We start from the raw sequence: 72089 nt of genomic DNA on the forward strand, positions 1-72089 counted from the left end.
TAGCTCTTATTGAATGTATTTTTACAAAAAAAGCAAAGAAAAACAAAACAATTTTTGGGTTAAAAACATTCAGCTTTTGGCAACTTTTTATTATACATTACTATAACTAAACTAAATGCATAATCCAGTCCTACCAATGGTCAGACATTGCTTTTCTCCAACCCTTTTTCTGGAGCACAGATGAGAACTGAATTGTGCGTATCAAATTCCCACCATCCAAGCCCGTTCACATCCTCTCTGCTGACATTAGCAACCCTTAGGGCTCAGTTGCCAAGCAGGTCACAGTGTGCTTCAAATCACTCCCAGACGCCTCTTTCTCACAAGCATGGATAAGAAACCGAAAGGGGCCCCTTGAATTTCTCGGCCAAATCAGTATGACAGCAAAATAAACTTTCTCTCTTCTTACAGTAAAGATGGAAAGTGATTTATTGGTTTAAGCAGCAGCATTTACATAAGGTTAACATGTAAGTCGGTGACGACAAATCATTGATCACAGATGATGCTGAATCGTTACGATGAATAGTGGTAAAATAAAACTCAACTGAGAGGACATTTTTCTTTTTGTATACATATGTGCAAAACACTCCAAGTAGAGGAGAGGAAGTAATAGCTTGCACGCATGCAAGCACACATTAAAACTCACACAGGTTTACATTTATTCACATATCAAATACAGGATATCATGAGGAGGTTTACTTTGAGCTGAATACTATTTCCTCTTAGAAACAACAGACTGACATTTTGGGAAATGCCCATATTCACTTTCGTGCTGAGAATTACATTTGTCCCAGTCTCATGTCTATTTGTTAAATATATAGCTAAAGACAAAAGCTGATCAGATTATTTTATCTACAGACAGAAAAGAGATCAGAATTCAACCCCATTGTGTTAAATAATTGCTCCTTCTATTAGCTATTAGCTAAATTCTTACATGATTCGTTTACTTTTTTGTTAGCTATTAGCCTCGTCCAATGTGTTATTATACATCCAACCTACACTTTGAGACAATATGGTTTCACCAATTAACACCAAAATGCTAAAATATTACCCTACTTCAATCACTTGAAGCAGCATCTCAGAATCTCATCCTCACACTAAATTGTTTTGAAAGAGTAATTGGAATTGGTGAATTAGGAAGCGGATCTTTTCACGTTTGGTCAATGCGAGGCCACCTGTATGTTGAACTGAGCGAGCAGCTGACCGAAGTGTAAAATGCAGCACATAAGAGCAGTATATTCTCACTCAACTTTGAAAAATCACATTTCCCAAAATGTTTCACTTTTCCTTACATTAGAGGAGGGTCATCATCTCTGACAACATACCTGTCGATGTCATTACAAAGGTAATATGGTCTGAGTAAAATATTTTAGATTATTACTACATTATAACACTTTATAAAAGTGAACACTGTACAGGTATTTGTTTAATGGGTTATAAATGTGTAAATAATTGTTGATTTGGATGTTAAAATTCACAGTGTTGTGAAAAAAATGTTGTTGGTCAGTCTTTCATATTTCATATCAGTGATATGCTTCGCTTGTGCTATGAAACTCCAGAGATGGGACTTATCAATGTATACTAAAAGCCAGCAGATCTATACTAGATTTTGTGCCAGATTAGTTGGCATATCCTGACAAATCACATAATTATTCTGCATTTTTGGAGGACTGTAAATGTAGATGTTTGTGTGAATCACGTCTTTACTGTTTCTGTCTGTGTTCAGAAGAGTCATTTGGTTCAGATATTTGTCTTTTCTGGATCAATCAGAAACAGCAAAAAGCATCAAACAATCATGTAAAACCATAGTCTGATTATACCACAATGTAGCTCAATGAAATGAGTAAAACACACTGCAGAGCCTCGCACATGAGAAATAATAGTCGCTCATATCAATGAAGTGGCTTTTTGTTTTCTTATCGTCAGCAAATACTCACAACTTCTCATCCCTTCTGACAGAACAGTCAGTCACTTCCTTCTTGTTGCATCCTTCCCGGTGGTGCTGCCCTTTACAGGAATAGCATGCTTGGCTCCTGATTGAGAGCAATTTATAGAGTTCAGCTGCATCCCTTGAAAAAGTCCTCCTACTCATCCTGCCCCCCCTTCCCATCTCCATTCAAGCTGTGGGTGTGGGAACCAATAGAGTTTTTCTGAGGACGTTTAGCTGTCTGAAAGGCTCAGGAAACTCTCTCAATTGTTTGTTCCTTTTATTCCAGTTCCTAATATGTCTCTTCCACACTCATGTGTTGCATTAGTGGTCCAAGCATAGCTTTTTATGTATACATCTTAAGATGAGTGTTGTGTGCATTTTAAACTCTTAATTGGACATTTAAAAGCTTAAGAAAAAGCTCGTCGGGTGAGCATTCAGTTGCTGTCTTTCCGGATGCTGCGGTCAGTGAGGAGGTTGTTGGGCTCTGGGCTTTTACACTGGATACTGGTACCATTCATGGGTCCAATGCTGCCCAGTTGGTTGTCAGAGTAGCACCAGCAGCACAAGCACGACTTGGAGAACATGTGAAGAGAGGAAAGTGAACATTTTAACATGGCTTTGTTTACCACAAGGCTTTTCCAAATGTGGAGCTTGTCTCTCATTTTTTTTCCCACAAAACCCAACATGCAAACTTGGGACATGGTTTATCTCCAGCCTCATTCCCTTGACAGACATTTGCGATGTATGACCTCAGCCAGTAATGTGACTACATATATCATCAGGCTGTTGCTCATGGAATGTCATCAACATCACAGCCACTGACTCATGGACAAAAGGTTTGAGTTCACTACTTGCTTTTCAGGCCAAACTAACTAAGAGAGTATTGTGTGTTTTGTGTGTATGTTTGTGTGTGTGTAATATGATAAAAGTGATTGTTTGTGTGTGCTACATCTATCTGTGAAAGACAGTTACTATACCTTGAAGCAGTTTTTGAACTTCTTGCTGACAAAGTATAGTATAATTGGATTTATGCACGAGTTGATTGTAGCGAGGTTGATGCTGAAGTAATCCAGAACTAACAGGAAACTGGAAATAGAGAAAAGTTGAGAAGTTACCTGAATAGTTGAAGATAAAAACAACATCATGAAAGTGCAGAAACAAGTCTTGTGTGTTTGCATATAGCTTTTCAATAAGTTCCTTCACTTTCTTCATACCCTTAAACACAGCTCATAATAGCATTCTGTAAAGTACCACCCCTATATACTGCTGAGGGGAAATTCGACTCATGAGAGTTTCCACATCAGAGCAGACGTCATTCTCAAGTCATACATTTAAGAGGCCATAAAGTCTTCATAAGGAGGAAGGGAGGGGGGATAATAGAAGGAGTAACGGGCCTTTGTGTGATGTGAGTTTAAGATCAACATACGCTCTATTAATGACACGATACTAATAACACCTCACTAAAATACTGACCTTACTAATATACTGTCCTAAACTGCTTCCTGCTTGAGATTAGGTGATAAAAACACTTGGGTATGGTTAGAAAACAACCATGGTTAGGTCTAAACTAAATTCTTTTTACAAAGTGATTATCAACATCAGGGATGCCATGATGGTTGCCTTGGTTAAATGTGAACATGGTGATTTTACGACAAAACGTTGGCTTTAGAAAACCAGGTTAAGGTTAGAAATCAATCATGTTTAGGGGTTAAAAAAACATTAATTTTACTATGCGAATATAGCGTCAAGGACAGCATTATTATTCTTCCCATGCAGCTGCCCCTATGACCGCTGGAGGTTACATGTTCTTTGAGGCATGTTTTGAGGAGGACAGTTTCAGTTCCAAAAAAAGCTTCAAAGACATCAAATGATTTTTATGGTTTGTAAGTCAGTGTGTTACATAGATTTTTCCTCCAGCAAAGCGAGGTGGATGAGATTGTTTCGGTTTGTCTGTTTTTTTCTGTTTGTCAGCATGATTACTCAAAAACAACCTAGCCAAGTTTGATGAAACATAGTGGAGAAAAGAGCCCTTTAGATATAGGCCCTAACAGGTTATGACCTCTCTGTGAGCTGAAAGGTCTGGAAAGTTACCAAGCTTAACATTCATACTGCTAGGAGTTATTCCATCTCTAGAAGATGCTGGCCATGTTCCCGTTGTCGTTTTTATCTTGCATTCTGACAATATGAAAATTTAAAAGAAACTTCCACCATTTAAAAAAAACTAATTTCTTGAGTTTTTTTTTTCTCCCCCATTCCAAAAGAAGTAGACACTCATTAGGGAGGATGGAAACAACATTGGGAATTGCATTTGACCTGGCATTGAATAGAACAATGGGACTCAACAGTTGCTACTGGTTCAAGTCGAGAAACAATGAATTTGTGTTGCTGACAAGTCTTGTAATCATATCATTATCATATCGTGATGTTCCCGAAGATTATAGTAATTCCTAAAGAGAAGCTCTCCAATATCCCTTTGTGGTTGTCATCCACAGTTGTCGTGTTTCATTCCTCAAGGTTTGTTTAGGACAAATACTTCTTCTCGCCTGCTAAATGGCTGTTTTGGCACTCCTCAAACAAAGCACGAACGTCTGCCTACTCACCACCATTTCCCACATGCCAGCTGACCCTAACCCTTAAAAAAAGTGGTGGCCTCCAAGAGACAAAAGCTGAAACTGACCTTTGCAGAGAGATAGTAGCAAGAAGGGATACTTCAGAGCACAGTCTTAAAGTCTTTTTTTTTTTTTATCATTATAACTTTTAAACCTATTGTAGAAGACACCAAAAGGGAATTTGCAAATGAACAAAGTATGGCCTCTTTAAGGAATTTGAGTGTAACAGTTTTGTTCCAATAGAAACTCACTTGAACAGCTCACAGCGCGTGTTATCATTTTGCTGGTAAACCGTCCTCTTAAGAATCCTGCTAAGGTGCAGTGGGAACCAGCAGAGGGCAAAGATTAACACAAGGCAGAAAACCGCTTTGGCCACTTCCCTCCTCTGCAGAGAAAAACAGCAGATGATATTCCACCATTAAAGGGCAGATGTGAAGAGTGTGTTAAACGTTAAAGCAATGCATGAATCAGAAATATTTAGGTATGTTAATGTTTAAGATCATTACTGTGAAGCATTTTCCAACCTGTTTAAGGTGCTCACTGAGCGCTATCCGAAGACTGCCGTTCCTGTGGTTGAGCATCTCGCAGGTCATTAGAGTGTAGAAGATAGCTGAGCAAGTCAAAGGTACACAGAAGTAGAAGCCAAACAGCCACCAGTCCTTTGCGTCTCTGTAGAACTAGAGGAAGACAAGCAAACTGATGTAGGTGATTATATTCAAGTTACGATTATTTCATGATTTACTGTGTGACCTGAGAGTTAGAATCTGAGGACTTAAAGCTTTTTTTAAGCCACCTTAAACAGTACTTAGGGCACTGCTCAAGGCTTCCCTCAAATACTCATTTGTGAACCTAAATTATATAATTTTGTAGAACTTTTTTCATCCAAACCTACTGTGTGGTTCTTATTTCCCCAGAGCTATCTTAGGATGGAAAATCTTATCTTAAATGATTCAACTTGACATGGTGTAATGGTAGATTCCATGCTTTGTAATCTAAATGACTAGAATCCCAAAACACCACCTGACTCCCTATGTGCTGCATTGTCAACGTCTTTATGAATACTGCTATGTACCTGGGGTAGCAAGTCTGAGTCACTCTAGCTGTAAACAGACTGTGTGTAGTAAGGGCCTGCGGTTTGAAAATAGCATGTTAAGTGTGCTCCTTTAAAGAAACCATTTTTCAAAACCATAAGAATGTGACCAAACCTTATTACACAATTTCCGAGAAATAATTTCTTTTTTTTTTTTAAATTTGCAGACCCCTTCTTGAGTCTAGCATGCTGAGTACTGACAAGAACTAAAACCCAGAAGAATTTCATTTTTATTATCTAATAATGTTAAGAAGCACATGCTTCTAAGAGCTCTGCCCTGTCCTGATATCTCACAGATTACTCCAGGTTGTCTTACATATGGAATAACACATGTGGCTCAGCTTGAGACCCTAGGCCTCAGTAATTGCACTTGGCCTGCAATCAATTATGTGCTGGGAGGATTTGAAAAGTCCACAATCACTGAGATAGAGAGAGAAAGTTGACAGGGTTTATTTTCTGAAAGTGATCCTTTACTCAAAATATCAACCGCTTTTGGGAATTTGGTAGTGAGATTGTCAGGCGTCCCTATTATTGTGGTCTCTTCTAGTTTTCTGATGCTCTAATCACGTATTTTAATTTTCTTTTGTTTTCAGCACAACCGGGAAACGTGGAAGGTGTTTGTTCATGCTGCTGTATGATAGCGCATCAGCATGTCAGATTTACATGAAAAAAACACTCAAACTCCAAACAAATCATACAAGCATTTAAAGTGACTGAGACATTAAGGTCAAGGTGCATGCTGTCTTCAAATAAGTTTTGGACAGGAAAGTGTCCTATCTCATTGATTCAGTACTGTTTTGTTTCCAATTCAAAATTCTTCTGCACAAATGCTCTGTCACCATATACTTTTCACCACATCTTGGCCTTAATGTTATTTTCAAAGTGGAGGACAGACGTCTTAGTGGGGCTTTTAACAGTTGCACAGCTTAAGAACAGCCAAAAATGTGTGCTCTGGTGAATGAATAGCTCTAAAACACCTTTGTGCTGGGCTCTGAGTTTTACTTTGAGTTTACCCTGCCTTTTCCAGAGTCTGTAACTAATAAACTCTCAGGGGGCACAAACCTTTTTCTTTTATTGTTTTTTTCTCAGAATTTATGTGAGGCAGCTATATATGGCTCCCCTGGCTTAGTTTTTATGATGAAATAGCATAATTGTGATCCAACAGGTATTCAGGAACTGAGTAAACAAAAAAGAGCGACAATGAACAATTTTCCAAGCTTTATCTAAGGGAGGCCCACTGCCTAAGCAGTTATTTACAATACATATTGAACTTCATAAACTATATCATAGAACATTATTAGAACTATAGCCATTTAACGTAGCTTTCAATAAGGACTCCTCCAGCATCGTGGTGCTTTTAAACAAAAATAAGCAATTTTAAAGAAAATAAGGAAAATATGGAGAAAATACCCCCAAGGTCCTACTGAGCCTATATGTGATGAAGGAATTACAACATGGTTTTTGACTCATCTAACAACAGCCAGCTGGTAGTTACTTCACTTCTGCATTCTGTAAGTCCTTGTGGGAGTTCCCCAGTTAACTTCAGAGAGCCCCTAGAACACTCTAAAAGTTCTCATCCAAAATCTACATGAAATTGATAAAGAAGTACCTTCATGTAGTCCGTCTTCGGGTTAAGCATGCAAGTGCGTATGGTGTTGTTGTTGTAGCTGAAGCTGATGATGTCGAAACCGACGGCCTCAGGTACTGCCAGGATGAGTGACAGCACCCAGATAGACACAATCTCGATGACTGTGAGGAGAGGGATTCCCACTCCCTGCACTCTGCTCCACGATGCCACAGCTCTATATCTGCGACACAGGAGGATGCAAAGGTGTCGTTCAGAGTGCTACTTTGTGCATGCTCGACATATTTGTTATACGTGATAAACTGATCAAGGTAAAGGAGCATGACCAGAATATATCGGGTTACCGAATAAAGAAATATTATGAGAGCTGATCATAAGAGTCTGTACTATAAAGTATGAAATGTAAGACAATTACTAAAATCTGAAAGAGACACAAATACGTTATATTCAAATGTTAATCACATGACATAATCACATGTCAGCTTTTACAAACAAAAAACAGAACTGCAAATATTCAATTGCTTTCAAACATTTGATAGAAATCAGTGATGTTGTGTGTTTTTTGTCTCTCCTGGCTGACAATGTTAACAGCAGTTTCTTTATGCCTGGCAGTATACCGAACACAACAAACTGCTCAGTCAGCATACTATAAATGTTAAGAAATAATGAGGAGAGATGATCAATTGTTTATTTTCAATATCTAATATTTATATTTTTGTGAAGCCTCCAAACAGACTGGCCCATGTTGGCAGAGGTCTCTGGGTTGGCTTGTGTTTCCCATGCACTGAATACTTGTTTGCTTGTTTGTTTCATTAATGGAAACCACTTGTCGAAATGTTTTAGTAAAATCGTGCATCAAGATTTTATGGCAAAAACAATATATTTTTCATGACACATTTGAATTTCTCTGTTGAACAACACGGTGGCATTTATATTTTACTAAGTGGTAATGTATCCACCTTTTTCACTTCCTACAACATTGAAAAGATACAGAAGGGACTCGACTAGTTTCATAATGCACACAAACAAAGATATGCATTACATTTCCTGGAAACAAATGGAGACCATGTGCCTTTGGATACAACTGTATAACACTGCAATCTGCTCTTTTCTGATAATACAGGTCATTAGAATTGTCTGGCTGGTTGAACCTCGGAGCCTATTTAGGGCAGGTCGAGCCTCTTATCCCTGATGCTGAGTAGTACGTTTAGTGAGATGACACTGAACTCCAGCGCTTCAGGACCATCATTTATTCATTGTGGAATTTCTATTAAGATATTATTAAAAAAAAAAGGAATTTATAGGCCTGCGTTATAGCTACAGTAATGTTAACATCAGAATATAAAGTGTACTGAGCATAATGTTGCATATAAAATGCATGACTTCTATGTCTCAACTATGAGACGTAGTTTTCCGGCGACAGTGCACAAGTGGTAATGGCCTAATGTACTTCCTGGAAGGGATTATCTCAGTTTTATTGTCATTACGGAATCAAGAGACAATGTTTACGTTATTCAAATTAAAATAAAGTTTCTGCATCTCTGAATAACTTCAACTGTGTTAGAAAAATGATTTAAGATAACATAATCAAGTGGATTAATTTGATTTTCTTTTCACTAATTTGGCTGCCAGCATAAATGCACGTCTGTGTTGCTGATGTGACCATGGCCTCGACTAATACCATGTAATTTCATTAGAAAAATTACAACAAATTCTTTTTTATGAGAGGCTTTGTACTCTCTACTAGATGACAAAAAAAGACTTGATTTCAAGTAAATGCTTGCAGAAAGCTTGCTAAAATATTTTTGCAGCACATGCAGCAATATGTGTCCTTGAACTATCAAATGTGCACAATAAACCCTGAATGTGACTGAGTGCAGCGCTGACCTGTCCACACTGAGGGCACACAGGTTGAGGACTGTAATGCCCACAGAGGCTTTCTGCAGGAAGGGCAGCAGCTTGCAAAGACCCAGGCCGAAAGCAGTGTCGTCAAATGGAAAACGTGACGCCAGGAGCTGGAGGAAGGACAAGTGGTTGTCATTTAAACAATATCTCTCAAAGGAGTACAATCACATTTGCAACAACATCCATTGTTCAACACTCAGCACATGCAAATCGACATCATGACCTATCACTGAATCACTGCTTGGCTTTGATCATGTATTATACAACTTTGTTTCAGTTGGGACGCTGTCAAATGCAAATAAACACACAATGCAGTGATTTGAATGAAGGAGACGTATTGTTGTGATTATGAAAGTAAGATATTTTCCTCTTCTTCTTTTAAAAACATGGGCTTATAGCTACTCTGCAGTCTTTTAGGCTAATTCGTTTTATTTTTGTTTCACGATATATGTTTTTTTTACAAAGTGATTGGTCTGGACCGCAGGAAGATCAGTCCAGCACCAGAACCCTCTCACTGCAGAGTCATCATGTTGTAGTATATCAGATCAAGTTGAGTCAAATCTATTCATATGGTCCATTTAAAAGCAACAGATCCTAATCCAAAGTGCATTCCATTTAGGACAATAACTGAATGAAAATCAAACATAAAAAGAACAATACGTGCAAAAAGTGACTTGGCATCATTTTGTTAAAATAAGCAAGGCCCAGACAGTATCTGGATGGTAGAGTATCTGTTTATGTCATTCAGCACTAATAGTGCATTCACAAGTTACCCGTGTCATATCGTAGGAAGAAGAAATCAGGGATATTATGTGCTGCAGGTAATGAATTCCCCATTTCTTTAAAATGTCACATAGATAAACATTGTTCTTAAACTGTTGAAGTATTTGCCCACGCAGTCTTTCAGATAGTGGTAAACCTCTCAACATCTTTACTTGTAAAGGCCTCTCTGGTATGTTATTTCTATACAAAAACATGTTGCTGACATGTTTAAAAAGAACCTAATAATATGTGATGTGCTGAATGTTTTTTACATTTTTTTACATAAAAAAACTTAATAATTTGATAGTTTTAATTATTCCGTGTATTTCATACTGCCCCCCCCCCCTTTTTATATACTGTTCCCTTGACTTCCAAATCATTTCAAATCAATCAACCATATAAGGCTGTTCCTGTAGAAGTGAAAGTATTTTGATCAAATAATGTTTCTTTGTGTGTTTTCGGAGACTTTTGTGGTTAAATTTTGTTACTAAATAGATGCTTTTGGAAGATCTTGTTAAGAGCATCTTACTGCACAGCACATCCGAGACCTATCAGTGTCATATTAACTCCCGCATGATTCCAAAACTGCCAGATCTCCACCGAACAAACTCCCAATAAAGGGACTAAACTACGGCAGTAAGTTGATATGTTGTCACTAGTCTCCAGAAGAAACTTCCACAACCTCATCTGATATTAGCTGATTTGGAATAAATAAATTTACAAGAAAAAGTACATAAACATGGAAAGTTCTTTCACAGCACAAAACAAAGAAGAGTGTTTTCAGAAAACGTCCTTGCCCAGCGGAGGAGAACAGGGGCTTTCATTATTGTGGACGTGTCTCTTTTCTTTGTTTGTGCACGGCCTGCTCCCCCCATACGATTTTTGTTTCCTCTTTGCACATGTGTTGCTCAGACTACAAAGTCGCTGTGCCCTCAGACTCTCAAGTTAATTTCAACCAGGTGGCTTTCTCATTTTTCTCATGCAAAATGACGTCCTTTAATGTGGCTCAAAAGATCAGGTTGACTGATCACTTCATTTTTTCCATCGTTCTTTGTCATTACACAAAGCATGACAGTGTTTACTGGCATAAATCAAATCAAGGCAGGAGCCCTGCAACAATTTTTCATATAAATCACACAAACACTTCATATGTTAAAGTGATCCAGGGTAAACGAAATTGTTGTGAGTCACGTAAAACTGAAACCAGCTGCTGCTTTCCTACTGATTAAGATGTCTTTTAACTGATTATCTTGTCTAGCAAATCTACCCGCGTGTTAGATACCTCTCATAAACACATGGATAAGATGTACCATTACCTACAACTGTGAAACATTCACTCCAACACAGGGAAGTAATCTTATTTACTCTTTATCCTTTTAGTTTTTAATCTAATGTAACTTGGTTTCTTGGTGTTAAGAACTCACAGAGTTCAGTGATTTACTACTTGAGGAGCAATGAGAATTTAAAAAAAAAAGAAAAATACTGGCTCTAGATAAGGTGACTAATGTCTCCGGTCAATACAAGGGCAATGGCATATGTGACTGTAGCTTGACTCTTGTGTTTATTTAAGCCAGCCATATCCCTGGTCTTCTCATCGCTAATCAGATCACATGAGGATGATAACGCTGTCCGACTGATTACACTTTCCCGTCTATTTGCACACTCCCTAGACCCCTTCCCACTTCCCCCCTTTTCCCGTCTGTAATATTCCACCTTATCTGTGCGTGTCACCTCCATTGTTGCTGCATTTCATCATATCAGCTGCAAGACTTGTCACTCAGTGGCTTTTCTGTAAAAATTGGGTTAAAAGTTAATTAAACATGCAGGAGTGGAGTGAAAAACTGTACCTTGTATACATTGATAGGTATATCAATGAAAATGTAGATAAGGTCGCCCAGGGCCAGGCTGGCAATGAGAGCATTGGGCCCGTTCCTCATGCACTTGTGCTGGTATATAATCCTCAGGAGGGTGGCATTGCCGACCAGGCCGACCACAAAGACTGCAATGGAAATTATGGTGTTGATGTACTTAAAATAGCTGCTAATTGAGGGAGATACAAGGCACCTCGGAGGTGGCCTCTTTAGGGTAGTTTCATTTACAGAGCTGGATCCCAAAGGTTGCACTTCTGCTCCTGGGGCCCACGGGGGAAGGCTGGGCCTTATACTTGGACTAACGGTGCTGTAGAAACCTGGAGACTGGAGGGTGGAGTGGATCAGAAAGCCGGGGAGAGACTCCTCAGCTTCAGCTCCATTTATCTGGCACATTCCTTTGGCTACTATACAGGCCATTAGTAGAAACATATGGCCAGCTGGGGAGCCCATTATAGAATGCATTGAGTGATTTGATTTCACTGATTGAAAGACTGTCCCAATATGTCACTGGTGAGAAAAAAAAAGAAACATGAAGGAAAACTGGTTATTCTCCAGATACGCACTTCACCTGCCCTGCCTTCAAGCTCAAGAGACAGTAAAACCTAATCAAAGTGAATATAATACATAATATAATAGCTGAGCACACGAAAGTTTGACAGCATTGCTGTCCTGTTCAGGAGCTATAGGGGAAGTTTAACAATGTCTTTAGTCTTCAAAAAGATTTATCCAAGGAGGCACAGATGGGAGATGCCAGCACCAGTTATTATCAAACCGTGAGGATGAGGCATCAGAGGAGTCTATCGAACACCTTTTTAGTCTTTCCTGGAACAATGAGCAGTGATTTATGTCTTCAAGTCAATAATATTGCAGATTTTCTTCCTGATTTGTTATGTTGTTTTGACAAAGAGGTCCTTGCATAGATTTGGAGAAGATGATTTCCCCATGCCTGCATTCTCCTTCTGTTTCTAATTTCGAAAGGTTTAATCTTGTGGGTTTTTTTAGCCACGAAAAAGTGCTGCAAGGCTTATTTCCAGAAAGCCGGGCAATGTAAGTTTCAAGTTTAAATACAAAACAGATGAAGGTCCAAAATCCAAAGAACAAAACACAGAAGTACACCCTGCATCCTCTTCCTCTTCACAAGAAAAAAAACCCCAAAAACTTTCTGGACAAAATCAAAACAAATAATCCCACAAAACTGCTATTAAAGAACAGATGAAGTTTCAAACTATCAGATTCATAGTGAAGCCCTGTTCATCATGTCACAGCACAGGCAACTCTTGCAGCCCAGAGTTCTTCCTGTTCAAAGTCCCTGCTGTCACCAAGTACACAAAGAACTATTTAGCAGCCAGCCCTTCAAGTAGCATCACAGTTTAGCATCAGCATGACACTGCTGGGATCTGTGACAGCACGCAAACTGATCTATCCATAAATAATAAATTCATTTGGTTTTCACCTACCGCTTCTAAAATGTCTGCCTGGCCCCCTTGGAAATCGTCAGGCAAACTTTCAGCTGAAGCCCCCAGACATCTGTATCACATCACATGAGTAATTAACGCACTATCAAAGCTGCAGCGTATCCCACTTGGTTTGAGCAATGCACCCGTCTGCTCTGAGGTGCCTTCGCATTATGGCTCAGAGTTTCCTGTGGAGAGTTTGCAGTATGTCTGAGTGTGTGTGCTCAACTGTTTATGTGTCTATGAGGTTGTGTGCATGTGGTTGTGTGTGTGCGTGTATCAGAGCACCAGTGAGACACTTTGACTGGGTGGGATAGTAAATCTCCACCTCCCTTTGGTAACAGACTGGGCCCCCTTTGGAAACATCACCCCCCTTTCTCCTTCTTCTCAGAGGCACCGCCTGCTGACAGTCATCTCCAGCAGCAGCACACAAACGCTCTCTCTCTCTCACATGCACACAGGGACAGGGGCATCTGGGAGTCAAGCGCCCCTCCAATCTGCCCCTTTCCTAAAATTCCTCCTACCTTCTCATTCACTCGCATTATTTCTTGTATACGTTACATGCAACTGTTTCCTCACACAAAAGACAGCAGGGATTAGACTCGAAGGAGGAAGATATGAGGAAGTCAATGTCCATTCTTTGGTGTGATGTTTGTTTCATTTGAGAGGAAAAAAATTGTGACAGGAAATGGGAGCCAACCATCATCCAGAATTTACTGAGAAGCACTGTATGGGTGGTCAAATCACACCTTCTTTCCCGTGATAAATCAGATGCAGTGTTATCTTAATGATTTACTATATGGATAAGAAAAATATGAATAAAAACAAACCAAAAAAACCCTGAAAACTGGAGAATCTTTGTTCTGTTTAAGGTAAGTTAGTGTAGTCAATTCCAGATGAGCTTTACCTAAGAAATGTGTAGATTACGAAATATTTAATCATATATTAGTTTTAGCTGGATACAAAAAAACAAACAAATTACATCCCAGAAAGAGAGTGCTTTCTAACATGAAGAGTGCTGGAAATAGATAGATCATTGTCAAGAGTAAAGAGTGCTTGTACATCAGCGTGCATTATGGATTTCAAAATGGATCATTTATCATTATATGAGCTAAGAGCAGGAAGAGGGCTATCAAAGTCACCGCAGTTTGTCTTCTGCTTTGCCAAAAGGCTGAAGCAGCAACTGCTTATGAGGGGAACGATTCAATTAATAACAACCTGGCAGAGTTCTGAGGAAATTTGCTCATTTTCTTTATTTTGTTTACACAAAATGCATCCAGAGGTAGGAGTCACAATCGGGTCTAATAGAAACACATTCAAAAAGGTTTTCTGTGCATTTGCAAGTACTTTCTCAATTGCTGTGTTGAATTGAGTTGAGTAAATAACTTTCTCTTTCATATGCTATTAATGCTTTACTTCTTTTTAATTCTAACATTTACACCCAGAAAAAACACGTCAGTGCTGATGTATGTCTTATACTGGCATTTTATCCTTTTGCATCATAAACGACTTTGCATTTACTTAAAAAAGGTTAACCTCTTTACTGTGGTGTTTCATGTTCATCTAAAAAAAAAAAAAAAAAAAAGTTTTTACAGCAAGAATTACAGACTACTTTGCAATAATATGCTAGTTATTCTTTAAAGCTGTGAATAAACTTGAGCTTGCCTGTTATTCCCGTACATGTATGGGTTCTCTCCAGGTACTCTGGCTTTCTGCCACAGTCCAAAAGCATGCATGTTAGGGTAATTGGTGATCTAAATTGACAGATGTGAGTGTAAATGGTTGTTTGTCTCTATGAGGCCCTGCGATGGACTGTTGATCTGTCCAAGCTGTACCTTGCCTTGTCCCAGTAGCGGCTGGGAAAGGATCCAGGCCCCCCTTGACCCTGTAGGGGATGAAGTGGGTACAGAAGAAGTTTATTATTGAATATCAAATTTCAGTGTTATTACCTCATCTGTACGTACTTTTCCTCTAGTAACATGTGACTTAATTGGGTAATTCCAATATTACAGCCATTTGAAATTAAAGTGATCATGTTTTCTTTAATTGTAGTCATGAATATCTCATAGCTTCTGAATTAGTAATGGTCAGCAGTTGTGAATATTTAATTTATTGGAATGTGATTTGCTAAAGGCATCTGATTTCTTACCCCAAGTTTTTTTTCTCTCCATCTCTCTCTTTTTTTTTTTTAATTCAAAAAGTCCCTTGAATGTTGGCAGCTTCCGTGACATTTTAACTTTTGTGGGGGGAGTAAAGTCTTTGTTAGTTAATCTATTAATATATAAATGATGAAACCTTTACCTGCTCCCAGTTGCTTTGGCTTTCATGTTGTTGTTGTGTTGTTGTTTGGATCGTAATCACGTATTAATGCCATTCTGTCTGAACTCAAAGATGGCAGGCTGCCTGGTAATTCATATGCTTGTTCTCTGATGGCATCTGTCGAAGTGTGCTCTCTGCATATTGGTACATACCCTATGGGATATTTCAATCCAGCCCCAGACTGAGTGGGATGTAAGCAATTTCTTAACTGGGACACTTGCATGAAAACAGAAAGAACAGAGAGTGAGAGATTCAGGAAGGAGAGAAAGAGATGGAGAGGGAAGGAGGGAGCGAGTAAGTTTGAGGCCAATCCTACTGTGACAAGAAACAGTGACAGAGTGAAAAAGGGCTCAGTATACTGTCTGGCTTCATTAATTTGGGACATATGGTTCGCACAAACAAAAAGTTACAGCACAAGAGAAGAAAATATTAGTCTTGCCAGGAGACTTTCTGTAATAGACTGATTAACGAACAGACGTTTGATTCAACCTGAAATAAATCAATATGAAATCAACAGACTATTCAATCTGAAAGAGGAAATGTCAAAGAGGTGATGATTAATGATGATGAAAAGAGAAGTCTGCGTTATTGAGACGGGAGTCTGTTTTAAAGTTCCTGTTAGTGAAAAGTAAACATGTGCAACTTCGCATAACTGCAGAAAAGAGCAAATTCAATGTCATCAGAGCTTTCAGCTGATTCTATTCATAACCGCAGGGTTTCTTCTCAATCATAGGTCGTAAAACATAGGGCACGACACCAATCCAAACTGTATGATGTTAGAACTCTTCCTGTCCTTTCAAGCCTCATTGGAGCTAGAAGCTTGACTTTTCAGTTTGAGCAAAAAGTTTGTAAAAATGTGCAGGTTTTTTTTCTTAGACTTTTTCATGTGTGAAAATGACAGCAGTACATTATAAATTGGAAGTGTCAGAGCACATCCCGCACATGTTCTCTGACTTTCTTTTTTTTTTACCAGATTTCCCAACAGTGACAAGGGTGGTTTTGGAGATGCATGGCGCCAACATGTTTTGCACTTAAGAATATCAAATGTTTCCTCAGCTGCATTCCAACAAGACATCACCTTTCAATTAAAAAATTTAAGCAGTTCCAATGGATGACTCATTCTTGGCGGCATATGTATTCCCATCTGAAATAAGGGAGGAAGTGAGGCTTAGGCATGAGTGAGGGAGTATGACTGCCTGTTTCAAAATCATCTTCTTAAATACAAGGGATGCTTAGGAGATAACAGTCACATGGAGTCTGTTCAAATCAGACTGCCAAGGGTGGAAAGATTTTAAAGCACCGTTAGATGAGTCAACTTAAAAAAGTAAAGGTGCTTTAGAACTGTGACGGTAGCTTTTCAAGAAAAGTCCTTCAGTTTTCCAGTTTTTTCTACAGCTGCTGGTTTCTTCAATTCAGTAATAGAATTTTAGAAGTTTCTTACAAAAAATAGTAAGTGAATAATTTAAAAAAAACAAACAAACAAACAAAGAGATGAATTGGAGCAGTAAGATGGGAATAAGATAGAAAGTTTTCAATAATGGTTTTGTTGGTGAGTGTCGTTGTGCCAAGTTACATCATTCGTACGCAATGTATTATTTGTTTGCTTACAAATACCGTCGGTCACAGTAGTTGTGATGAAATACTGGTTAAATGATGAGTCCCAGCAGAGTTCTCCAAAGATATGTTTATTTAACTTGAAAGTACTTTAGTTCTTTGTTTGAAATTTTACTCTGCAAATTTAAGCTGCTCCTTTCATATGGGATTTTAACAACCTGCAACGTTGTAGGTTCCATTCGAGCAATGTTGCTTTAAACTGTATTTAAGCACTGGGTAGCACTTTAAACTGTATTTTCTAGAGGTTTTAAGTCTCATTGTTAGTTTTTACAGTCCTATTCTTAGGTGAGTGACATGAGGATAACAGTTGTGATTTTTCTTGTTGGTGAGATGTGATGATATGTGTTTGAATTTTGAATCAATAGGTTGGCCACTCACATACATGTATATATAGTAGCACTTTTTTTCAAACAAGGTGTTTCAAAGCACTTTTTTCTTTGCCAGCCTCTCACTCACTCATATCTGGACACCAGTGGCAAAAGCACTGCCATACAAAGTATCCCTAAGCCATCAGGAGTAACTTTGGTTTCAATGTTTTGCACAAGGACACAGAACCCCTGCCCTTGCAATAAAAAGGCCACCACCTGAGCCACAGCCATCCAACATCCAATCCCTTGTCTTGTGAATACCTACAACATTACACTCTGAAAAAAATGTATTATCTGATTTACAGCTACTTAATTTCCAGAGATTGTTTGAGCTGTTCCAGGGGACTTGTTTTTTTCCGCCTAATTGCTGTTGACGTTTAGTCATGTCTAAAATGATGGCAGTGAAGTGGTAAGAATGGGTGGCATGGCCCTTTTGTGCTTCAGTCACATCTTTTACGGCACTTGTGCTCAATCCTTTTCCAGGTGAGCACCATCTGGCTTACTAACCCGATGCAGCCACACTCAGGTCAGCCCAGGACTGAAAAAAATAGATTTGTTAAAGCACAACAGCAACCCAAGCAAGAGAACATAAATGTATGCATTAGATGCTGTAAGACAAAGATGCTCCCTACAAATAATTTGTGAATGTCACAGGGTGAAGCCATGAGAGAAAGTAGAACCTCTTGTTACAGTTACAGGTCCAGGTAAGGGTCAGAAAAATTAATATTTTTTGGTTTGCTCTTTGTTTTTTTTCTTTCTTTTGTGTTCTCCGAGCTTTGAACCAACACCGGAAGCAGGAGGAGGTAAAAAATATTTCTACTAGTAAATTGGCTCATGCAGGGGCTACTGGAATTTGCGCAGTAATTTAGATTGTCTTCCCACAACAACAAAACAAACTAAAAACAGCACTATTGCTTATGACCTATATCAGTGTTTAAAAAAATGCAACCCCTTGCTTCACATTTTTTGGTGAGCATGTCAATAAGCAACCTTGTCTCACAACAAAATGTGAATAAGTCACATGCATTTAATCGACTGAGTTTTGTCAACAGACACAATATTTGCTGTTTTTTGTGTTACAGCACACAAAAATAACTCTATAGAGTGTCAGGGTTGCAGCATTTCATGAAATGGTCACAATGACTGTTCTGCCATAGGACAAAAAGTCCATTAAAAGTGTTTGGAGGATGGCTTTACCAAGTGACTGAGTAAAAATCAAGTTCAAACAACTATCTTTACCTATGATGTAAATTTTGCATTGAGTGTTTCCTTGTGCTTTTTACTCACTGATTTCTCACTACACAATGCAAACAGCTTGGAGTTTGGTATTAAAAGCAAAGCACTGAGATTTAGAAGAACATTATGACTTGCAATAAAACTGATTATGAAAAAAGTAGTTGATTTTTTGGATTACTGGAGTGTATTGCTGAGAAGCTCAAACACATAGTCTTTTGTCATAAGACTTTTAAAATTTTTTTTGATAGGCCTGGACTAGAATGGGTGCTCAAGTGCTGCATTAAGTCTGTGACGCTACCCTTCCTCTTTTCCTACCCTTTGTTACTTGTTTTGTAAAGAGAACGCTTTATGGCGTTTCCTTTGTTTGTTGGTCATGTCCAGTATTTAGTGTTCATTACGTAAGGACAAACCACCTGTGTGGTCACATGTAAAGTTCATAGAGGCGACTTTGGATGAATTAAAGTGATTGTAATTAAAAATTTTGATAAAATTTATGATAAAAGTTCAAATTTACACACATTTTTTACTTCTTGCAGGCTTTACAGTTTTTCCAAACTAAACTTAGCTGACCCTGATATGTAACACAACACAACATTAGCTATAAACCATTATTATTTTTCAAAATCATAACTACATCACACATGCTACATGCTTGTAGGGTAGACATGCTGGACACAGAGCTCCCAGAAGATAGGGCAAGTGATAGGAAGCTTTGGGCAGTTACAGCCTAGACACATTCCTACTTATAATCTGGCTCTTGTCAGACAGACCCTGGAAGCACTGATAAACAGAGAGAGTCTCTGCCCATTGCTCTTTGCTTTCCCTGGTCTGGAGGACTGCATGCTGAAAATGGTTAGGACATACAGTCTAATTCAACTCAATACATACAGTATGTTTTACTATCAAGCTTGTTTGTTATTAAGCCTATTGTGGCATTGTAGGGTTCATAAAAGTCAATAATGTTTTAAATGTGAGTTCATAGTTAGTAGGGATGTTTAATTTTTTCTTTGCCTATATTCTAGTCAAAATACTACAGAGCAGGTCGGAGTAACAACAATGGCCTCAATAATAAACATATAATTAATATCATAAATGTACTTAATTTAAACAATGTCTGAGCCAAATAGCATTAGTTACTATAAAAATCAGCATTTGATCCCATATTCCAGTTTATGACCTTTATGAAATGTCAAGTATTCACAAAATAAACGTAGACTTCCTGAACAGTTCAGGTCCATATGGCAGCCTTACAGTAGAATACCAATGGGTCCAGTGCCCCATATAAAAACAGAAAACAACCCTGCTAGCAATCAAGGCAAATAAGTGGAGGGATTAAGTGTACTAGAGAGGAGGAGGCCAGGGTAGGAGGTTTGTCCAACTGAAACAGCAACTGAAATGATGGACAGTTGGAAACAGATTAAGCAGCATATGCACAAGAGGGCACAAGTGCATGTTTACTTAAAGTATGTCCTTGAGAAAGAAAAAAAGCATTGTGACTCAGCCACCTGTACCTGAATAAAAGCACATTGTATTTAGTCAGAACCGCTTCAGTGCAGAAAGGCTGAATTGAAATTGTTGTCTGATATCAGATCTCTATCAAGTAACTGACCCAAACAACATCTGGAATTTCAATGAGGAAACACCATCAGTCTCTCTCGACTATGGTTTGTTATCTTCGGTTTTGGCCACTTGGTCTCCCAGCTGTGTTTACAATTAGCATGCCATGATCAAATTGTACACAGATGTTTCTGAAATCCAGTCTTTCTGAGTTAAAGACTGCAAAGTGTTGATCACAGCATAAGGTGGCTACTTATGCTGTATTTTAGTGAGCTATGAAGAACGACATCGCAACGAGAATCTAACTTGAATCAAATGTTTAAAGCAACAAGATAGCGACAAGAAAGCGAGTCAAAGAGGATTTTGTTAATTAATGTTTTTTTGCGGTTATTGTTTTTTCTTTATTCTGGGCCCATAAAAGAGGTCAACAAAATAAACCCAAACTCCAGAAACCAAAAACCTACTAAGCTCAAACTTGGAGGAAACATATACTATACAGTAGGTGATCAGGCTGAGCAGAGGGATGGACTGATAACATGTCAGCAGGATGATACAGCTTAGTGAGAGACAACCGAGTTAACTTTGTGCAAATGAATGGTAGGTGCCCAAAGGCGAAGCAAATTTCTTTATATGTAAAATTTGACAAGTAGGTTATTCAGAGTGTTTTACATATAGCATAAACGCAATTAAACACAATCTACAAAAAGTGAATCAATAAATTAAATGCCGTGGTGAACAGGGAAGTCTTGAGGTCTCATTTAAAAGTAACAAGAGTTAATACAGACCTGCAGTTATCTGGAAGTTTGTGCACATATATGGGGGATAAAAAAAATTAAATCAGCTTCTCCATGTTTAGTTCTAACTCTGGAGACACAGAACAACCCTGTTCCTGTTGATCTGAGATAGCTGAAGATCTGAGATGTACTTTGGCCCCAAACCATTTAAGCTTTACAGCCCAACAGTAATATTTTAAAATCAATACCTGTACAAAAAGTTCCAGACAAAAAGTAAGTGACGAGGACTCAGGACTGGAGCGGCATGATCTACTTTTCTGGTCTTACTTAGAACACAAAAAGCAATGCTCAGCTGCAGCTGTCTGATCAATCTTTTTAAACGGCACACCAGTAAATGCAATGTTACAGTAATCAAGTTTACTGAAGATAAATGCATGTACCATCTTTCCTAAATCCTTCTGCCACATTAATCCTTGACTATTCTTCAGATGATAGCAGGCAGACTTCAACTGATTCGATATAGCTGTTGAAGTTCAGTCCTGAATCCATAATAACACTCAGACCGTGCTTTAGTTTGATTTGCAGACTGAAGGAGAATGAATAATGATTTACAAAAACCTGCAAAAATATTTTACATTTCAGTTTGTTGAGTGGTATAAGAGGTTGTTGAACAAAAGAGTCTACTTGGTTTTAACTGAGGTTACTTTAACCATCAGGACATATGGTACAAACATCCCTGTATTCACCAGTTTGCGATCTTGAAATTTGTTTTAAATGCACATATGTAGGATACACCAAATTACTGCGTATGAACACCAAAGAACACATCCTCTAAGAGGTCACTATAATAAGAACAGCTACATGTCCTTGGTGCCTTCTGTTGCTATGTGTCCATCTAGATACAATTATAATCTGCCCTGAGGCCCTGGGCTATCAAAAAAATCCCACATGCTTTTAGTTGTATTGGTAAAGCTGTTCACATGAAGCAGAACATGCTTTGCTCAATCATATTGTATGTATTGTTCAGTGAAATTTGACACAAAGCTAAAAGTAAACCCAGGATTACTGTCATCATTGTCCCACCATACATTAATATGCTCAAGCTTCTATTTTGGTGCAGGGATCAGCTTATGATGATTAAGACTATTCAAACAAAGTCTATTTCTATCATGGACACATGCATGCTTTTTGTCATAGTTGTCAGCTGTCAGAGTTGTCGGACAACACGTACACACTGTATTTTCCATGTCTGTATGTTCCAGTGTGGTTCAAATACACAGACTGTTGCGCAAGGTAATGTGTTCCCTCATTCCAATAACTGTTGGCATGACATGAGTTTGTACAGTGTGCAGACTGTCCTGCTACTACAAATGCACGATCAACAAAAATATTGCTGAATAAATGCTTTACACCTGTCCAGGGTGTACCCTGCCTCTTGCTCAATGGCAGCTGGGATAGGCTCCAGGCCCTCCAACGCGACCCTGATGTGGATTAAGCAGGTAGAAAATGGGTGGATGGTTGAATTTTGTTCTTTTTTTCTCTAAGACCCCTTCTAAAAGATTTATTTAGAAGGATGACATGAATAAAGATTGATATATATATATATATATATATATATATATATATATATTGTTTGTCTGAAATATCAGGTTAACCATTTCACGCTGATTATTCTGTGAATCAGCAATGAACACTGAGTGTATATGGATAATAGTGAGTGTTTCTTAACAGTCCTGATAATCATATCATCATATTTCCAAACAGCTACACAGCTGCAAACTGTAGTTATCGTCTACAGTAAACCATTGCTGCAGCAATCCATCACCTTTTGAGGTTATATTTTGTTTATCCTCAATGCTGATTAAGAAACCACAGAGATTTCCCAGCATCATCTGGCATTTTGTATGACCTCCTTCTGAGTTTTACTCCTCCAGCGAACCAGGGAGCAGCTCCCTGAATCTTGCTGTTCTCCCTTGAGGTTATGAGTAAGAGACAGGGAGTGGGGGAGTCAAAGGTTAGGGGGTGTAAAGGCCGTCACCATCTGGCAGTGATTATGTCACTGAGGAGAGGGAGAGATATCATTCTTGATGTGCCTTGAATGTGTGTGTGTGGGGTGTCTAAAGAAGAGGTTAAATTAGTTAATTTCATATTCTGATCATTAACAGAAGCTTGATTAAGAAGAAGCTACAGTTAGTTTAATCCTTAATATACAGTGATAAGAACAATATAAAAATATATATATTATATTAAAATATAAATTTTCTTAATGCGCCTCTCTTTAATGTTCAGACATGAGGCAAAAATCATTGAGCCCAACCTCTATGACATTAAAGAGTGATGGCTCCACATGTTAAAAAGATATGGATAATCACACTGATTAGCTGTGATTGCTGTGATTCATGAGATATGCATACATAAGCACCACTCAAATCAATTAGCCTGAAGCGCTAGAGTGACCTTTGACTTCCATGATGAGGCCCTTGTTGAGCCCTGAGGGCCAAAGAATACTTAGAGGCCCACCTGTGTAGACAATTAAAACCAGGAAGCTCAGTTTCAAACCGACGCACAATGATTTAAAGTTGATTGGCACAATCAATTGTCAGCACAGCATAGCACACCCACTTTCACCAAAAACCTTTTGCAACAACTTTAGACTGATCAACAGCTACAACAAAAATTAAAACAATTCATAAGCATAAAAATGTATTCATTCTTATTATTATTCAAACTTATTCGTAGACCTGGTTGAAACAAAATCTGCTTTTTCTTGGCTGTTTGTGTACGTCTTATTAGAAACTATACTATTGATAACACGTGTGCTGTGTATTCGTCGAGTGGTATCAGAATTTTTTAAAGAATTGTTTGCCTTATCACTCATCATGCAATTAGTTTCCATTTAGAAAAAGCCCCGCCCCCGGTCTTTTACATTGACTGCCGTTTCCTGTGCCACATCATCAAAGCAGGGGAAATGGGCATTCCCTGGGCAGGGCTACCAACAAGCTTACTGGATGTTTGGAGTTTCGGGTTATTAAGCACAGGCTCCGCTCTTTTAGAACACTGTGTTCATTTTGTTGGGTGGATTTCTCTGAACGCTTTTTTTCAGGTCATCGGGTTGATAAACAGTCATCACGGAAAAGAGCAAACAGCTCAGATGTATCGTTTTGTATGATAATAAATTATATTGTGAGATATAGATATGTATATAAGATGAAATATTAAAAAAAGAATAATATGGCACGGCAGATGAAAGAAACAATTATAAAAGGCATCACTGATTTAGGGAAATTTCGGTGGCCACAGTGTGGTATGTTTGTCTTTATCTTCATATTGCAAGATATTAAGTGATAACACAGAAATCAAATGATAAACTGAAAGGGTGTAAGTTAAAGCTACGGCTCATATAATGGCTACCCCTGATACAGCAAACAAATGTTATTCTCCCAAATTTTACAAACCATCTAAGTCTGATAACGGCTGCCATTTAGTGTAGTGTAAAGCCCGAAAAAGAAAACAACTTTTAATTCCAACGAGGAATATTTTCACAAGGATTTAGCAATGTCAAACAGTCAGTGAGTCAAGAGTTTAATGATTTGCAAAAGGTAAACAACGAGAGTGCCAAAAACAGGTTTCCTGAAAGCCGTGAGTGGACATCATCATCGTCGTCATCATTTCCTGAGCTTGTTTATACTGAATGTTCTAGTGCGCTTTTGTGGCTATCAGAAATGTTAAAACGGCCAAAAAATGTTAACTAAAACTTTAGATTTCACAGATGACTGTGCCAAGGCAAACGCTGGAGTGAAACAGACCGTTTAATAAGTGCCCTGGCAAAAAGTTCAGTGAGAGTATACTCAATTTTATAGATGCTGTCTGTGATTCTATACATTGGTATTGAATAGACTGCAGAATAACACAGACTCAAAGAAAATACAACTAAAGATAATATAAAGTTTATAAAGGAATCGGGCAAGATCAAATGTTTCTAGTTTTTTTTATCTTAAGCTCATATGAGGCTTTATTGTTTTTACAACATGGTGATAAGTTTCAAACCGTTGATTTAACATAATGATAATTAAGCTAAATTATACAGAGAAGTGAACATGCAAATACAAAAATATACATACATTTCCTTACAATTTAAAGAAATATCTTTAACTAAATGTCTTCTAAGGTAATCTTGAACTCATACAGACTTGTTGACAAATACATTAAATAACTGGGTGTCATCCAAACAACTGCTATCTATTTTGAAAGCAAATTGTAAATATTTACTTTTCATTTTCACCAATTTGTTGATTATTCATATGAAGATGATTTCAGCCTTCAAGTTTTTACCTGAAGGAAATTAACATTACGCTGAAAACATGGAATCATTGGTAAATCGAAGTTGATTGGTAAATGGAGAGTATATAGTCAGAATCAATCTTAATAACTGCCCCTCTCAGCTGTTCGCACAGTTCTCTGTAAGTCTGGTCTACAATTAACATAATACTTCTCAAAACTACTCGCAATCTCATAAATCTCTCATGTTACATTGTCGATTTTTAGAAAATTTGATTTTATACCTTCTTGTTGAACTAACAACATCAAAAAATCCATACCCTGACTCCAGTCACAGACACAACACAGACATCATAAACAAGAAAAAAAACCAAACTGGGTCAATACTATATGAGTACTCTCGCTTCACCTTTGTTGCTATATAAAACACAATGTCATATTTTTATTTATTTATTTGGTGAAGCTGGCAGTAACATGTTAAGGTGCATGAAGGCCATGAGGTAGAGATCACTAGAGCTGCTGGATGAGAGGCTTCCTGTGGTTAGAGACCCTCAGAGGAGAATGGATTACATGTTTAGAAGTCTTGGATCACAGCACAGCCTACAGCCATATACCTCCATCTCCATCTGCCGTGGTAGTCCCAGCAGCCAGGCTAATGACCTGAGCCTGCTAGGTTTTAGCTCAAAAATGGGCTATAGCCATCAATATGTCTAACCTGAGGACGGACCTGAAACTACAAACCAGCAGGAGGTCCACTTTTACTCTTGTTTGTTTTCAGATCATTTCTTGCAGCAGACAACATTAGAATTCAGTTTTTTTTAAACCATGAAACCCAATCCAACAGTATTTGCTTTCCAACGGGTATGGTGCAACAACACTGAATATCATTAGCATCTGAAACAGTTGACGTTCAAATGTGACTTATTACTACAATATTAATTTTAGCCCCGGTAAAGAAGACTTCATAGAGTTTGAGTTTTCCAGTTTTCCAGCTCTTTCCGAGGCTCAAATACATTTAGATTAATAAAAAATGCCTTTGCCAGACGTTTACTGCGGCTTCTTTGGTTGTTTGTTTGCCTTTTTGCCTTCAGGTTTGCCTTCGGCAAAAAAAAATGCAAAAAATGGTTGAGATCAGATGACTGACTTGATATTTATAGAATACTCAATCCCTTCTCCTTAAAAACTCTTGTGTTGCTTTTAAAGTATGTTTTGGGTCATTATCTATCTTAACTTATAAGAGGGACCATCTAGTCATCTTTGCTGCATTTGGCTGAATCTGAGCAGGCAGTGTATTCCTTTACACCTCAGAATTCATCTGGTTACTTTTGCGTTTTGTTCCACTGAAAGCCATGCCTTGTTTTACAGATGATGTTGCTTGATACTGCATGGCTCATTAACTGTTCCAAAGCTAAGCCAAAGTATTGTTTTCTTCCTGTCATTGTGATATTTTTTTTTCTCTTTCTGTATTCACTCTTGTTAGGGTTTGTCTTTATGGTAGACTTTGATAACAATAAGTCTACCTTCTGAAGAGTGTTCTCCCTGGATTAGATGTCAATCAATCAATCCATCCATCCATCAGTGTTATTACATTTCAAGGCTTCATTTTCGTAAAAACAAAAAAATCATTATTTTCATATTTCCATGAAAAATGCAACTAAGAGCCGTATGTATATATCTGTTATGAATTTCAGTTTTTATCACATTTCACAAACTCAATTTTTAATGTGTGTAACTGGAAGTGAATGCCAGAATGAGCCTTTGATTTATTTCATTGCTTAATAGTGCCTGTTTTCCCACAACCTTTCTCTCCAGTGGTGTTCCCTGGGATTCAGTTTGAGGTCCTCCCATATTATTTGGATCACATTATTGCAAATGCAACGTCTGTTGTCATTATCTTTTTTTCAAAATTCAAACAGCTTGATGAATAACAAAGTTACATACATTTACATGCATGAATGTCCGACCTTTGAAATGAAATCTAAATCAAAATCTATTCACAAAATATGTCAAGTTCTAAGATATCAGTACTGGGATTAAGATTTATTTGACCACTTTCATTCAGTACTGAGCACCAGTGATGTGCTCTAATGAAACTGATGCCTATCATATATATTTATTAAATGTTGATGGAGTTCTTGAAGTATACACTCACGGAATATGAATATGAGCAATAAGTGATTTATGGACGATAGAGTGTTAATTCCAGTGGCTAATTTCCATCAAAGTCAACACAGTGTAAACTGGTACAGAGTTTGTTGTTCACAGACAGAGGACAGCTCAGCAGTACTGCATCACAATGGTGCTGATGTATGAGAAAAGACTATCAAAGTACTTCATATTCGCATACAAGAATCTGGCAGAATTCTCAGTATACATATATATATATTTCAGCTTTAAAATCATCTGCTTTTTAACTGCGATTAGCATTCCTCCTTATTACTCACCCAGTACATCAATACACCTGGGAGGAAGAGACAGACCAGACATTCTGTAAAGACTGCTGTGGGTATCTAGAGCAGACATGAGAACACCTGACATGACCCTCAGCATGTTGTGAAAAGATGCCAGATTCCTTCTTCAATGTCTGTTGAGTTGTTAGGGTACAGGGTTGAGATGAGTCTGAGCTCAACATTTGTTAGGATATCTTTTCCACCGTTAGCCCCCCCCTCACAAAAAAGTACCCAATTCCCAAAGAGACCGCATTCAGTCTCACCAAACATGTCCAGAAAAAGCAGCCACCTCTGTGACCTGCAGGGACTGTCAATGGGGGCCTCTTAATCCTCAAAGGAGTTCCTGTGTACCAAGGATGAGGTGATTTAATTACATTAGGAAAACAATGCTTTGAGTGTATAAATAGCCATGTTATGCTTCCCTTGCTTGGTTTAACCTTGCTTGTGAATAGACCATGTGGGCCTGTTTAAACCTCATGCTCTTTATTGCTTGCATGTCTCTTCTAATTCCCAAATAGACCAGTAGAATATATGAATGATGACAATAGAAGGAGGTTTCTACAATGATGATGAAGATGGGAACAGAAAAATCAGGCATGAGTGGGTTTTGGTGTGTGTCCAGTAGTTGGCCTGTTGTGTGCGATTACAGGACAAAGAACGAATGACAGATGTAGGCTGATGTAATCTGACTGAAAGGTCTTTAAGATTTGTGCTGTCTCTGTTTCTTCTTTTTATGATTTCCTCTGTGGGAGGAAAGTTTATGAGAGTATATCATTATGACAGTGGCATTAAGAGGTGTCATTCAATATTATAGGTGTCATTTATATTAATGAGGGAAAATATTGGAATAATTTTTAATCGATTTTAAAAACCAACTGAAACACGTTTGTCTTCTATATGGTCCTCAAACTGCACTATGGTTCAAATGATCCTTTTTAGCCGAGTTTTCTCATGCAAAAAGAAAGCTAAAAAGTGACAAAACCAGTAAAAGTTTAGAATTAAACAAAGTTGAAAGAATTCTGTGCATACTGGATAACCAGACATGCACAGAGTAATTTTAGAGACTGTTATGATTAATTATATACTGTTTATGGTGAATCCCTGAGCTTAAGAACTCACCGGCATTGGCTGAAAAACACTGATAAAGTTTCAGTTTTGCAAGAAATCTCTCACTAATCACTTCCAGCATGCACAAGCATGCAAGTCTCAGTGTTTCTCTTGCAAGCCAGCTTACGTCTCTGGGGACCCTATATTTTGTTGATATGTGATACGGATAAGGCATTTACTCACAACTTTCCCTTAGATTTGTTTAATTTTTTTTTTTCTACTGAAAAATATGCTAATAAAACTAAATTCTCAATCCCTCATGCCTTTGTGATTGCTGCTGTAATGTATGATCTCAAGCGTCTCTCAGCTTCATTAGTCCCCCGACCTTATGTGACAGCCTCCGTTACACTTACATATGGTAGCACTTTGAACTTGGTCAAAGAAAAATAAAGATTCAAGATAAAACTTCAAAACGAGAGAGAAGTACTTGCTGTGAATACATCAATTCGCAGCAATTTACTTTCCTAAAAGAGCTGCATTTGTATTATAAAATGAATGCTTCAGATATCAGATAAATAATTTGTGAAAATGACTGCTGTAAAAGGCTGACATTGCAGACGACTCTCTGTGGTGACCTTTTCTGGCAGATAAAACATCTTGTTTGTCTGCAATGAGTTTATTTGTTGCATACAGATGCTGAATTTAGTCAAAGTTACATTTGCACTACATGTCTGCAGAGGTTCCAGCTTTGTTACGTTTGAAAAAGGAGTTTAAAAACGTGACACTGTATGAAAATGCTGAGAATCAAAATTTAAGTGAAACTAACCTTGCGAAGTGAAAAGCAGAAATGCTCTGCTATTTTAAACTAATTTTCTTCTGCCAAAGAAGATGAAAAATTCCAAGACCGAGAGAGGCAGGATGAGGGCTTATTATATGACAGCGTTAGAGTATCAACGCACTGTATTTCCCCGGATGGATAAAACTATTTAAATGTGATATTCAAGACCTTTTTTAAAAGATTTCACAGGGAAAACAGATACTATATAGTATTTTTACAATTATATCTATAGTCACGTTTGCCAAAATCATAAGTGGCAGTTGTGTAACTGTACTTAACCAACTTGAACTGTTCTTTAGTGACTTAAAAACTCAGATGTATGGTAAGCTTTTGGAAAAGCTCTTGTGTTGTGTCGTGTTTTGGGCAATAGATTATGGAGACACTGCCTTTAACCAAAAGGCTTGTTTGGAGACCAGTTAAAGACATGCGTGAGAAATTTCTAACCTCTCACAGGGTTCAGTGGGTATTGGCCCACTGCCTAGAATCATCAGGCTCAGGATGATGCTTAGTGCCATTTTATATTTTGTTATATAAAAGCCTGGTCCTATAAAAAGCATAAAGAAAAATAAATCACAGAATTATATAAGTCAAAGTGCTTTCATCATTTAAAACTGGCCTTAAATCACAATAGTACACAATATGATAACTGTAACCTTTCTTGGTTTCTACTCTTTACGACGGAAAAAAAGGCGGCTTGTTACTCAGTAGATGAAAGAAATGATGGAAAAATAAACAAATTATATGGAGCAGGTTTGTGTTGTATCATATTTCCTGTCTTGTTCCTCATTCCATGTCCCCTGTGGCTTGCTCTAAGCCCCAGCTTGGAAACAGGTCCAAATGTAAGTTGTTTTCAAACAAGCATTTTCTATGTAATTCCAATTTAATTTTCCCGTTCATTTTTAGGTTTAAATTTTTAAAGTTGCTGTTTTGTGAACTTTTTCTCTTATTATCTTATTTTAGATACTTCCCTTTAAGTGGATATGAAATCATGTCAGAGAATTAGTGGAGGTTGAAGTTGAAGTACAGTAAACTGTAAAAGTGTGTTTTAAGGAAATAACCACTAGATGTCACAGTTGCTCGGTTTTCTGGAACATCAGGCAAAGCGATCGTAAATCTGTGCAGATTTTCTATTAAACAGAGAATGGCACCAATAAAGACAGGGGATTGGTTCTGTGTCTTTTTATACCTTGTTAGCAGTATTGGAAAATACAGACAATTCCAGTATTACACTTATCACATCCAGAAGCCTGATTTACACTTATGCAGTTAGCTTGGCTCAAAGTCATATGCTATTAATGCAATTCATTCAGTGCAAATACATATATATTTGCTAAATGTACTATTGTATTACTTTTTTAGTTTTCAAAAATAAATTCATGATATAACTTTCCAGCATATTGACAAAATTGAATCACTCTTATATTCAACATTTAACAGAGATAAGAAAATGTAAACTCATTCAAGAATAAATTAATAGATGATAAAATACATTTTGCAAATGAACTGCCAATCATTCAGATTTGTGCGCAGTCCTGCATGAATGCTGAAAAAAAGTCTACCTCTAACATTTCACTTTCCTTCCTCACAGTCAGAACAAAAGCAGGGTATCTGCCCCCACAAGGGCTGTGGGTCCCCCACCCCCTCCGTCTTGCTTCTTCAATTTCTTTCTCTCACTGTTCATCTCTCCATCTCTCCAATTCAAGTCAGACAGATGCCTCTCCGGAACTTCAGAGCTGTGGAGTGGAAGTGATGAAAGCCACAAGCCGGGTCCCACTGCAAGACCCCAGCTCCTCGTCTGCCAGCGCAAACTCCCTCATTTAGAAGCACATCCTGGAACTGGGGCTGCTTTTTAATTAAAGCCTTGGTGGATTGGGCGAGACCCAGTAGAGGTTGCGAGAGAAACTTTAAAGTTGCACTTGACAGGTATATTTAAGTTCACCAAGTTTGACCAGATGGAGCATGTATATTGTATAAGTCTTTGAATATGGTGGTGGTAGGGTGGAAAGAAATATATCAAACAAGCAAAAAGAAATCAGGAAGAGTGGCAGGGAGGGTGCTAGTTGAGGGATGCAGACGTGAGGGTGGGGGGTGGGGGGTACAGGGCGCCGAGAGCAACTACCATGAAGCAAGCAAAGCGAAGCCTTCTGGGTGGATCTTAGAGGTTTATGCAAGGAGCCTCTTAGGAATCAATTCATGAAGAGCAGCAGTCTTTATCTGGCAGTGGATGAAATAATACATCTGAAAGACTTAATTGCTAATATTCATCAATATGTGTAATTATTCAGAGAAAAGTGAAAAATGTATTATGTGTTTCTGTGTAGACGAATGCAATGTCCCTCAGAGAAGACACTTCTAACGCGTCCTTTTATGATTCATTAATCTTTTGACTAATCAACAGCATCACAACATCGGCTGAACAAACACTACCAAGGCAGCTGATCAAAAGAAAAACCAAAAAGACCAGAATGCTGTATTGAACTGCATGCGCTCTGCAAAATTATCTGTGCTAGTGGCCGTTCTTTGAAGAAAACCTTGCTATCTGTGAATGCTTGGTGTCCAAAATAAAGTTTACTAGGATTCAAAGTCACTGCTTGATCAATTTGTCCTGAAGAAAGACTCCCAAACGAACACTTGGAGAGGAGGAGAGAGTATGGATGTTCTCTGCTTCTATATAATGTACAATGATTTGAAATGTGGTCTCTTGTGAGAAGAGTAATTGATTTTAGAAGGGCAAACACAATCTATGGAGTGTGTTGTTGACTCTCGTCTCAAAAGTGCTGAAAGACTGAAGTATGTGCTCCCTCTAGTGAATAAATTTGGAAATAGAAAACTGGACAACTGATCAAGAAAGGATAATATCAGTTGTATGCCAGCACAGAAAGACCATACAGTCTCACTTATATTAGGCATTTAACATTCTGCTTTTTTAAGTGAAGTCTTTTTAAATGATTGAAACGACTATCTATGTGTGTAAAAGTAAACTAAATAATAGATTTTAGCAGTAAAAATATCAACAAGTCCTCAAACTAAAATGGTCTTTAAAGTAGTTCGTGCTGTGCTTTCAACCATGAAGGACACTTTAATACAGCCCATTTGTCACCTCTTGAAAAACAATCATGGTTAGGTCTAAATATGCATTATTTTTACAACCCGACCATCATTATCATGTTTGACACGTTTTTGCTGGTTGCCTAGGTTACACGTTAACGCGACTCGTTACAATGAAACCTTGTCACTTCCCCATTCGCTTTAGAAAGTGATATCACCTTATTAGGGTAAGAAGGTACTACTCTACTTGGGTAGAGTTATAGAATAAAGTTGTGGTAAGTGCTAAAAAAAGATTTTTTTGACACACATAATAGCACGTATGCATGTTTTAATGTGGAAGATTGTCTCAAAAACATTTATATTATATGTTTATTTTAAAAAATCCCTCAGACTTAGAACATTTTAAACCCTCAGAACTCAGCTGGTCAGTATTTCTCCTCACAGAGCATTTTGTACCCTTTGGCCATAACCCAGCACCCAGACTTGCACTTTGGTTTCATCATGATGCTGGACTTAAGAAACCGGGAATTTTTTTTACTGTTCAAGAAGCAACTTTGACAGTTGCTATATCCCAAAAACATATAAATGTACAAGCCTGTACCTTTGAACTGCTCGTAATCCTTTGTTTGTATTTTTTCTTTTTTGTTTTTGCAGGGTATGATTAATGTCACTCAACAATATTGAGCACAAGATAAATCCAGCCTGATGGTGTTAGCAATGTCATGTGTTCTGTTGCAGTGAAGTCACAAAGACTGGAATGGAGTAATGTCTTTGTTACTGACTGCAGGTATAAAACACATACAGTATGTGGAGCCACTTTTGGGTCTATCTTTCTCATAGATGGTAGGTCAGTGAGCAGTTAAGATTTAAAAGCACTGGGCATTCCTCTTTTGCTTCTGTGAATTAATAATCAAAGAAAAGAGTTGAAGGAGTGAGGCCCTCAAAAATCAATGGACCCATCAACAAGCGTGGATGTTGTGTGTGCCTTCATCCACCTGAGTGACTGAGCGTGTGCTCTCTCCCATGCCTATGCCCATAAACGTAATGGAACATCCATAGCAGCAAAGCTCCTGCACAAAGCAGAGCAATCATTCTAACAGATATACATCTGAATCACTGGCAAACTCAGAGCGGATTTAACTTGTGTAGCGATAAAGGGATCTTTTGGGTTTTTCTCCTTCTAAACACCAGTTGTCTCTTCCAATCAGTGAGGTCTTGTCTGCATTATTGATACAGTAGGGGCCTGAAGGGCCCATGCACAGATGATGCACGGGCATTGTTCTTCTGCTTGTCTGGGGAGAGTCGGGTTCTTGGGAGAGGTCAAAGGAAAACTACTGCAGGACAAAACTAAAATTTTGCTTGAACAGAAAATAAATGGCAGCAAGAGCTCTCTCGGGAGAGTGGATAGTCAGGGAAAACACAAGTATCGTTTAAAGTTTTACAAGGTAAAGATAAAGACGTTTAAACGGGTGTAACAGATGTAAGAGGATGATGAAAAATGACATTTTGAAGAGAAAATGAAGAAGTCCCCCTATTTTTCATGATGATTTGTTGATTAATTCCCCCCATCTAGGCAAAAGCTGAACTTGAAATTTGATATTATTGCCAGTTAGTTGTCTGTTAGTGAGCAAGATCAAACAAACCTATCAAGCAAATTCCATTAAAGTTGGTGGAAATATGGAGCTTGGACAGGGTAATAATTCTGGTGTCGTTCTTGATTACTTTCTTCAAAATTGCAAAATGGCGCATTGTCTGTCATATTGATTGAGAATATGCTCTCCAAGCGTCCATTAGAATAAATATGAATTGTAGATTGCATCAAATACTGTAGCTGGAGCCCTATTTTCATCCATTAATCAATGAATCAAACTATTTAGAAGACTCCAAGTAATTAAATGGAAATTAGTCTTGGGTTGATGTTACATGTCAACAATAGAGCAGATAAATGTTAAATTCACATAAAAATATAATAATTTTAAACACTAACAATTTATTGATTTGACAACCTAAAATGATACGATCGAAATGACAATTTTCAGATTAAACAGTGGTTTGAACCCCAGTAGGGTTTTTTTTTTACAAAATCAGCAGCGTTGGACAACTGTTGTTGTGTTCTCAAAAGAAGGATGCAAGAAATCTGTGCTGAAAAACGCTCGACTTAAAAAAGGGAAGCTAAGCGTATGACTTCTTTTTTTATTCCTTTTATAATTTTGTCACTACAGGGACTATGAAGTATTTTCTGCCGAATGGATAACTTAACAAGACATTAATTTAAAAAGTAAAGAGGTGAATTCAGAATTTTCAGTTTTTTTCCATGGACTTCCAGGCCTTTGGGGCTACATGTTCAGTGGAGCTCTAAAATGTAGCACAAGTGGTTGGCCAGACACGCCAGCAGCATCACTGTTTGTTCTGGGTGCAGCGTGATGTTCATTCTTATTCAACTGTGAAGTTATTATGATAGATTGTGACTGACTGAATTGCAGTAAATGTGGCACCTTCTTTTTGTTTTAGCTTAAAATGAACTAAACATAAAATAATTTGCCTTTTCATTATAGCAAACATTATATCAAAGCAGGAAATGTGTAAGTGACTTCATATCAAGAAAATATAGATCCATTTTCAAGAAAATTAATTGTTTGTCCCTACTTAATAAAATATGGTCGTAGAGAATTATTGATGATTCAATATCAACACATAAAATCCACAAGGGAAATTAAAGAATTATCTTATCAATAAAATGAGATTGAGATTAAAAAAAGAATCTATTTCATAGTCATATAAAACACATGCTTTTCCCAGAGTATCTAATTATATTAAACAAATGTCAAAAAAAGAATCAATTGCTGTTTGTGAATCTTTTCCACTTTTAATGAGTATAAATCCCTATTTGACATTATCAAAAGTAGTGTCAAAATAGAAGTTCATGATAACCATAACACCACGTTCATGCAAGCTAAGTTCAGATCTTAATATTTCAGGTTACGGGGTAATGTTTATTCACATCTGTCATAAAGGAATTGGGAATGTGGTTTACCTTGATGTGTTTTGATTTATTCTGCAGGCCCTCAGGTTATACCCGTGAATTAGAGAGCATCAATAAGGAAAGACCATCTCCCTTATCCCAAAAGTGATAATTACCCACATCACTATTGATCTGACTATTGATGCATTACTAATTGTTTCTTGCAGTTATTTATTTAATTGCATCTCCGGCCGTATGAATGTGTTGACCTTGTGCAGCAGGAAATATAGGAGTTGTTCAGTGGAGGAAAGACACACATTAAGATTCTATTTCGTGAATTAAAATAGCAAGGACTTTTCTTCTCTCCTCCCAAAAAAAATAGAGGCTGGATATGATCTCATGAGGGTGAAGAACACAGGCTGAATGGCAATGTGATTTGTAACAGCGGTGGACATGACTTAGGTTTTCACTCCAGTGTAGCCTTGAAGAGCGATCTTCTTGAAAGTCTCAGTGGAATTTGCCGAAGGTTCAAGATAGCATCATATTGATCAACTGCAACACCACATTATCAGAGATATAGAATAATAATGAAGATTATTCATCATTAAGGGTGTATTGGATTTAGTGCATCAAAAATGTATTCGTGGCTCTTGAATTAGTTTCTCTACACGTTGGGCCAAACACAAACCCAAGGTCTCGGTTCTTGAGTGTGTAATTATATTTGGGATGAATAATGAAACAGGAAATTTAGCAATACTGTTGGAATGTAATCTTTAGGCAAAAATCACAATCTAAATTAGAAGTCTACACAAACGCATTTAGTTTATAGACTTATTTTTTTATTGATGATTTTTTTCATTGATTTTTACTGAAAATGTGCAAGACATCTGTTACACAGTATAGGGTTTTATGGAGCTGCAGGTACTCATTTGTTCAAAGTTTATATTTTATCTTTTGTTGACTGTGACAAGTCTACTTTTCTACAGCATTAAAACATCACAGTCACTTCCAGACCACCATTAAGTTATACTAAGCTAATTGCTTTCTACTTGTATGAGAAAGCTCATAACTGCAAAATCCCAAGTTTAGTGAAAGTCCAATGATTACTGTCAAATGCATGAAAGAAAACAAACAAAACAAAAAAAGAATACCTACTTAAAATGCTAAAAACCTGTTTGACAAATATTTTAAAAACCTTTCCTATGAAAAGCTATTTCTGGCAGTATTGTGTGTACTTGCGTAACATTTGTTCTATCTTTAAATTTTCATATCTGTTGTGTGCAGGTGTCTCAACGTGTCATGGTGAGGAGAAAGAGTTCACATTTCAACAAACATACTATTGATAAAACATTACTGGTTTTGAATTACTATTTGAACAATCACTTTTATAAGGTGAAGTTGTACAGTGTAATGATGAGTACTGACCTTCGTCTGAAAGCAATCGTGTCACTTCCAAAATGCTGAGAGGCTCTGCCATTGTGTTGTCTTCAATTCATGATGTCAGGATACACAAATATCATATTTGATTTATCAGAGAGTCTGTTGTTTTTCTGTAAAAAGTCCAACAAATGGTTACCGACATATGAAGCGTAATGTGCGTTGCATGGCGTTAGTTTGATCACTCTTATCTGGAGACAGAACACAGGTGACTTAGGAAACGTATTGAACTAAATGCGTGCATGCGTGGACGAGTGGCTGTGTGTGTGGGAAGTTGTCGCCTGGGGAGACAGCTGGCCCTTGCCAGGACATCTGGTACCTGTCACAACATTTTGTGTGTGCCTGAGCTCTTCATTGGCGTGACCTGCCTCGGTCTGCCCACCCATCAGGTACCTGTTTAGACCTTTAGTCAGAGCAGTAACAGAACATTGGCAAGGGCCATGTAGGTGTCTAATGCAAGGAGTGTGTCAGGCTTGTGTCCCAGCATGGCAGTAGTGAAGTCCTTGAAGAGGGGCAGAGTCTCTCTGCACATTACACATTGAGAGTTTTTGGATCTCATCCAAGATTGACGTGATGATGTGAGTAGATATGACATCACTGGTATGAGGAAGAGTCTGCCTGACTGGTGACCTCTGTAACCTCTGCAACACAATACCCATGGCAGAAGCTCACCAAATGAACTATTGCTTTTACATAAAAATGGTGAGGAGTTCTAGCTTTTATTGTACACATACGCACATGCACATGTTTACAGTGGTTGTCAGTAGTTGATGATTTAACTGTAATTACAGGGTATTTATTTTCTCCTGTTCTTACCTCTTTTTCTCCCTCTGACCCCCTCCTCTCCAGATTGTGAAGCTGAGCCTCTAGCAGTGTAGTGCTGAAGGTGTGTTTGTGCTGTTATGCCCTCTGGCTTGGCTGCCAGCTTACTCCCACTGATCTGAGCCAGAAGGCAGACTGCCGAGGAATACCGATCACCTTGCCCAGACCGAATCCTTTGAGCTCTCTCTGGCATCTTTCCCCCTTCTGCCAGTTTCCTCCTCTGCTACTCTCTTCCCCCTTCTGAAGTTGACAACAAAGACATCCTCAGGGTCCTCCTTGATGTGAGACCCACTCTTGATCTTTTTTCCCTATGTTTTTGTACCTTATAGTTGCACTACTTTCATATTCCACTAGCACAATATTTACACACCTGAAGACAAAGAAACAAGGGTCGTTTCATGTAGAATTCACTGCCAACATGTTAATCACCCAAAGATCCACAGTGGTCATGTTGTCCCGAAAGAGGCAGGACATTGCTCTTTCTATCTATCTATCTATCTATCTATCTATCTATCTATCTATCTATCTATCTATCTATCTATCTATCTATCTATCTATCTATCTATCTATCTATCTATCTATCTATCTATCTATCTATCTATCTATCTATCTATCTATCTATCTATCTATCTATCTATCTATCTATCTATCTATCTATCTATCTATCTATCTATCTATCTATCTATCTATCTATCTGCTTTGGCATTTCTGCCAGTGCTAGAATCAGTGCATTGTCACTGGTAAACAATATAGATTAAGACTCATTGCTCTTCTGCTTCTCTTTTTACCCCAACTCACCCGCCAAGCCCCCAACACCCCACCACCGACCCCCAGCTTCCACGAAGAGAAATCTCTGAAGAGCTAATTAGTGCTGGAATGGAGTCCAGGAACAGCCAACGGAGCTGAAGAAAGGAGATTGGTGCTGGTGCTCGCTTTATCGGTCAGGGCCTGACAGAGGGGTGACAGTGAGTGGAAGCAAACCGCCAGCTCACAACTGACAGAGACAATCAAATGAGAATCTAAGTCAGAGAGAGTGAGACTGACAGACTGACAGGTGACGTATATGCGAGCCTCCAGGGACTGTCCTGTGGCCTGGGTAAACTGTGGTTTCAGTCACTGAGGGAAGTTTCACTGAGAAGTTTGACAGAGGAGTTTTTGCTGACAGTGTAATCTATTAAATAGACAGTCTGCATAAGTTTTGATGGTTTTCACAGATTGTTTAAAACCAAGTTTAAAACCAAGATGGACATAGGGGAAAAAGTGGTTCACTCTATTTTGAACAATGCTTAGAAATGAAAATTCTATCAAATTCTTCTTGGGTTGCGTATAGGTGCATAAATAAGAAAATATGAAAAAATACTTATTTTCTTTTTGTTTGTTTTCACCTTCCTGAGTGAAAAACAAAGACATGAAACAACAAAAGCAGGCTCTTCCACTGGTTACTCTGACAGTCCATATGTCTAAAAGTCTTTGTAGGTCCGTGTTTTTACTAATTTTTCTGTGCCTGTTAACAGTTCTATATGTCTGCTGTGTATCACTGATTAATCTAATAATTGAAGACAGACTTTGGTGTTCTTTCATTTTTCAAACATAGATGACTAAGTAAATCCCTTTTACATGACTCTGCAATACATGCACAACTTGATGCACAGAACATATGAATATGAGAGATAATGGGTTAATTTTATGTGGAAAACATTTCTATTGTCATTGTCGATTAATCATTAATCACTTACAAAAGGCTGAAGGGTGCTATAGCTATAAATGCATACAGAATCTGTGATTGTAATGTTGCCAGTCTATCTATCTATCTTTCTATCTTTTACAATATAATGTGTTGACAACGCACCATCTACACAGCTTGATACACCAGATTTTCAGAACCAACTGTGAAATCCTCTTAAGAAACCATAGAAAGGGGCATGTACTTTAAAAAATTCCTCACACCTAACACCTGCGTGTCGCAGTCAGTAGAGGAGCCTCATTCATTCTAAATGTTGTGTTTCGGCAACAAATGGATAGCTTGAAGCCTGGCGATATGGAGATATTCTCACAATTGTGGCCTCCCAGATCTGGTTTGCAAGGTGGAGGTAAAACTTTTGTTTTGAAGCGTACAGCTCTGGCTCATCAGAAGCAAGTGATTGTGAAGGGCAAATAAAATTAGCATGTCACAGGACTACATCCAAATTTGCAGAACAAGAGGACAACTTGTATGCTGAATTAATTTTCATGATTTTTTTAACAAGGTACAAAAACAAAACTACAAGTTCAATTTGACTTATATAATGGTAAAAAAAAAAACAAGATCAAGAGCAGAGAGTTAGAAAAGAGAAAACAGTTTCAGAGCAAAAAGGCAGCTGGATGAGTATCTCCACTCAGTGCTTTGATCTGTTTATGCACTTGTGTTATTTCTAAAAAAAGTGCCTCCCTCTATCTTTGCCAGCAAATTACGATCATATTACAATAAATATATATATAAAATATATCAATCCTCATATAAAATAGTTGGGTTTTCGTAATAGACAACATACCATCAAAACATTGATCAAAACAGACAACATATATTCACATAAACTGACCAGTAAGTGTACATCTGTGTCTTAGCCGTACATAAACAGATCTGCAATATATTTCAAATTTGTAATATTTCAGCCATTTTAACATTCAACATTTTTTCTTCAGCACCACATGATTATGGCATCAATATTAGATAAACCATTAGCAAAAATATTGATTGCCAATATACTTACAAACTTAATCAGCTAAAATCCTGACATTCTATTATACATATGAATTATTTTCAAGTTTTAAAAGAAGTCTTAGCTGCAATAAAAAAAAAGTAATAATAAAGGGAAAGGAATTTTCACATGGGGCAGAAACTTTTCATTGGTCTGATCGTGACATATGCAACTTAATCCTGAGACAGATCGTGTCTATGAAGGAAGCTGACATTTGATAAATGTCTGATAAAGTTCAAGGGTTCTGTTTCTTTGTTTTTCTTTTCTTTTTTTTCGATTTTACGAGTTGGAATCACTCTGAGCTACATCTGAGAAAACCACAAACTGAGACGAGGGGAAATACATACCTGTCCAAACCTGCAAAACTGTGAGCATTGAAAAAAGGTAGCGTGTAAAGTAACAGGCTTTCTCAGATTTTCTTCAATTCTGTCCATAAATGTTATGAATAGAATTGGTGATAAAGTGGCATCCTGGTAGATTCAAACTCCTACTGGAAACAAGTCTTATTTACTAGGTCCTGAAACCTCGTACTCCCGAATCACCTCCCACTGGACACCATGAGAAACACAACTGTAAGCTTTTTCAAGTTCACAAATTTCAAAGACTGGTTGGGTAAACACTAAGGCACTCTCCAGTATCCAAGCAAGGGTAAAGTTCTGATCTTGTATTCTACAACAAGGCCAAAGCTGCATCTTCCTGAAGCTGAGGTCTGTCTATCAGCTGGACTAATTTCTCCAGTGCCCTTGTAGACTGTCCCAGGGAGGCTGAGAAGTGTGATGCCCCTATCTGCCAATCAAAAGGTATTGCCCTCAATTTGCTTGCGACGATGCAAAGGCATGTCAACCAAGAGAGCCCACCTAAGGTTGTGTTCAGAGTTGTTTAATTATCTTCACAACTTCAGCCCCAATGATAGGCAAGTCTTTCCCAAAGTTTATGACCTCTGCTCCCATGTCTGAAAGTGTCAGTTGGATTGAGAAAATCCATCAATATTCCTTCCACTGCCAGACGACATCCCCAGTTGAGGTCATCAGCACTCCATCCCCATTTTGGAAAAGCATCACTTTCCCTTCTTGAGGGATTTGATCATTTGCAAGAATATGTTTGAGGCAGACTGAAAGTCATATTAAACGGTCTCTCCAAACTCTTCTCACACTGCAACTGTGTTTTGTTTGGTCAGTGCCCGTCAGCTGCATCTCAGAACCCACAAGAAAACCAGGCTTGGGTTTCCACAAGTGGCTTTAGATCACCCGCATAACTACTGCAGCTCAGTGTGAATGCATCAGCAATGGAGGCCATGAACACAGCACATTTTGACTCAATGTCACAACCTTGCTAAAAAAGTTGGAGAAGCTCTTTCAGAAATGAGAGTTTAAGATGGACGCGGGCCTATACTTAATGTTTGCAGTACACCTTTAGAAATGATTGCTAGCTTGTCTGACACCTTTCACCACTCCTTGATTCAGTTCACCAGGTGGTGGTCAGTTGACAGCTCAGCCGACAGATAAAATTACTGATTACTGATTCTGTTAAAAAAATCTTTCTTCGGACCAAATTTTGAAAAATGGCATTTGAGTTTGTTGGAAAAAAATTTAACTACTACTAACTGAAGCTAAGGTTTCTGACAAAAGGTAGAAGCACAAACTCATTAAGCAGGTATGTTGATGACGAGTGCATTTCATTATTCTGTTCAATTTTTTAAAATAAATCTGTTTTTTAAATAAATCTTACTTAGGATGGAAGTTTCAAAATAAGGTGTTAAAGCCTGTTGAAGTTTGCATGTTGCAGAGTTGGAAATCGGGCAGACAAGTTGCCAAAGCAATAAATATAGCTTGTAAGTATCTCCTCAGGAGCAGTTTTAGCTTCAAAGGTTTTCAGCTAAATTTGTTGTAGAAACCACCAGCTTATGTTTTGTGAAAATGACTCTTTGCTCTGCTGCAGACGAGAGTTAAGGTAAGGTGCTGCAAATAAAACCAATTTCACATATTAGGCTATATTATAGCTACCCCAAACTTAGTTGTTTATTAGTTTTAAATCAATAAGTGAACAGTGTTTGTCTATGTTTGTCGCTCCTTTTTGTGGAATAAACTATTTCATCATTTATTAGCTTTTTGAGTGCGTTTTGAAAATTACCACGGACTCATGCTATTGTCCTCCAGTTGCCGAGACTTTGTGTTTTTAATTATGCTTATCTGTAAACGTGTTAAAACGTGTAAATGCATGAACAGAATGAAGGGACTCACCTGTTGAGCAACGCACATTTCCTTATATGGAAAGCCTTGTCAGAATGGTGGGATGTTGCATGTTGGAAAAGCGGGATGTCGGTCTGGCGGGATGTCAGAATGGGTGTTGCCACCCATTATGGACATGCAGCATTTTTCTTAAATCATACCACTGTCCCCAAAGACAGAAAGGGTACCAAGAAATAGCGGACAAAATATCAGTGAAGAACTCACACAAAGCTTTCCCCGACAGGTATAGCACAGGATTTAAGATGGAGAAAGTATCTAAACTAGGAACAGAAGATTAAAACTATACTCTTTGCTAACGTGGCCTTAGCATGGGGAAAGGTCAGAGTTGGCATTACACTTTTATGATGATCATTTATTTATTTTTTCAGGTAAATCCAATCAGAATGCCTGCAAGGTACTCAGATAGCAAACCGGGATAATTAGCATCACTGGGAGAGGTGGCGTCTCCTTGTACTCTGGCCTCCACTTGCTTTTATCTGAAGGAGAGGTGAGGTGATGGAGAGGCTAAATATTGATGGAGCTGCCCATACTCAGTGAAACTCAAACATACTCTCTAGCTTTGTTAAAGGCTGTATGTCAATGACGAACTCTTCGCAGATAAACTTAAAGCTTATTTTTCTAGCCATTTTATAAAACTTTTTTACATTGTTTTGCTAAGAGATTACAGAAGAGTCTTTTACAAAAACATGCATGTTAGCTTCACTGGTGATTTTTAATGTACCTTCTGTGTCAATGTGAGTGTGTGTGGTTGTCTGTCTAGTGTTTTGTCTTTGTCTCTGTGTTGTCTCCGCAATAGACTGGTGACCCGATATGCTCAAGCCCTATGCAACCTTGAATTGAATGAAGTAGGTAAAGAAAATGGTTGGAAGGATGGATAGATAAGAGACGTTTAGCTGGCATTCATTAGCTGGCCTATTTATCCTCATTCAACAAGTTATTTCTTTGAATTAATGCGGCATTCTTATTCATATTTGAGCATTCATCAGTGTCTGCGATGCTCAAAATGTGACACAGACTTAGGCAAAATATGTCAGGGTGTGACATCATTACAGATATCAGATGTCACGATAATGTTATCTGAAATAGCTTGCTTGCAGGTTAATCTTGAGTTTTCAACTGTAATTTTGACATTTATTTGACAACAAAATGCTTCACAGCTGGATTTTGAACAGCTGGACATTACCTGCAACTCAACAGTTGTTGATTTCTTTACTTGTTTCAGCTTGTCCTACAAATGACCCACAAACACCTGCATTTTTCCACAAATCAATTGTCTGTTTTTTTTGGTGATTAGTATAATTTTTAATTTTTTTGCGAGCCCTATATTGCAATGACTGACTACTGCGAACGATTTATAGGAGTTCAGCCAATTAGAAGAGAAAAAATAAGGTCCTTAGATACATATCTAATTTGTGATACTCCAACTTTAAAAAATGTATGCCAATACTTACTTTTTGTCTTTAACACACACTTTGATTAAAAAAAAATCTCTCTTTGCCCTGAAAATCTGTGCAAGTTTTGGTGTATTTGCAGGGCAATTAGTAACTTTATTGCTCTGCTTGTCTCATTTGAAGTCCAAAGTTTATTTTCCATTAACATGATCTCCATCTGTCTTTTGAACAAAAAAAAAGATTTATTTAGTTTCGTAACAAAATCATGATTATTGCTTTATATTTTTTCACTGCTGGACACAAAAGCAATTCCTAACGCTACTTCAGAAGTGCTGCAGCTGATCTTGGCAGCATTTGTTAGAGGACTGAGCACAAAAGTTTTTAGAAAACAAAGGAGAAGAAACACAACAAGCATTGTGCTGCTGTGCATTGTGTCTCCTCCTGTGAAGCTGCTCTGTGCTATGCAGTTCTGTGTGATTTTGGGGCAAGACTGGTTGCCTTTTTGTGTACATTTCAAAGGTGTGAAGATTCTTATCTTTTCACATATTGGACCATATGAAAAACTGTGCAAAAGGCTGAACAAAAAAAAGAGCTTTTGTACAGTGTTACTTGTAAATGCATCTTGGTTGATCAGTTTAACGCAGCACAGGCCTTTAAAATTGAAATGCAGTATTCTTATGGATGGTAATCATTATGACTTTTAGGTCCCTAAGGCATTTTTAGAGGCAACCAGAGCGGCAGAATTGATTAGGCATTGTCTCCTGAGTACTATAGGTCAGTTTAAAATGCTGAAGTTTGTTCACTTCTATTTGGGTGATTACTGTAAAGGACTCAGAAGGACAGCAGATGTTTGTAGGTAAACTGGAAGCTGTTTTGTTCTGCAAACTGTAGTTAGTTAGAACTACAAGAAAGTGAAATTCAGACCGTGAGTCTGTCTTCTAGGATGTGGTGAAGTCCTGTTTTGCATTTGCCTTTGCTCAAGACATTCTGTCTATACCTTGGGGTGTGCTGAATAATTAATGGTGTTTTAATGACAACTGTACTCAAAAATTGACCCTAAGAACATTGATCTATTTCTGTTGTTGCATATCACTTTGAACTATTAATCTGTTTTACATTTGACCCCCACAAACTGATCTGATCCACATTATATCACAAATAACCCTCTTTCATTCTTTTGTTTATAGCTAAAAAAAATCAAAGTATTCTATAAAAGTGCAAATAAATTAAAAATATTGGTTTTAATATAAACCCAATACACATTTGTCCTCCTGGATCATCAAGCTTTTGTTCAGCTTGGGTTTTGAATAACCCCGTTCTCACAGCAGATGATTTATTGCTAGAAAAGCTCTGATGCTGTCATGTGACCAGCTAACTGAAACTATGACACTGCTGGGACATCACTGTTTTTAAACTGTGCTTTTACAGCCTCAAGTGTGGGTGTAAGCTGTACATCTTGATATTTTTGGAGCCCAAAGTGATTATTTTCAGATAAGAAGTTGGAGCTGGAGAGAAGTACTTAAAACCTGACTGGATAAAAGTGTGTATGAATTATCAAGAAGAACCACATATATGAAATAATGGAATTGTTTGCACCTTCTGAAAACAATATTTAGGTAGAGCTAAAATAAAATTAATCTAGGTAGTGAGACTACTGACCTTCAGTCACTGAGACTTCAGTGACTTCAGTGATATTACTAATCAGGTGAAGAAAGATCAAGCATCAAACACAGCTTCACTTCTAGATTAGATTTAATCTTTAACAAATTACACAATTTTTCATAATGTTCACACATTTTGTGTGTCAAAAGCTTTCTTTAAAAAATAGCAAAACTGAACAACCAAAGCTGTCAGACGTTGAAGTGAATAATACTTATTTTCCTCTGAAAAGCTGTGCATTTGAAAGCTGTGTTGTAAAAAATAGTATACGTTAGTTTTGCAGTTTGATGCTGTTCAGTGAAACGCTTTAGACGGATCGTAGGCTGTCACTTTGTGTCGCTCAGATTCACCAGAAATATCTACTTAAAAGTTTATTGAAAAGAAAAGAAAAGATGAATCTGAGGAGCAGAATCAATTAGCTTTCGCTTGTTCCGTTTCAAGATTTGATGTTTCACACTCTGTTTCAACCAGCAGCTACCCTCAATAATACAACATATTTATAGGAGGAAAAGCACAGCCTCTCACACACTGTTGGTGCAGTTCCTTTGTGGTAGAGTTACATTGTTACAGCCACATGCCTGTTACTGTAGTGTAGAGAGTGTACATTTGACACATAGTTTGGAGGCTGAAAAGATGAATTATGTTTTTAAACTGCTGCAGCTGCTCAATATGACAAGGTAGCAAAGGATTAGTTGTCTGATTTAATTATGTTTGTTTTCACAGTGCCAGTGTCAAGCACGAATGTGAACAGTACGTGTCTTTAACGTGATCTGCAGTAAAAGCACTGTGGGTACCAACACTCACAATGTTAATTTAGCATATTCTCTGAGACAGATTTGCACAATAGTTGTTGAAGAATTGCTATGGAAAATGTTTTTAATGCTGATAGTTATGTATTTGCAGGACAGCTCTGCTGAGTACAGATCACATATAAGATGTTCGTGCTTGGGTTAGGAGGAAAACTACAGAGGAATGTTTATAGCTTTCTCTGGCTCTAAGTGGAAATGACAGCAACCAGACATAGTGACCTTGCAGGGGGGGACTGGTGACTGGCATCCCTGTGACTGAGGGAACATTTCTGGAGGCATCCTGCAAGGCTTTTTGGTTTAGGAGGGCCAATCATCAAGGGAACCTGCATGGCAATAAGAGTGGCTTTTTTTTCTTTCTGTAGTTCTTTTTTTTTTAAACAACAAACTCACTTCAACTGCATAACCATTTGGCCGGTCAGACTTTGATGGACATGGGTGAAGACTTGCTTGTAAAGGAAGTGTTGATTGATATGGTGAAAGATCTCTCATCCTGAAAGTGTACAGTGTATTGATTTTGGAAAGTTGTACTACATAAAAGTAACATAAGGTGTGATAAAAGATAAATGAAAGCTTGCAAATGATGAAGGTACACGAAGTTTGAGCACTTTCACTCATCCTTGGATCAGTGATTATTCACAAGATTATGCATCGTCAATACTTCAAAAATGACTTCAAATTTATAAAATGCTAAGTATATACAGGAGGGGAAAACATGGAGAGGACTGTCAAGGTTTTTAAAGGTTTACTTAGGAAAAGTAATGGATGAGATATGTCAGTTTCACAGTTTATAAGCCCTCAATGTCCCAAGAGGGCTACTGTAGCCTCTGGCCATTTTCCCCTTACCTTAGGCATCATCTGGAAAAAAAACCCTGACGCTTCTAGTCATTCTGCATCCCTGCATCTGTCTGAAAATAATTGGTCTAGAACCTTCTCTCCAAAAAAAAGGCCATAAAAGAGAATAGCTTGCAGCAAAAACACACATGTCTGACAGGTCATATTTGAAACCAAAAATATATAGATGTAGACTATGCACTTAACAAAATCCTATACCCAGTTTCAAAAGTTTCCTTCGATTTATCAACACGACTGAGTGAAAAGTGTTTGGTCAGTGTGGCTGAAAATACTCAGTTTTGCAGAATGGCTAGACCAGATTTGTTTTATGGGTAGAAAATAGTCATCCTAAGGTCAAAGTTAGGGTTAAGATATTTACTAAATGAGATTATTTAATGACAATATTTCATAATGTGAAGGAAAAAAACCCTGTTTGGGTAGAGGAGCTCCGTTCAGCTCTTTTTTTGTCTACTGAGGGGTTGTTTGGTTATAACAGTGGCCCAGATAACTCTTTGCCTCATATGGATATATCTATTTCTTCTCTCCACTGTTTTGTCCATAGTTCCTGTCGAAAAACAACAAGATACTTCACATTCAGTTACATTCTCATGTGCATGTCAACATATGCACAAAAGGAAGACTTCTCTCTTTCATATTTCAAATGAAAATACATATTTATTTACTTGCAGTGCAATGTTTGGCTGGGATATCAAGTGTATTCAGTGAACTGGGCCTGAATCTTCATTGTGTAGCCAACCCTTATTAACAGCATATCTGCATTTGCCATTCTTTTTGGCCTTGTCTAATCCGGCAGAAGAAAGGCTCTCGTGCTCATCTACTGGAGGGAAAACAATACCACTGGGCTTTGCTCTACCTGTAAGCTCACAGATGAGACAGAAACAGAGAAAAATTAAGGGGGAAAAATCATTATTCTCTGAATGAGATGTCTTGGGTTTGATCATAGTATGAATCAAAGCCCATCTCTTAGACTACTTAAACATTCACTTTTAAAATTCCAACCTGATTGTACTTTTATGGAAATTTCTTGCCATCAGTGGTTGTATTTTTTCTCCTGTCTCCAGGTCCTCTTGTATCCCTATAGATATCTGACTCTGCCCTTCATTAGAATTCTCTTGATAAGAAAGCTGCAAAAATGAGCAAAAGATGTAAATTCAGTGGAAAGAAAGGGTTTAGATCTTTCTCTTTTTTGTCCGGGGAATAAAAAAAAAAAGAAAAAAGAAAAAGGAGAAATCACAGATGTACCATATCCTTGAGTCAAACCTGACACCAGGTCAGAGGACTTGAGAATCCCATTAAGAGTATGTTAGAATGCATCACAATCACTCTCAAGTCCACAGGAACTATACTGTAATAATATAGCTTTCTTTCTTTCTTTCTTTCTTTTATCTTTTTCGTCTTTTTTTTTTTGGCATTTCATGCATCTGTTTATTAACTGCAGAATATGAAATAATAATTGTAGGAAAGCACTGCCGCCCTGAGTCGGACTAAGCGGGTATAGAAAATGGATGGACAGAGGGATGCAGAAAGTTTATTTTAAATTGAAAAAAAGAATCACTGAAATCACTTATCAATAATGTAGAAATCATCTCATTCGTATTCATTTAGATAGGAAAAAGAAAATAAAAAGCATTGTAACAATTACAATGTCATGTTAAAAGTATATGCATATCAGCAAGATTATTGTATACCCAACTCTTTTAAATGAACAATTACAGTTAAAATTATAGGCCATGGTCATAATTTAAAGAGATACATTGAGCTTTGATTTATTCAGTTTTGCATGACTTTTTTTAAAGGTGAGTATTTCAAAGCGTGAATTGGTGTGGGAAGTGTATATAAATAGTTATGGATCATGAACAGGCACCATGTTTAAGGCATTTACATTTGTAGATTAATAAACGATAGGCACGCTATTATCTATTTGCAGATACCTTCATATTCATGATGATTCCTCTAAAATTCCCAGAACTCTCATTTACTCAAAGTTGTCACTAATCTGTTGCTAGGATTTTCCCATCCTTTATCACAAATTCAGCAAATTCAACCTTCGATGTTTACAAAGCGCTTTGATGATTTTGTCACAAGAAACTCAGTCTTGCTGGTTTTTATGTTACTCTGTGTACTATCAGACTGTTTTGTCAACATGTGACACTATGATGATACATTATATCTGCTATTTGCTTAATTTGTGTGATTAAGTCATTGGCAGCTACACGATGGTTTGTATTTGAGGGTGGGTAATGTCCCATTAAGACCATACGAGGACAATGCAGGTAACTGTCGGCAGAGTTCACAAGCAAGCGTAAGCTCATGATGCTTACTGCTTCGTACTCTCTCTCTCGTACTCTCCTGCTGGTTTTTGTACTGCTTTCCACTATTTGCTCAGAATTGCAGGTCCCTCCAATAACATGTAATATTGATACAAACTGTTATCCTCACTGATAAGTTTGTATCCTAATGATAGTGCTTGAAGAGGATAAACATTTCTGGATCATTCCTTATTATATGTCTTAATGGTAATATGTGATATGTGTGTTATGTCCTTCTAATCATAGGTTTCGGGATCATGAAAGTGTAAAAGCTATTCCTGTTAATCCCATTTTACTGACAAAAAGAAAAAAAAACTCTTTATTGTGGTGTATTTGTGGCAAATAAACTTGTTGAAATGACTCTTCAAATCTAATATTAGGCATTAATGTATTCTCTTGGTGAACGTGCACAGTGACAGTCACTTACATTGTCTAAGTTAATGTTTTAAAATGATTTTACTGCTTATGGAAATTAATAATTATTATGTGAATGTGAATAATGGTGGCTTTGTTATCATAATAATGTGATAACTGAGTTCAGTTATCTGTCAAAGGTAAAACACCACAGACTCAAAGAATTGAACAAAATAGAACTATTGTACTGATTAATTGATCGTCCACAGGAAAAGAGTCAGCTCACTAAATAGATACAAACAGTAGTATTATTTGGTGGCTTTAACTCAGGAGGTGGTTGCCTTTGTATCAGAAGGTACTCAGTTTGATCCCAGCTTCCCCAGTCCACATGTTGAAGTATCCTTGTGTAAGATACTAAACTCCATGCAGCCCCTGTTTTTAAATATTTTTGGATAAAAGTGTCTGCTAAATTAATGTTATGTTCTAAAACATGACGATATGAAATATTGACCTGAACTTTTCCTCCTGACAACACAACTATACACAATCAGTACTCAAATCAGTTTCATTTATAAAACAGGGTCACTGACGCTTAAGTCTTTAATCAAGTTTGTACAAATATGATCAATTTTCATCTTGATTCGAATGAAAAACACTATACCCTTTTCTAATAATTAAAAACAATACATTTTGCCAAAAATTCATATAATCTGTGCTGACAGATTTGAAGTGACTAAATTCATTCCTATATCGATACTTCGGCTAATATATTTTTAACTGGCTGATATTAGTGGTTGTGACTGGCCTGTTTCTCTTTATCATAATTTTGCCATCCCAAGCAAAGATAACTGTAATCATTCAATAATTTACGAGTTTTGAATGCCTCCAAACTTTCACCGCATCTATTGTGGAAAAGCAGAGGGACCTCTGTTTTTCTTGTATTTTTAGAGGGGAACCATGGCATCACTTTCTTAATCTATGCTCTTTGTGAGGGGAATGCTATATTAGCAGCGACCCTAAGCAAGACACGGTCACATCCTCATTCTAGCAACATTGCTAGAAATGAACAACTCTTTCAAGTAAAAAAGCTTTTTGAATGGCTGCCTGCCATGACGGCCACAGCTAAAAAATTTTTTGTTGATAATTCCGGCTGACCATGAAAACGACATCAAGCTGAGATGAGTCACATAGCGACCAACCAGCACTTTGCCTCATTAAGAGGAAGCCCCAGATGTTAATAAATCTCACAGAGACCTCAGCACTGTGTGATTAGTACAGATTTATAACTCATCCTAGCCCTCCATGTTGATTGAAGATTTTTTTATTTTTTTTTACACAGACGGAAAAGTACATTCTACAGACAAATGTTAAAATGTAATGTAAAGGTGAAAACTGACGGATTATTCCACAGCTATTCCAGCAAGGATGAAAAAGGAGGAGAGAATGTGGAACAAAAACATCAAAAGGGCCAAAGAAAAAGGGGCAAAAATTGTGAGAAACTGAATTATTTAGCACAGGGCCCCAACAGGTGGTCAATGGTGCAACGCAAGAGTCTGCTCTCATTACCATGAATTATACATGATGCTTGTACTTATGAAATTTTGTAATTTGTCTAAAAATGACTGAATTATCTTAATTCTTCTAAGTGATTTATGATGAAGAAAATAGCACACATATAGCTCTGAGATGTCCATTATTCAGCTATCCTGAAACAATATAATTGTTATGAAGTAATACTATCAGAAACTAAGCTGTAGGCTTTGATGACATGTTGCATGACAGATACATCACAGTGACTTTTTAAAAATGTAGGACTTGTTTACTTTGTAAGCACCATTTGTGGTCATCTGAAGGGTTGCCAAAGTCTTCAGAAAATTCACGTAAAATTGTGTGTTTGTTTGAACCAGGGGAAATATCAATACCAGTGGTTCACCAACATTCACTAGATTTGCCCAGTAATTCACTTTTGTTTATGAAATAATTTTCACCCTGAAATTAGATTTTTAAAGACTGATCCATCTGAAACAACCCCGATAGCATTTGTGCCTGTCTTATATTGGGACTGGGATGTGTGTGTCTGAGAATGCTCAGTGAAAAAGGGACTGAAGTGTTACAGTGAAATTCATGTTGTACTTGAAGTTGATTACACTCACCATTTGTTTACATCTTGCCATGTTTCTTGGTCCTTCTGCCCTTCTGTGTTCGGTGAGTGATGCAGCACCAGTGAAAGCTTCTCAGAAGTGAAACGTGAATCCTGTTGTTTGGCAAACTGTTCAGAGGTGGCAATAGAGATTGTGTCGTTCTTTACTTCACTTTCTGGGCCACAAAATCACTACATACCTTTTTCCGCCTTTCGAAATTGTAACATGCTTTACATTTTGCATGACATGAAACATCGCTTGGGCTCAACAAAAAGTAAAATGACTGATTCTTTCAAGGCTCCCAAAATGCTTAATGCCGATAATTCCTTTGCAAATTTTAAAATACTTTTGTTTTGCATTACATGAAACTGGCTTGTGGTGTTGCACAGCTGCTACTTGTTCAAAAACACTTAGAAGGAGTTAAGGGTGGGCGGTTGGAAGGAAAAAAAAACAAAAACCTACTGTCATTCAAGACAACCAAGATTTCTAAACCTATCCGACCCTGCATTTCCAAGCAATTTTTCACTTTTTGACTTCGCTCCCGTTTGATGAGGTTAGGTATAAAAAAAGTGCTTAGGCTTATAAAAACACAAGGCCTTGTGTTTTCAAATTATGAACACATGTTTTATTGTGTGACGGGGCTGTACAAAGACATTTTGAAGTGAAATTCCTCTTATCTCTGGCTTTTAGAGTTTATTCAGTCTGTATATGTACATAAAAAAACTGGGATGACCAGATGCAGTTATTGAAAGCCGTATAAGTTGCAGGTATTTGCTTTTTGGAGATATTCTTCATAATTTTGTAGTAAGCATAAGTGAAAGTAGGCCAGCACTGTGGCCAATAAAATCTGTATGTCTCTCTTTTTTGAGAATGTCTGTTTTCTTCTCCTCTGACCTCTACCACCTCGTTTACCATCTACTGCTATGCATCTTTATATAGAATCAAGGTTGCCTCAATAGCACCTCTTTCTCGCTCAAGTATAGAGGCCATCTTTTAGCATTTTACCCCTCAGCCAGTACAGTATTTCACACTGTTAAGACTCTTTTAACATTTAATCTGCATGAAACTAACGGTAAATTATAGACGACAAGTAACAGCACCACATCAGTGATCTTTTGAGACAAGCCTTTTAAGTTTTGTCGGTCTTTCACAAGGGCAGATCTCCACAGATGAACCCTGTTTCTCTAAGATTATTAATACAACCCTAAGGGAGAACAAACTGCAAATCTAGCAACTACTTTATTAATCTCTCTTCTCTAAATTAAGGAGCAGTGGTGGGCATCCTTTTCCTGTGGTTTTCCTTTTGCAGGTTTTACACACAGTAGAAGCCTGCATAGGTTCATCAACCCAAATGTCCCGTGGCGATTATTAGACACATTAACTACAATGTAATTAAGACCTTTGCCTACCTAAAAACAACTGAGTATGCAAAAAAAAGTCAACTGGAAAGGGGTGTTTTTATTTGACTTAATTCCGAGACAGGTCTTGTATCTGCCTTGCAGGTAAGTTTGAGTTTCATTTGGCTTTGGTCTCCCTTAATAAATGAGACGAAGAAAAGGGGTTAATTAACATATATTTACAAATTATACTATTCAAACTAATTTAGTTTCTGCAAAATGAATCTCAATTACAAAGAAAACTGAAATGGAAATTTCTGAACATTAAAATGGATGAGTGTTGTTTTATGGGAGGGTCTTTTAGCATCACTGATCTTTTATTAAAGTTATTCAGTAGCCTTTTGCAGGATTTGAATGAGCAGTGCTTACAGATGATCACAAGACAAAAGTGTTTCCGAATTATGTATGTATTCATGCTCAGCATGCAGCATTCACGGTAAAAAAAAAAAAAAAAACGCCACTGGGAAATTTAGAAGAGGTCACTTAATATTTCTTTATCAGTTTGAACATGTGTAAGCCTCACATTAACTCAAACATATTAGATTGCAATTCATGTATTTGCCTACCAGATGAACAGTGACAGAGGAATTTAACAACCGTCCAAACTACTATATTGTGATTAAACGAATCACTGAACTAAAATCCCAATTCCTTTAATTTCTTGTTCTAATTAGAAAAGAATATGATAATAGTGTGTTTTACAGACGTTTGGGAGTAAATTAGACTTTGATTACCAAAGGTATAACAATAAATTAAAATGTTAAAGTTGCACACATGTTTCACTGCTTAAAGTTACTTTATTTACATATCAATTTAAATCACTGAAAACATCACTGAGCACTGCAGCTGACAAGTACATGAAATCGACTGCATAGTGTTTAAATATGTGTCCTGTTGTTTTTTTTCCTTTTTGTATTTTCAAGAAGTTTCTGTGGAAATTAAAACAACAGATTTATCATATTTTGATGTGCATTTACACACAATTAAAAAAGCCACAGAGTAAGACTGAGATGTACCTGAAACCACATGATTTTAAACAAGTGTCGCTTTTATAAACCAACACAGAAGAGAGAAGTATTACAATATTTAGCTTTACTCTCCGTATGTCTCATTCCTGTTCATTTTTTAACTGTCAATATACATATCATGATTTGATAATGCAAGCATAAAAAAAAGATCTTTTTTTTTTTCCAACCATAAAGTAAAAGCATTTGTTCACCAGCTCCAGTTTTTGGTTTCTTTGACTCTGTCATACACAATTTATAATTTATCCCACTCTTCTGTATTACAAATGGTCTCAGGATTAGGACAAATCAGGGCTCTGCAAACTATCAGGAGGGAAATGGATTCCTGAACAATATGTGTCAACTGAGAAATTGGCAAAGGAGTGACGGTGGCTCTGGAGTGGGGCCAAACAATGCCTGTATGTCACAGGAGGAAATCGTACTGTTCCACATGAGACAAACACAATTTCATATTAATGAATAATTGAGAAAGTTTAGAACTGGGTTGAGATAAATGTGCATGAGTGTTAGATGTATCTGTGTCACAGTAATACTCAGATTGTTTCCAGCTGTGCAGCAGTATTGTGCGAAATTAAGAGGATTGATCATATAAGGTCACAACACGACATGTTTTGGGAAATGGCTAAATACTTTGCTCGGGATGGTAAATTTCAAATTATAAAGTGAGTAACCGCACCAAAACCTTAAATACAGATTCCATGATTTATTTCAATCAAAAAAATTCCAATAGTTAATTCAGTCACCCCGTTATCTGAATTAATTGCCTGTGAGATCTATTATTCTATATTCTCCGTGTATTTACAGCTCATCTGAATGAACTTGTGCCAGAGCTTGTTAACCCGTGCCTCAGTAACAAGGCCAGGCTCGTTTGTTACATGAGAGGAGAGGGAGGGAAAAGGAGGGGGTGGTCGACTCAGAGCACGCCGCCTTGACTGGAGACGAGGGCGCTCCATACTGCACCCCCATCCATGCTAATCATCCAAGCTCTGCACATAATTAAAGCCCTGGTACCTCTCTCCGGTAAAACGCAAGAGGGGACTTATGTGCGTCTCCCAACGTAGCTAGAGGAGGTTTGGAAAACTTCTGAACATCTACGGTCCATTATGTATAATTTCAAAACACATCCCAAGTATGAGGAAAAGAAACTTTTCATATTTAATGGCAAAATCATGAATTATTCTATTTATTGTGTACACTCACTCTTTCAAAGGTATCTGGTCCATGAAAGGTGAAACTGAATCAGGAGGAAAGTCTTCTCGCTGTTAACTAGGACTTACAGTCACAAACGACACCTGTTGAGTGCAGTGGAAATGAGCAGAAGTTGAATGAGAGCAACATTAAAGGGTTATATATTAAGTTTAACCATTTATTTTTCTCTTCTTCTTTTGTTTAGCTCATAGTTCCTCTGTTATTTTATTTTGAGAAATGTAGAAAAACTGAGGGCAATTAATGTAGTTCAGTCAAAATGTATCAGCAGCTCTCTATTAGCAGATCTTTCAGTGCGAAAGGATGATTCACTGGCACTGATGAAGACACAAAAATGACTTTTTTTCAACATCTAAAAAAACCAAGAAATGATCTGAACTAAAAATGATCACTCGATTTAAATGTGAAATAATTTTTGACCTTTTGCAAAGACATTTTGCAGCCGATTCGAACACTTTTGCTTTTCATACTGTTTCATTTTGAGAAATCTTCTTTAATCGGTTGTCTGGAGTCGAAGAATTTCAGACAGGTTTCTAGTTTTAATTACACTATTACTAGTTGTTGCATTGCCTGGGACTGAGCTGTGTGCTAGTGGCTTGTGAGACGCTTGCGTTTATAAACCAATAATGATTATCTTTTATACATGATTCATTAGTATGTCCTAAGGAAACACTGCTTTTTTATTCCTAACAGGCTGACTTGACTGTTCGGTGTATGACTGCACTGTGCATTAGAAGTCGGAAAATTCCAGCCCTGTTTTTCTGTTTTTAACAAAAGAAGATAGAGCATGCCTTGTGTTTTAATTGCTATCTATTATGCATGATAAGTCTTGTTTGTTATTCAATGTTAATGAACCACACAAATTAAAAGCTGTGCACTCTTGATTGGTGGGACGTTTTCATCCTGTGAGTATCTGGAACATGCAATGTAGTTTCTACATTTGGCCAATAGGTGTTGCTGCAAACCAATGAAACAAAGAGCTGTCCTGCCTGCAGCATGACACTATTGTAACTGCAGACAAAACAATCACAACGGTCTCTGTCACTATTATAAAAGCAAAGACATTGGTACCGAGATATGAACACAGTTTACTTCTATATATGCATTTCTTGACTTATTGTTGCATTTTGTTTACCTAAGAACACAATTCAAGGTTTTTTTATATTGATTCCTTTGTAAATATCTTTACACTAAAAAAGCAAACATTCAAACAGATCAACTTCAAAAGATTAAACAGAAACAGTCAGTTATTGCAAAACATGCAGATAATGAATAATAATAAAAAAAAATTAGCAACATGAAACAAATCTGGACGCACTGAAAAAAAATGCCATCAGTCAGGAAAAATATATAAAAGCACATCACTCTGAACAAATGCTTGTGGTGATGTCAGAGTTGCTGCAGCTGTGCGTAAACTAACCACAGACAGAAGTCACACACTTGTAAAGTGAAAGTTTTCTCAGTGTAAGTGCCTATGTGATAAGTGACTTTTCAATGATAATAATAATAATAATACACCTGATCATATTGTTATTAGACTGCAGAGTTTAGATTAGAAACCTGAGAATGCCTCAAATTTCTTGTGTCAGTTATTGTACATCAGTTTGCCCCCAAATCTAACATCTCCTTCAACCTCTCCTCATTACAATTTACTGCTCTCAGCAACTGGAATGAGCTGCAAAGCAATACTGAAGTGGACATTTTCATGTCAACAGCTTCATGCTTTTGCTGATATTCTCTCTCATAATTGCTTTTGCTTCCGTCGCCATAACCTGGCGATAAGCAAAACTCGATGCTCCTCTGTGCTGTCGTCATTGTTCTGTGATAGCTTTTAAGTGTCTTGAGTTTGTTTTCGCTTCGTGTCTGGTACATTTGGACCGCTTTGTGTTCATGATGTCTTACTGTGTGACACGTTAACTGTGGAGTGCTCCGGTCTTGTTAAAGTATTTCTTGGCCAACAGTTGCTTTGTGGTGTGTTCCTTCTTTCATAGAATGTTTTACAATGTTCCCATCTCATTTTACAACCTGAGGCTTAATCTGTGTGCATACATACATAAGCAAACATTTCAGTATTTAAGGTCCTTTGCTTTTCAACTTTAGTAGTCTTTTTTTTGTTAATACTTGTTTGTTGTTGTATATGTCTGTGCTTTATAGGTAGATCAAATGTTCTCCAACATGTAATTGATATCTTCAAACCCTCAGGGGAAACCAATGCATAGGGCAAATAAATACACATTCACAAATTAGATAACATGGTTGCCGCAACAAGGCTATTGCAGGTCTTTGATAGCAAACTGCTACACTACAGAGGATTCTAATAGGTTGGCCTTTTTTGCCTGTTGTTTATATACCATCTGGCCCATGTAACAACTGCATCCCTTTAGGCCCGCAAATAATGACTTTCCATATCCTTGCATCTAACCTGTGCATCGCTTATTGTGCTGCAGGGGAATACGTGACACTTCACATCCCTCCTTTTCTCTTTCCTCGTTTTTACTACACCTCTATGGTTGATGTTTTCTGCTATGGAGAAAGGCAGACCTTCGCTGGCAGGATAAAAGGCAGGGGTAGCACCCCTCAATCATTCTGCCCTCCAGGAGGTGAGAGAACGAGGGATGAGAAGGATGGGGGGCCTAGCAGGGTGCAGAGATGTAAGACACATTGAGATACAGTTTTAGCTTGTGTAAAAACTGTTGACTTTTTCTCCCTCGATTTCTTCTCTGTCCTCTTTTGTTGCCTTTGGGGACAAAAGGTATGCAAATATTGGTAAAGGACCATTGAAACCACCAGTAAAAGCATATTCGAAATGTCAGGGCACTGCCTGGATAAGTAAAACAGTTAGAAAATGTATCGCCCGCATAGTGTTGTGTGTATTGTGGTGAACACTGCCACAGGTAGAGCATTGTCCAAAGTGTAGCATTAATATTATTTATTTATCTATAAATATCCCATTTTTTAATGCATTGTTTGTTTATTTATTTGTCTGTTTGTTTATCATTTTATTTGTTCACACTGTTATTTAATTACTGTTAAAGAGAACCTGACCAACTGATTACTATTTCAGCTTAGAAATATGGCATGTTTTTAGGAATTTGCTGAAACAACATCTGTGTAGTCACACTGGGGGTAGAGTGGTAACATGGAGAGCCATATACCCGAAATCATTACTCTGATCCAGGCGCAAGTCACCCCTGGGGAGGCTGCAGGGCTTGGGTCAGCCATATGGTGGCAGAAGCCCCTGGAGGAGCAAGTCTGATAAGCTGGATCAGCTTCAACACTTCCTGACCGAGGCGTGGACTGCACCACCAAGCAGGTAACAGAGGGGGATGGTGGCAGTTACCCCTCAGTGGCAGCACCATTAGGAGCCTTAGGACAGAGAAATAAAAATGGTTTCATCCATGGCATCTGCAATGCTAAGGAAAATTCATGTCATGTCTGCTAAGCTGATAAAAAAAAAAATCTGCTGAGCTTCTGATAAAATACTGTAGGTGATAACTTGTTGAGAGTAGTGGCAGCTTTTATTTGCATAATATAATCAGCTTTGTTTAACAATCTATCTCATTTAATTAAATTATTTTGAGGAGGATATAATCAACAATAAATTGTAGAGGATCATTTTCCTCATTTATACTGTATGAAGTTTGTAGACAAAGGAATAATGAAAAATATAAGTCTCCAGCCAAAATATATACCCTATATTCAATAAAAAATAGATTGTCTGCATGCAAATTGTATGATCTGGTACACAGCGTCAGTGCCACCATAGCATTTTCCACACAACTATAAAGTCAATCACAGATGTTTTGCAACAGTTTCATAAAATGAAAATAATCAGTGTTATCCAGTATTTTGTGTAGATTGAAGAGAATCCATATTCCAATGATTCTGAAATACAACAAAATGTGGGAAACTTGAAAGGTTTGTAAAACTCTTGCCAAGCACTCTTAAGTTTACTCAGGCAAGATTCTTGTCAAGCCTGACTCTTGCTATCATGAGCTCCTTGCCCAGCTTAAAGCTGCGTATTTGCGACCAATTCATAGATATTCGAACACATTACATCTTCTAAATTAAGAATCTATGGGGATTCTTAATTTATTCATACGGTTAAATACAACCAATTAGAGCAATGGAATGGCAGGTGATATGTTCCATCTCATCTCTAAACAGATATATAGGCTGATTGTAGATATCTTGAAACATGACTAATGTGATAGTTTGTAAAGTGTTAAGACGGCAACAGCTGAATTAAGTGTTTGCACAAGGGCTGACGTTTGAGACATCTTTACATTTTCATTTCCTTCTTTTTATTGATTCTCTTTTCTTTTGTGTTTACTGTCTTTTTCAATCACTCTTTCTTTAGGCAGGTTTAGAAACCACTAATTCTTGATTAGAGTGAGGGAACACAGACTCCTGGTTAGGTTTAGGCACTAAAACTACTTCTTTAGATTGAAGAATCAAAGCCACTTAAGGTTAGGAAAGGATGAAAGGCTTAAAACAATGTTAATAAAGTTACAAACCTCAATTCTGAAATGTTTAAATCTTTAAAATGTATTCAAGTGGTAATTGTTGGCATTTGTTGTGTATAATTGTAATTAAGGAAAAGTTTTCTGATGTTGGCTATTTCCTTTTCATTTGGTATTTGAGTATACTACCCTTTACAGTCATAGTTCCATTTATGTGATGGCACTTACGTAGCCTTGTATCAGCACACTCTCACCTCTACAGTTGGTGCATTCAATGTCTGTTTTGATTGGAGGACTTGTCGGACTCCAATCAAAACAGACATATAGCTTGTTTGATGTTCCTGTTAAGTACCACCCAAGAAGAAGCAAGAGAGAAATATGACTCGTGAGAGTTTCCCCATTGGAGCAGATGCCATTCTCAAATATTTTCTTTGAATTTGTATATATAGTGGATTGTGCATAGCATCATTGTTCTAGAACAACCTCTCTTACTAATAGTATGGCATCTCCTTTTCCACACTGCCATTGTACAACTGTGTTTCCACTCATGCTCAGAAGGCTAATGTTGCTCTTTTATCCTACTCATCTTCATTAGGTCTCATGAAATAGTTTCTGACTTTCTGAATTCTTTGCTACAAGGAGCCAAAGCACATTAAACACAACCCAGATCAAAACTTAGAAGGCCGTGGTGTTCAGTAACTTTTATACCATAACTTTGTGTTTTTTAATTAGCTTTAATTGGAAATTTAATGTGTAATCTCTGGAGGCATTTTAGCTGTCGGTTCCTCAACAGATTTCTGGAAATGGAGGACTAACTTCCCCCAGCCTTTTACTTTTTGGCGTCAGATGCCATAAAGATGCATGCTGATTTGTGTGATCCATCATAGATGGATTATTTTGAAAGTAAATCAGAGCTATGTGACTGTCTGACAAGACTAAGAGGGTCATTACAATCAGTATATATAGTACGTAATCCATGTCACTTTGGGGATCAAGTTTTTCCTAAATCTAACAAAACAAATCTTACAAACATAAACGTAAGGTTTCTATGCTTTGTGCATTTAGCCTTCCCATTTTTGGGGATAACTAGTTGTAATTATCCTAATTAATTGAATCATTTAATTCCGTAAAGTCTCCGTGCCACTGTTTGAACCCACCTAGACATATTGAGTACCCATGGGAATGCAGAAGTTTTACCTCTGCCTTAGATAGTTCCTGAAATTTTACCTTTATGTTTTTCACAGAAAGCTTTATTTGAATTTGCCTTAGTGCACAACTACATTGTCATTGACTAATTACAATAACAAAAAACTAACATCATTAGCCCGATACAGTAAAAGCTGCATTTCATCCCAGTTGCAATTTGCTGCTGAAGTCATAGAGCTAAACAGAGCCATCAGACAAAAAGCATGTTGAAAGTTTTCAGTCAGCTTCAAGTTTCTGCGCTGGAGCATGTCATTTTCACTTTGTTGGCATTCTTGACACGTCTAAAGGAGCTGGTGTGCACTTTAAGAGATGCTGACATGTTATTGTCTGAGTGCCTTTTGGTCTTCATCTCTAATAGAGAAAGGCTTGCCTTTTGTATTTATAATGCATGTTCTCTTTGAGGTTGTTACAGGTGCCACTGAGAAACTGCTACCTATGTGTCTCTCCTTGTTGATATCCATGCCAACATAATTGTTTTGACTTCTTAGCAATATATTTTGATATTCAGTGTATTTAACATATTAGATAACTATGATTTCTCTCAACAGTCTGGCTTACTCCGCCTCCCCTGCTTTCTAATTAATTAGCTGTGTTTATGCTAGACTATTATAACCCTGACAGCTCGTTACCTTCATCCCAGGAAAAGGTTCTTTCATGACAAATTACTAGGCTGGATGTGTGACACCTCTCTGACTTGCCTGTGGTGTCCTGTGCTGGGGACGAAAGCCCAGATGACTCCAGCTGAGGTGTGTCTTGAAGATATGAGATATTCAAATCAGATGCTAACAGTGAGGGACTTTGTGATGCTTGATGTCTAATGTTAATGCTCTCATTTGAATATAAAAGCATCTTTGCCATTTTTGTGGATCAAATAGTGAGAATAAGAGACGTGAATATGAGTTCTTTAGGCATGACTGACAAGACAATGGCAAAGTTTTGTAGTGCCGCTGCCTTTGTGTAACTAGTATTTTTTGGCTACGGTTTACACAGAGTGGATTATGATTTGTATGTGGCTCACTTGATGGAAAATTATAGATATATTTTTTCAGTATGTATCTTGTCTATCTTTATAAACTTAGTAAAGTGACTGAAAAAAAAAAAGATGGAATAAAAAATTATGCACACCCAAAATGCAGAAAACAGCTAATATGGATGTGCTATCTAATTCTGTGACATCCACCCAAAAACTAATAGACTCTCATTCAGTTTACAAAGAGGTGCAATATTCAATCAAAAGATGGTATTTGCATTTGATTGACTGCACATTGTGGTTTTGAACTGTTTGTGGTTTAGGAACATCATGAGATGTTTGTGGTGTAAACTTGACAAACAAAATTTGAGGAAAATATACATTGTACAGTTATACTATTATAGTATCCGGTATGTATACACTCTATGTATCTCCTTCAGGTTGTATTAATATTGACCACTCTACAGTATGAGAGAGACTTTTTTTTTAGACTTTTGAAAGAATTCTTTCAAATTTGGGGTTTTGAGTATAATCTCTTTTCATATACCACACTGACACAAATGCACAGGAACATACAAACATATTATGCTATAGTGATGCAATAAACATACCATTCTTCTCCAAAGGTTTTCTTTTTTTTTAAACCTTCTTCAAAGAAGTTACCTTACCTTACCTTACACAAAACCGCTAAGAGGATTAATGATTGCTGAAGTCCAGTGTTTGTGCATCGAATACTGTCGCACCACCAATGACCTGCAGTTAGTGGTGCATTCGTGCTTGAGTCTTTTAAACTGAAGCCTGATTTTCACAAAGGAGGTATTGTTGAATTCTACAGATTAAGGCTAGTTCACAGCACCCTGCCATGTTAAATTTTATATTCATGTTCAAAAGCTTTATAAAAAGATATCCACATGTTTGAGGTTCACATTAATTTCCACAGAAGATTTCCCTGCAAAGAAAAATTTGACTTTTTATTTTTTAAATGGTTTGCTTGTCATAGCCAATCAAAGTTGTCAGCAAAGCTCTGAACAGAAAATGAGGTCATATCACATCCACGCATTGATCTATGAAAAAATATATAGTACAAGTCCTTGAGACCCCATTTGAGGCAGTACAAATACATTTGTAAAATTTGAAGAACACAAATGGAAGAACTAAAACGAAACAAGCAAAATTATATTTTGCCTTTTTTCTTAACTTTAGTAAATCTGTTCTTAAGAATATCAATAAAAAGCAGAAAAAAATGTGGAAAAATGTGTTGTTACTACAGAGCTAAACATGCATGATTAAAACTATCACAAGTGTATAAAATTAGGTTTCAAACTCATTTTTAAAAAATCTGTGTTTTCTGCTCTGAGACTTTGGGGCCATGTCCACAGAAGATGCTGATTAACTGATCGCAAACCATCTTAAATTAACTACACTATTGGGACAAACAGAACTGAGTTTGATTTACATATCTGAGTTTGTTTACCAAACTCATGAGATGTGACAAAATAAATGCACACAGTAGATATTATATACTTCACTTATCCTCCAGCTTTCGACTGAGCCAATATGACCCAATATTGTTTGCAGACATGCCCTGTTGACATTGCAGCCAAGAGGTTGGCACTGGCGTTTATCGAAGACAATAGCAGAAAAGGGAGAGAGTCAGTCCAACAATGAGAAGCTGTCACCTGTGTATTCGGTAACCCAACTGTCTCCTGTAAAAGTTGGTAAAACTACCAGGTGAAAATCAAGGTGGGTGTTGGCGTTGATCCTCAATTCTTTATCACTTTGGCTTGCAACAAAATCAATAAAAAGCATGTCAATCGACAATAGTACTTCTTGCAGCTTCTTTTCTCTGATGTCCAGTATCTGTTTACACTATGCAAGGGTCACAAAATTTTGTGCAAGGGCCACTAAATCATACTCATCACTTAAAGTCTCAATTTTGCCAGACTCAATGTGTAAGCTTTCTGTATGGTAAAAGTCTTTTGTCAGATGAAGGATTTTTTTAAAAAAAAGGACTTGGTGTGCAAAAACATTGAGTCCAAATATGTTTTATTCGTAGAAGTAAAAACACAAAAAAAAACGTTTCAGAGCTAAACAGATCAATCAGAAATGTATCATTATAGAACAAAGTGCACAACTTTATTTTCTTTTCAGGTCAGTTCCTGCAGCTATGGTGTGCTCAGCTTTGACAGTGCTACTTAAAATACTGAAACTGTTCGACATGTCCAAGGAAAGCAATTACAGCTTATTCAGACAAATAGGTCTAATCAGGAGGGGCTTATGATTTCCCTGAACCCAGAGGAATGTCCTTCAGTGAGTAGGAGATAATAATTTATGCTTAGAAGCTCCATTTATGCCAACAGGTCTTAACAACAGCTCTTTGCTCACCGTCACTGCTCAGTATATTGTATTGTCAAAGGCAAATTGAGGATGTATAATTCAATAAGCATTGTACTAAAGAATTAATATATTCAAGTTAATTATGCCACCGTGTAAGGGAACAGTTGTACATCGGATTACCAAAATGATTTTTGCTCTTGACCTTGGTCTCTGCGGATCAGCTTCATTATTTGGTTTTAGTTATGGCTTAACATTTTAAAGCAATTGGCATGGACCAGCCCTTTTATTTATCATTCATTCGTGATGACTTTTGTTTGAATTAAACATGGCTGAAAGCTAAGTGTGTGAGTGAATATTTTCAACACAGTGAATAGATGTGAAATTCATTTATTCATGTTTATGTTAGGTCTCATTGCTCTTAGGAAAGCAGCCCCACAGAGAAGAACTGGCTGATGTTGAAGTGATGATAGATGAACTAATGATAGCTGAAGGTTTTAATGAGATGTTCTGCTCCTTTCAACCCTGCAGGTCCTGTACCTGCTCTTAGCTGAGCAACTTCTTCAGTGGAAATGAGTGGCCTCATTGTGTATCCTCCCAACTTTGACAGCCGGGAGATGCCTAGGGCTCATCCCGAAGCTATGGCCTGTGTTTTTGAGAGCTGAGCTACTGCAGAAATACTTACGTGTTTGCAGTTGTTCGTTGATTCTAGCGCATTGCTAATGACCCGGTTTGTCCTGAGAATAAATGGCTTTATAGTCCTGATGGACAGCATAAATGTTAAAAAGGGCGTTTGCTAATAATTATGTTAAGAAAATGTTCTTGTGAGGTTGAGTTTTGAATGTTTACCATAAAGGGTCACGGCAACTTCTGTAAATTGCATTAACATTTTACAACATAGGCTTCGTTCTTTGTGTCTGCTGGCCTCACCTCATTAGATTTTCCAATTATTCCTTTTCACTGTGTTACTACCGGGCCAAAATGCACACCCCCTGAAAGAGCAGAAAGTTAAAATTAATTAGCTACTCCCAGTGATGCAGAAGTGTGTTTTGAACACTCTTTTTTCTTCCTGGGGATCATGACTCTCTGAATTACCTGTGGAATACCTGGAGCAATCTCTGAACCTAATTAACTTCTCATTGAGATCAAACCTATGTTTTTAAATATGAAGAAAATTCCACAGAACAATTGTCCAAGTCCGTCCTTTTCTGTCAATTTATGTCTTGCAAAACGTGCTTTCCCTGATATCTATTTCATGAAAGCAGAGCTGAGGAATGATAAGGGAATGTGGTGAGAGGGACCCATTTATTCCATTAGGTAATCAATGTTCAGTTTGAATTCATTTGAATGCACTCAATCATGCCTCTAATGTTGATGGCTCTCGAGTGTTATATGGCTTTGGTTTAGACCCGTTCCATCAAATATTCATGGGGTAAAAGAAGTGCATCAAAATAAGAGTGAACAGAATTACACTGAAGTTTCTCATGTGTTTGGAGCCCTTGACTTGTGTTATTCTGAATATTGTGTATTCTTTTGTCCAGGTTTCTTTGTTTTTTGGGGTTGCAGTGGGTGTTAAAGGAAAGTGATGAAACTTTTTTTGGTTATTTACTTAGATGACTCATCAAACCCTTACTTTTATGCCATAAAAGGCTCTTGTCAGAATGGACATATTGTACAAAAGCAAATGATGCAAAAAGGTGAAATAGGGGTATATTTCTCCAACTCAATTGAGCCTGCCTTGTCTCCTCACTCTTCATCAGCCTTGCCTGCCTGCCTCGCCTCTGTCTGCCAGTGTGTTTGGCTTTTAGATGTGATGTGAGCATAGTATTCTCTTAGACCCAGGCAGTAACTTTGTGAACAGCCGCTGCCTTCACACTGATGGTATTTCACTGCTGCATCCCCCAAGTTATATTAAATTTGCAACTGGCCCTCTTTAAGTCTTTTTCATGAGATGTATGTTTTAAAGAGTGTGTCAATTCTTAAAGATGCCCTTGGCTTTTATCAGCCGTTTTTAAGAAAGCTTTCAATAAGGACTGAGGCAAGAGCTCAATGTGGCAGTGGCCCATTTTGCTTGCATAAACTGCATATAAAATCTTAAACTCAGATGTAAAAGGCTGATATAACGTGACTTAAAACTGTCTCAACAAAGCTGAGGCTTCAATAATCATGAGTTTAGCTTAAAGTAGTTTTAACAATGATTCAGTGTTTGCGCTTTTTTGTTTAAAGCACTTTTTGTCATTAGGATCTAACTATGTATTCCTTTTTACATAAAGCTTGAGCTGCTTCGTTCAAACTGCAATCAGATATTCAAAGCCGTGGGTTTTCCAGCAGACACTCCTCTTAAGGCTTTGAAAGAAACTTTCAGTGTCTTTTTATTTAACATTGAAGCTGATCTACTAAATAACCTCACGCTTCCATGTTTGTTTTCACCAGTCACAAAGTTCCAACTGTTCTGTTGACCTGCATCCCTGGTAGGGTGCCGAGGTAAAGTAAGAGTGCAATTACTTCTCATTAGAACTCTGACTCCTGATACACCTCCACAAGGAGGGGCAAAGCATCATTTTTAGCCTTGCTAAACCTCTTGTAGCAGAAGACACGGGATCCCAACAAATGTGAGATAATGTCTAGTCTAGATAGTGGAAATGTGGAGATGGTGCTTATGTCCTGCTGTGTTCCCGGACAGATCAGAGATCACTGATCAGCCGTGCACAGCTCTTAGACTTCAGCCGTCTGCAATATTTACCCACAGCACAGGTTCTACGAGCTGACATTCATATATTAAACACTTACAGTAGTGTACACATACAACACCTCTTTGAGTATTCAGAGGCTAAGTAATTAGGTCCTTTGGCTGTTCTACATGAACAAATTGATAATGTTACAGTTGTTAAGTCCTTCTGTTTTTATTATTTAAAATTTATTTTAGATTTGTTTTGGGGGGGGGGGGCATGTTTCTTGAAATTCTGACAAATGTTTTTGTCAGTAGGGTGAGTGAAACTAAATGATTAAAGAAATCTGATAATGTTGACTGGCATTTGCATCTTTATTGAAAGACTGAAACACGCTGTTTCATTGATGGTTCCATTAAGTTACCTGGTTTGCCAGATGGTTTGCACAGAGCCACCTGGTAAGTAGGCAATGAAAAAGGTAATGAAAAATAATTAAACAGGTTCTGACATAGCTAGTGCTGTAAGCATTCATGCTAAACTCTTTAACTGGGGCTGCTGTTGGAACTTGACACAGATCTGTGAATTTGTGAACAAGTTGTGAATGAATGTGTGTTGCTTTATTTTGCTGAACCAAAATTCACAAAGTCGATCGTCTTTTAATATAAAACTACACCGCACAATTTCCCAGCAGCATCTAAAAGATTTCCTTACCATACAATTATGAATTCAAGACCAAAATAATTATAATAAGCAGTAATATCACTTTCAAGATATCTGCTTTGAAAAAGAGGCTGCATTACTGGAGCGATTGCATTGTTCAGTGCTCTAAGGCTTTAGACAAGTGACGAATTATCATTTCTTATCAGCTTGGCAATTCATTTTTGTTTATTCACACAGTAAAAGGGAATGTTTGATATAATTTCTTTTGAGCATAGTTGGCCTGAATTTTCTACATAATCTTGATTTGTACTTGAGTTGTTACATTGATTTGCATGCATTTGACTTGAGTGGAGAGAGGGTGAAGATCATCAATACAGAACAGGATCCCTATTGGCTAAATTTTGGCAAAACTTTCATATAGACCATTTAGCAGTTAATAACTACAGGCACTATATTTTAGCCACTGTTCACCTTTAAGTTTCAAAACATGACAGTTTTTTTTTTAAATCACTGAGATCTGTACATCTGAAAATATGTCAGTAAAACATAAAACAGAGACAGTCCATGGAGGACAGAGATTAATAATTCATTTGAATTCTTTTACTGAACTCTCCCTGACTTGGCTTAACTTTTACCTTTTAATTTGTATTCTATAACTAACACCGCAAAGCGGATGTGAGTGAAGCCTCCAGTTAGCAGCCTTCTAATGTTGATACAAGCTGAGATTAAGTGGCCGTATCAGTTCTTATAAATGCACTTGTACTGTAGTATCAAATGACTATGAACAAAACAAGTCACAGTGCTTAATCAAATATCAAATAATTAACAAAAAGAATTAGATCCTTTCATCCCAAACATCAACTGACTTGTCTTTATCTATCAGAACTACCTCGTTTTCAGATTTGGAATCTATATCAGTATACAGTGGCTGATTTAAGGTTGAGGGATCTGATAGCCTCAGGCAAGTTATTCTAAGAGCCCCCTGATGTCAGTAGGACTGCCTGGCAGAATAAAAGGCAAGGCAATAAACTGGGGGAAAAAGTAGCACACACGCATTGAAATGGGGGCCTCCCCGAGGCGGTGGCCCAACTGGCCCATGGTTAAATCCTCCACTGAAAGTGTAATAATCACACCAGAACCCCACAGAGGGTAGGGAAGAGAAGGAGAAGAGTGGGGGAAGACGCAGAGGTACCAAAACAAAAGCCACCCCTCTCTGTCCTGTTCTCTTTGTGTCTTCAATCTGAGGGGGGAAAAAAGACAGCAAAATCTTGGCACAAAGAAAGGGAATTATAGAGGCTGTGATGATGACTGATGGGAAAGTGGAACAAGATCTGAAACAGATCACAAGGGTTTATTGTAGCAGTGGCAGTCATTCTGATATGTTTGCAGATATAAGCATTAGGCTTGTGCTCTAATCCCTTCCAATGGGCCTTACAAATAAAGGGTTAATGGTACTTTGAGTACTCTAAGAAACAAGCTTTTCAGTTGTAAGATTACTTAATTCTCATGTTAATCCAAGCAGAAATTATGATAAGTGATTGAGTTATTTGTACTGCTACAACTTTGTTCTGTCTTTGGCTAAAGTGGGTTTATGTTCAACCTCTGAAAACATTGTTTTGCATGGCTAAATATACTAAGCCATGCTTATTATGCTCTTCCTGCATGCCTCTCCATTAATTTCTTTAACACTGCCCAGCAGGATCTCCGTCTATAAATCACATTTAGTGGCTCTGACATGGAAGAAATTAGTGTTAGTGCCAGTGTTAGAACTCCCTTACCTTGTCTTTGTTCTGCTGACATTGTAAAACACTTCTCTGAGTTCTGATCCTCAGTCGTCCTAAGAAATGAGGGCCATGTGGAACAAACATCGTGTCATGTATTGTTTTGAAAACAGTGTTCTCGATCTAGAAGCACAGCTTGAGAGTTACCTCTTTTGTTCTTGCTGGAGGTTGAGTGGGCATGCTAATTGTGACAGGAAAGGTCAAACTAATTAGCGCTCCCTTTGAACTTGCCATTGAAAGATTGTGATGTCTCCATACAGACTTGACAGGGTTCAAATTAATCAAGGGTTTGGCTGTATGCAGCAAAATGTTAACTTTTTTTCTTCTTTTTTTTTTTTTTACAGATATGCTAATTTGAGAACTTATACATCAAGTGAGCTAAATAGCCTTTTTTTCATTCTCATTAGTGTTTTGTGCTTTACATGAAAGGATTCAATTTGTAGAGGGTTTGGCAACAAGACTCCCACATGTGAAAAAAAGCCCTCTTTATCAAGTGGGAAGAGAACACTTTGTGCTCCATTAAACTCCCACAATGCTGTAATCGTCTTTGTTTAGATATGTTAAATAAAGCATATCATTACGCTCTACTGGGTGCTAAGTGGTATTTTAAAGGTCTATAAATTCAATTAAACAATGTTTAATGCTGCCCCTGGAACATGTTAGCGCAGTGACGCAGATGATACAGGGAGGGGTCGCGTCCACCATTTCTAAGAATTATTACTTAGGATTTACATTTATATTGTCATTTTAATAGTACGCCCATCTTCATCCGATAGGGGCCTCAGATGCTTGTAGGGCCCCATCTCACTCCCCTCCCTCAGGACTGCTTCCCATTTGTCATTATACATGGCTAGGAAAAGAATCTCTCCTCAGTCTCAGTCCATCATTAGAGCAGTCCTGTTAGCCTGGTACTAATGCACAGTTTAGCAGCCACCACGGAAAATGCTAAAGAGGTCCTGACAACTCCTGGGGGTTGGCTAAGTGTGGGCCAAGGGTTTCTGTGTGTGAGTGTGCTCTCACATTAGTGTTTGAAGGGGGTAGAAAAGGGGTCCCAGTGGTTGTTTGCCTCTTTTCCATCAAGAGCCCTCATCTCCTTTATCCCCTTTGTGGCGGAGGCCCTCCTCGGGCAGTTCCCTCTGAGGGGGATCTAAAAAGAGCAGCTGCTGGGGAATGAGTGCCATTTCCTCCTGCTGTCACTAGCACACTGGCAACCCTTAGTCCTCCTGTCCCCTTCCACCCACAACCCCCCTATTAATATGCATATGAACTTGTTTCTCTTAGTTCTGAACTCCAATGACAAAGTGGGAAAGCATATGCCTGAAATATTCATGATCGCACACAGTAATTAAGCAGTGGAGAGGAGAACTCTGTGAGGGAGTCACTACCCCTCTTTGCTGGAGTTAAAAACATCCTTTTATTCCGCAGCCCTAAAAAGCATGTTGTCCTCTGCTTTCACAGTAATTCTTCGAAGCACTTCCCTAGCTGTGTGTGTTGTTGTGCAACACAGAGCCATTTACTGTGTGAGAGTTAATGAGGCTTAGAAGAAGTGGTTTTGTTTAGTGACTTTACTCAGCAAACCACCAAAGAGTACCAGTATCTGAATTGTTTTCTCTGTTGGCAACTACTTTTACTACTTAGAGAAAAAAAAAAGTATCCCATGTTAATAGGGGAACTTTGTCATTTCTTCAATGACATTTCTGCAAGAGTTAAAGAATTTCAAACTAAAAAATAAAAAAAAACTGTGCAAGAGCCAAAAAATTCTGAAGATATCACATTGTACGGACATTGAAAATGATTATGATGATAATGCTCTTTGGTAATTTGTTTATTGTGAGTTTTTGTATCTTTATCCATTTTGTGAATGAATTACACTCAAAATATGGGTGTTCGGAAGTGGAGAGAGGAGAGATAATATGTGTCAGTGTCACACCTCACAAGTTTATAAAACGGCCAATTAGACTCA

At 37.6% G+C, this 72089-nt stretch overlaps 1 protein-coding gene across 1 annotated transcript; it reads right to left on the bottom strand.

Annotated features, from left to right (window-relative positions):
- Positions 1 to 2150: 2150 nt before the first annotated feature.
- Positions 2151 to 13485, bottom strand: ednraa (endothelin receptor type Aa). The gene is made up of 8 exons (XM_072384896.1): positions 13207 to 13485; positions 11726 to 12256; positions 9099 to 9226; positions 7236 to 7434; positions 5061 to 5213; positions 4788 to 4921; positions 2905 to 3013; positions 2151 to 2499 (listed from the first exon to the last, which is right to left on the bottom strand). The coding sequence occupies exons 2-8, from the start codon at positions 12209 to 12211 to the stop codon at positions 2362 to 2364; spliced, it is 1347 nt and encodes a 448-aa protein (XP_072240997.1). The 5' UTR covers positions 12212 to 12256; positions 13207 to 13485; the 3' UTR covers positions 2151 to 2361.
- Positions 13486 to 72089: the final 58604 nt, after the last annotated feature.

Source organism: Leuresthes tenuis, unplaced genomic scaffold, assembly GCF_036924035.1.
Source record: "Leuresthes tenuis unplaced genomic scaffold, fLeuTen1.0.hap1 SCAF_4, whole genome shotgun sequence".
In the NCBI taxonomy this organism is placed as follows: Eukaryota; Metazoa; Chordata; class Actinopteri; order Atheriniformes; family Atherinopsidae; genus Leuresthes; species Leuresthes tenuis.

Bases quoted from the DNA above. Each gene is read 5' to 3' on its own strand.
- ednraa (XM_072384896.1), bottom strand. From the start codon at position 12,211: ATGCATTCTATAATGGGCTCCCCAGCTGGCCATATGTTTCTACTAATG. The intron at 9,227-11,725 runs GTACAGTTTTTC...TCCTTCCTCCAG, and splicing joins TACCTATCAATGTATACAAG to CTCCTGGCGTCACGTTTTCC. The intron at 2,500-2,904 runs GTATAGTAACTG...ATGTTCTCCAAG, and splicing joins AGTTCAAAAACTGCTTCAAG to TCGTGCTTGTGCTGCTGGTG.